The sequence below is a fragment of the Arachis hypogaea genome, chromosome 18, assembly GCF_003086295.3.
Source record: "Arachis hypogaea cultivar Tifrunner chromosome 18, arahy.Tifrunner.gnm2.J5K5, whole genome shotgun sequence".
NCBI lineage: Eukaryota > Viridiplantae > Streptophyta > Magnoliopsida > Fabales > Fabaceae > Arachis > Arachis hypogaea.
In genome coordinates this window covers 3812214-3883175 of record NC_092053.1, presented here as the reverse complement: position 1 = coordinate 3883175, position 70962 = coordinate 3812214, and the positions used below count along the sequence as shown (strand labels likewise).

Sequence of the window (70962 nt, the reverse complement as noted above, 5' to 3'; positions counted from 1 at the left end):
AGAGAGTTGAAGGAGGAAGTCGCCAAGTTGAAGGAGGAGAGAGATAGCCTCCGGGAGAAGGAGAGGAAGTTGCAAGCCCAATGCAACATGGAGGTGGGCTTGAGGAAGACAGCACAGGACAGCTAGCAAAGTTTATTTGACGATCTTATGTCTGTGAAAAATGATCTGCTGAATTCTCAGAAGGCCTATACCGAGTTGGAGGACTCTATTGCTGATGGGGCTGAGGAGGCTTGGAGGATCTTTAAGGAGCAGGTCGGAGTCATTGCTCCTGACTTGGACCTTTCTCCTTTAGATCCTGATAAAGTTGTCGTTGATGGTGCCATTGTGGATCCCCCTATCCCCGTAATTATTTCCGAGTCAGAATTGAAGACTCGGGGGCAGAGGATCATAGAGTCCCCTCCTCGCCCTAAGGACGCTCCGAGTTCTTCTACTGTTCCTCCGACTTCCTCTTCATCTCCTATGGATGCCTCTCTTCCTGGTCCTGGCGACGTTCTTCCTGACTCTGGTGGTGGTGATCCGTCTACTCTTCTTCCTAAAAAGTAATTTATTGGCTATTTTGGGGGCCCGGCCTGTGGGTCCCCCCTTTTTTAAACTTCTTTATTGGTGGTGATGTTCTGAACAATTTGTTTTTGGCCTTATAAGGCCGTAAACAAAACATTTAAAATACCCTTTTTTAATAAGGGTTTAAGTTAAAAAATAAATACCCTTTTTGGATAAGGGTTTAAGTTACCTTATGCGTGCATGCTTTTCTGATTGCGATTTTTTCGAATTCTCTTTGATCTTTTCTGGAAAACCTTTTCTTTGGCTTGTCTATCTTTCTGGACCCTTTAGTTTCAAGGATCTTTAGGACAGCCTTTTAATTTTTCTATCTCTTTCGTTATTCCTAGTACTCAATTTTGTTTTATTGAGTTTTCATGACTTAGGTTATTTTTGCGATTCGTTTTCTATTTCTACTCGGTCTTTTCATTTCGACTTATGAGTCGGAATGTTTCCGAGTTTCTTACGATCACCTTTTATAACCTCTTTACACCGACTTGTACCTCGTCGTTTTATCCTGACGACCATCTAGGTCGGTTCATGGGATTTTCACGTTTTGTCGAGCTTAAGTCGGCGCGTTTCGTAGAAAGAGAAAACAACAAAGGAATTTAAGAGATATTTGTAAAAAAGATCTTTATTAATTGGGGAGGTACTTTATTGCTGCTAAGGATTTTTGACAGTTTATTTTCCTTAGCCCCTACTATGATGCCTCGTTAAAAACCCCTCTCCAGAAAAAACCCTTTGGTTTTGGAAAAAAATCATGGAGTTGGGAAAAGAGTACATCAGGGAGTAGAGTTTGCTTTTATCTATAGTACCTTTTCATATTACAAGCATGCCACGACCTTGGTAACTCGGTGCCGTCCAGGTCGGTCACTTTATAATAGCCTTTTCCTAAGACCTCATTGATTTTGTATGGTCCCTTCCAATTTGCAGCGAGCTTTCCTTCCCCTGATTTGTTGACTCCAATGTCGTTTCTGATCAAGACCAAGTCACTTAGGGTGAATGCTCTTCGAATAACTTTTTTGTTGTATCTTGTAGCCATCCTTTGCTTCAACGCTGCTTCTCTTATCTGGGCTTCTTCTCGGACTTCGGGGAGCAAGTCGAGCTCCTCTTTGTGCCCCTGTATATTTCCGACCTCGTCATGGAGAATCACTCTTGGGCTTTGCTCGTTGACTTCTATTGGGATCATGGCTTCTACCCCATAAACTAGTTGGAAGGGTGTTTCTCCAGTGGCGGATTGGGGGGGTCGTCTTGTAGGCCCATAGCACTTGTGGGAGCTCTTCAGCCCAAGCTCCTTTTGCATCTTGTAGCCTTTTCTTTAGCTCTGCCAGTATGACTTTGTTGGCTGCCTCGGCTTGCCCATTGGTTTGCGGGTGTTCCACCGAGGTGAACTGGTGCTTGATTTTCATACTGGCTACTAGGCTTCTAAAGGTAGAGTCGGTGAACTGGGTTCCATTATCTGTAGTAATGGAATAGGGTATCCCATATCTTGTGATGATATTTTTGTAGAGAAACCTCCGACTTCTCTGTGCGGTGATGGTGGCCAATGGTTCTGCTTCTATCCATTTTGTGAAGTAATCTATTCCCACTATCAGGTATTTGACTTGTCCTGGCGCCTGGGGAAAAGGACCTAACAAATCCATTCTCCATTTCGCAAAGGGCCACGGAGAAGTGATGCTGATGAGCTCCTCCGGGGGAGCCACGTGGAAATTTGCATGCATCTGGCACGGTTGACACTTTTTCACAAATTCGGTCGCATCTTTCTGCAAGGTCGGCCAGTAGAATCCAGCTCGGATCACTTTCCTGGCTAATGACCTTGCTCCGAGATGATTTCCGCAGATCCCACTATGGACTTCTTCTAACACCTCGGTGGTTTTTGAAGTCGGTACGCACTTTAACAATGGTGTTGATATCCCCCTCCTGTAGAGAATATTTTTCACCAAGGTGTAGTGTTGTGCTTCCCTCCGGATTTTCTTAGCCTCTCTTTCCTCTTTCGGGAGGATGTCGAATTTCATGTATTCGACCAAGGGGTTCATCCATCCGAGGCTTAATCCGACTACCTCAAGGACCTCTTGTTTGTCTTTTTCCTTTACTACGGAGGGTTCCTGGAGAGTTTCCTGGATCAGGCTTCTGTTATTCCCTCTTGGCTTGGTACTTGCTAACTTGGATAGGGCGTCTTCTCTGCTATTTAGATCCCGAGTTATGTGTTTGACCTCGGTTTCTGCAAAGCGCCCAAGGTGTTCTTAGAGTTTTCTCCAAGTATCTCTTCATATTTGGGTCCTTTGCCTGATACTCTCCACTTATCTGGGAGGTCACCACTTGCAAGTCGCTGTATATCATTACCTTTGTAGCACCGACTTCTTCCGCTAGCTTCAATCCAACAATCAAGGCTTCATACTCTGCCTGATTATTTGAAGCTGGGAATTCAAATTTGAGGGAAACCTCTATCTGGGTTCCTCTTTCATCCACCAGTATTATGCCTGCACCGCTTCCTGTTTTGTTTGAGGATCCATCTACATAGAGTTCCCATGTAGTTGGTTTTTTCTCTTGGTCTCCTGCGTATTCTGCAATGAAGTCGGTGAGGCACTGGGCTTTGATCGCCGTCCGAGTTTCATACTTCAAGTCGAACTCGGAGAGCTCTATTGCCCATTGAACCATTCTCCCTGCAACATCCGTCTTTTGGAGGATTTGCTTCATGGGTTGGTTCGTGCGGACTCTTATTGTGTGAGCTTGAAAGTAAGGCCGTAGCCTTCGTGAGGCTACTACTAAGGAGTAGGCAAACTTCTCTAGTTTGTGGTACCTTAGCTCAGGGCCTTGTAGAACTTTACTGATGAAATATACTGGGTGTTGACCGGCCTCGTCTTCTCTTATCAGGGCCGAGGAGACGGCTTTGTCTGCTACGGATAAGTATAGGACGAGGTCTTCTCCAGCTATAGGTCGAGTCAGAATAGGAGGTTGGCTCAAGAATCTTTTGAACTCCTAGAACGCCTCCTCGCATTCAGGAGTCCATTCAAACTGACATCCCTTTCTCAATAAGGAGAACAGTGGGAGGGATTTTAGTGTTGATCCTGCCAAAAATCTGGAGAGGGCTGCAAGTCGGCCATTCAGTTGTTGGACCTCTCTTAAACAAGTCGGACTTTTCATCTCCAGGATAGCTCTACACTTATCGGGATTTGCTTCGATCCCTCTTTGTGTCAGCATAAACCCTAGAAATTTTCCTGCCTCTACCGCGAAGGCACACTTTGCGGGATTTAGTCTCATCCCGTGTAACCTTATGGTGTCAAAGACCCGTGAGAGATCTGACAAGAGGTCGACTTCTTTTTTGGTTTTTACCAGCATGTCGTCGACGTATACTTCCATTAGGCTTCCAAGGTGGGAGGCGAATACCTTATTCATCATCCTCTGGTATGTGTCCCCTGCATTTTTCAGTCCAAATGGCATGACCACGTAGCAAAAATTAGCTCTGGGTGTGATGAATGATGTTTTCTCCTGGTCTGGCTCGTACATCGGGATTTGGTTATATCCCGAGTAGGCGTCCATAAACGACAAGTATTGATACCCCGAGCTGGAGTCCACTCGGGTGTCAATACTTGGCAGTGGATAAGGGTCCTTGGAACAGGCCTTATTTAAGTCGGTGTAGTCGACACACATTCTCCATTTGCCATTTTGTTTTTTGACTAGAACTACATTGGCTAGCCATGTTGGGTACTTGACTTCTCTGATGAAGCCGGCTTCTAGGAGTGCCTGTACTTGCTCTTCTACTACCAGGGCTCGTTCCGGGCCGAGCTTGCGTCTTCTTTGTTGTACAGGTCGGGACCCCGAGTAGACCGAAAGCTTGTGGGACATGAGCTCGGGGTCTATTCCTGGCATGTCGGAGGCCTTCCAGGTGAAGAGATCGGAGTTGTCTCTTAGGAGCTTAGTCAACCCTTGTTTTAGGGTTTCCCCTAGGTTGGCTCCTATGTGAGTATCTTTCCCTTCCTCTTCGCCAACCTGTATCTCCTCGATTTTTCCTCCTGGCTGTGGTCGTAGCTCTTCTCTAGCCCTTGCACCTCCGAGCTCTATTGTGTGGACTTCTCGGCTCTTTCCTCTCAGGTTTAGGCTTTCATTGTAGCATTTCCTTGCCAATTTCTGGTCCCCTCTTACCGTTGTTATCCCTGCTGAGGTCGGGAATTTCATGCAAAGGTGGGGAGTGGATACCACCGCTCCGAGTCGATTAAGGGTAGCTTTGCCGATTAAAGCATTATATGATGACCCTACATTGATGACTATGAAGTCTATACTCAGAGTTTTTGATTTTTCCCCTTTTCCAAAAGTGGTGTGGAGGGGCAAAAATCCCAGTGGCCTTATTGGCGTGCCACCTAATCCATACAAGGTGTCGGGATAGGCTCTTAACTCTTTTTCATCCAACCCTAGTTTGTCGAAAGCGGGCTTGAAAAGAATGTCCGCTGAGCTTCCTTGGTCTACTAGGGTTCTATGGAGATGGGCATTTGCTAGGATCATAGTTATTACCACTGAATCATCGTGTCCAGGGATTATTCCTTGCCCATCTTCTTTTGTGAATGAAATGGTATGGAGGTCGGATGACTCTCCTCCGACCTGGTAGACTCTCTTGAGATGCCTTTTGCGAGAGGATTTGGTGAGTCCCCCTCCCGCGAACCCTCCTGAGATCATATGGATATGTCTCTCCGGAGTCTGCAGTGGTGGGTCTCTTCTATCCGTATCATCTCGCTTTCTCTTCCCATGACTATCCGACCTTTCTATGAGATATCTGTCGAGCCGACCTTCCCTAGCCAGCTTTTCTATCACATTTTTAAGGTCGTAGCAGTCGTTTGTGGAGTGACCATATATTTTATGGTACTCACAGTAGTCGTTGCGGCTCCCCCCTTTTTTATTTTTAATGGGTCTGGGGGGTGGCAGCCTTTCAGTATTGCAAATCTCTCTGTATACATCCACTATGGAGACCTTTAGAGGAGTATAAGAGTGATATTTCCTTGGTCTATCGAGACCGAGTTCTTCCTTCTTCTTGGTTTCCCTCTCCCTCTCTTTTGTTGAGGGAGGGTGCCCAGGTCGCCAACTCAGGTCTCTCAACTTAGCATTTTCCTCCATGTTGATGTACTTTTCAGCTCTTTCCTGCACATCACTTAAAGAGATGGGGTGTCTTTTGGATATGGACTGTGAGAAGGGACCTTCTCTAAGCCCATTGACTAACCCCATTATGACTGCCTCTGTGGGCAGGTCTTGAATCTCTAAACACGCTTTGTTGAACCTTTCCATATAGGATCGTAAGGATTCTCCGACCTCCTGCTTTATTCCCAGGAGGCTTGGCGCGTGTTTTACTTTGTCTTTCTGGATAGAGAACCTCATCAAGAACTTCCTTGAGAGGTCTTCGAAACTGGTGACCGACCTCGGAGAGAGGCTGTCGAACCATTTCTTCGCTGCTTTCGACAAGGTTGTTGGGAAAGCTTTGCATCGCGTAGCATCAGAAGCATCAGCCAGATACATCCGACTTTTAAAGTTGCTCAAATGATGCTTTGGATCTGTGGTTCCGTCGTAGAGGTCCATATCGGGGCTTTTGAAGTTCCTTGGAACTTTTGCCCTCATTATCTCCTCGCTGAAAGGATCATCCCCTCCTAGTGGTAGTTCTTCTCGCTCGTCTCGGGAGTTCCGACCTTTGAGGGAGGATTCTAACTTTAAGAGTTTTCTTTCCAACTCTTTTCGTCGCTCCATCTCCTCTTTTAGGCTCTTTTCAGTTTCCTTTTGTCGCTCCCGTTCTTGTTCTAACTGTTCAAGGCGACTGTGGACTAATCCCAGGAGCTCAGTTGCATGGGAGGGTCCTTCTTTCTCTGATTCGTGCCCTTCTGAAGAATTCACCTTCGGATTTTTTATTCCGGAGGTACCTTCCCTGTGTTGGTCATTGGCTTCCTGGTGAAGGGTCAAGTCTGCATCATTGTTTCCGGTGTCCAGATTCTCTTGTTCAGAATCTGACTCCACATGACCCTCTTCAGGGGATCTATCCGCCATCACTGGTCGATCTCTCGGGTCCCCGACAACGGCGCCAATGTTACGATGGGTAACCGGAGATTAATGGGCTGGATGGTGTTGGTGGCCCAAACGTATGAAGGAGGAGGCTCGCAAGTGGATCTGCAACTCGGGGACCTCCGTCTGGCTAGTGTGCGTGAAAGAATGGGGGTGGTACCTGCAAAGACACTCCGATGCCTAAGTCAGCAAGGGTGTGAGCAGGTCTAGAGAGTATTGGGACTTAGAGATACCTGAGAAGTGTCAGTGTATTTATAGTGGTGAACCAATAACCACCGTTGGAGTAGTGCCACTTTTTTAGGGTGTTAACCGTCCCTTTATCTTAGGGAAGTTAGGATATGGCTTGGGGAAGTGGTTAGAGAGATTCTAGGGGCAGTTATTCATTCAAATGAGTGCTTATATGCCAGCTAACCCTCGTTCCCGACTTCTTTAGAGCAAGTCGTGACGAGTACCGACTTCCTGAGACGAAGATTGGTACTGGGTGAGGCCCAACCCTTTGGATTAGGCCTTTCGCTTGGTTCTGGGCCTTTATTATTGGGTCAGGGTATGAACACCTATATTCAACTAAACTGAAGATAATTAAATTAAGGTGAGCGTAATGTAGGGCCCTAGCCATAACTACAAAAAACTATTAACAAGATTACGTATACTCTATTTTGTGACCATGAGATGATTATTGCATAAGTTCGAAATAAGGACGTAATATACATCTTCGACCATAGAACTAACTTTTTTCCAGTTAATCTTTTTAAAATTATTTTTATTTTAAATTTAAAATTTTAATTCTAAATCTTAAATTTTCTAAAAAATAAAGATTAAAAAATTTACAACAAAAAATAATAATTAATATGAACTAATTAAAAATTAATTTTTTATACTTATTTATCAAATATATATTTCTCTAATCCAATTGAATACCAACAAATAAATTTCTCCCTATATTTCACATTAAATAATTATTAAAAATATAAGTAATAAAAAATTCTTATAAGTACTTCTTTTATATATTAATTTTTTAGTCTTCTATCTTTTTTAAATAATAATAAAAAATACAATAATTAACAATTAATTGATGATTTCGTTCTTTTTTTTTCTTTTTTTACCAAAGATAGGAGACTCGAATCCGCAACCTCTTAAATGAATATGGGAAGACTATGCTATTTGAGCTATAACTCATTGGCATTGATGATTTCGTTCTTGAAATTAAAAGAACATTTATTAGTATAAAATATAAAATTAATGAAGATTTATATGTAATATATATTTTTATATAAAATTAATAAATCAAAATTATTAAATAATTTAATAAATTTAACTAAATTATTATTTAACAATTATTTGCATATAATTTTCAAGTTCAAAATTCAGTTTCATGGCTTCTAGATTTGTTGTGTTCATCAGTTTTTTTCTAGTAGATTGAACGTTATTATAATTATAATGTCTTATAAAGATGAAATTATACACCAATAAAAAAGCGCCACGTCGTGTGCCACTTGTCCTACGTAGAGGTGTTCGCTCAAAGAATACTATGGAACCTTGCGCCAATAAGAAAGTACTACGTCGTGTGCCACTTGTCCTGCGTAGAGGTGTTCACTCAAAGAATACTACGAAACCTTGTGCCAATAAGAAAGTGCCACGTCGTGTGCCACTTGTCCTGCGTAGAGGTGTTCACTCCAAGAATACTATGAAACCTTGTGCCAATAAAAAAGTGCCACGTCGTGTGCCACTTGTCCTGCGTAGAGGTGTTCGCTCCAAGAATACTATGAAACCTTGTGCCAATAAGAAAGTGCCACGTCGTGTGCCACTTGTCCTGTGTAGAGGTGTTCGCTCCAAGAATAGTTGTGTGCCACTTGTCCTGCGTAGAGGTGTTCGCTCCAAGAAATACTATGGAACCTTGTGCCAATAAGAAAGCGCCACGTCGTGTGCCACTTGGAGTGTTCGCTCCAAGGAATACTATGAAACCTTCCTTATAAAATGTATCATTGCCGGTATTTCTATATTTTGCTTCTCATCTTGGGATTTTGGAGAGTCGTGTAAAGTTGGTAATATTATAAATATTATTTGATAAGATTTTTTTAAAATATTAAATATATTTTTTAACAATTTAAAAAATTAATTTTTTAATATTTTTGTTGGGTATTTATTAAAAAATAATTTAAAATTTATTTTTGTATTCTAAATAATTTTAAAGAATTCAAATTCAAAGAGTACGACTCGTTAAAACATGATCTGCTAATAAAAATAATAAAATTAACTAGTATGTAATTTGTATAAATAATTATATTATTTTGTATATTTTTAATTAAATAATTCAATTTTAGAATAATTAAATCTATCTGCCATAACAAAATAATTAAATCTGTAATAAGTGAATAATAAAATTTATTTATAATAATTTTTTTATAAAAGATCAAATACATAGTTTAATATGCAATTTAATGATTGATTTTTGTAAATGTATAAGATGATTGATTAAAAATATAGGTCTAGCATTACAAGGTTTTAAATACTTATTCGATTTCCAAAAACTTAAGTTGTAATTTTTTATATATTTTTAGAATCTATTAAAAAAAATTTAAAAATCATACGATGAAACATGTAAAAATGGAAAAATTTGAATATCAAGGTTGCCACAGTAACTCTCTGATACCTTTAACTCTTGACTTTTGTTATAATTCACAATTCACAACCAAAACAAAAGGCTTGTCTTTCTTTTTGTTATTCATTCTTATTCTTCAATTCTTCTGTTTTTCACTTCAATGGCTGATGCAGACGCCAAACGAATAACCACTACCGTTAGAAACATACAGATGTTGCCGCCGAGAAGGAGCGAGTCAAGATTAGAATATTCAAAAGTATTGTGGCTGCGCTATCCTGCTCCGGCCGCCACAAGGAGCGGGGAGACGGCGGAAAAGGCAGCTACTACTACTACGATTTTTCCTGCTCCTCTTAGCTCTACATCCACAACTCCACCGGTTTTGAGTGGCTACCCTTACGACAAGTAACATAAATTGACGACAGATGACAATGATGATTTTCAAGATACTCTGTTCTTTTTTTTTTCTTTCTTTTTGATATAGAATAGTGTTGTTTGTATATTATTACCTTTTTCTGTTTTAATTAATTAATGTATGTATGTATATATATTTATGGTTGTAGACTTGTAGCTGTTGATTATGTATACAAGATTTTATTGTTGATTTTGCTTGTACAATTATTACTCCTTCTTTGTGATTAAAATGTGTTGTTATCACCTTTTTTAGTTACATTGCTCTGAATTTTGAGAACGACAGTGTTAGAATTTCTAGAATAATTGATTGTTTTATCGGGACTGGGACCATATGGGCTACGGAATTGCCGAATTGGATTATGCCATTATGCATTAGGCTTATATAGAATCATTTTTATTTATAAAAATTTAGTCTTAATAAATTTATTCACGAATAAAAATATAAAATTAATGTTAAACTATTTTATGGCACATAAACCAATTGTTTGCAGGTGAAAACGTTAATTGCATTGGTTGCTTCTTTCTTTTTCTCTGTTCTACTTTTTTATATGTTGTCAGGCAGCCATACAAAGATTGGGTGCAATATGCTTTTAGAAAAATCAGAGTTTAGTAAGTTATAGCAATAAATATAATAATTAGTTCCTACTGCAAAGCACAATTCGATGTTTTAATAGTCAAAACTGATGTCTGATAGTTTTGTTAAGGATAATTAATAAAAAATTAAAAGGGTACATAAAGAGTACACAAAAATAAAAAATATTTTGTTATGTATTATTTTAATTTTTTTATTATAGTATCAGAACTCCTCTTTAAACTCTGCTGACATTTATGAATAAACCAACCAATTTAGATCTTAAAACTCCTTTAACTTTCTTCAATTTTTTATTAATAATATTGTAGAAAATAAAACACCAAATGATTAACTAAGTGAGGACGAGGACCAAAGTATGACTTTGTTTTGTCGATTTTTAGCAAATTGACGGTGGTTCGATTCTAATGGTTTGGGAGCGAAACCTACTCCTCTTTTGCAGGTACTAGTTCTATAAGTACATCAAAGGTTCTCGAATTAGACGAGTATAAAAACAAGAAATAAGTTTTGAGAATGCCAAAAAATACAAGAAGTGCAAACGAAAAGATTCGAAAAGTAAATTGACTGAAATCGAAATGTTCTGCATTAAATTTAAACAAAGCAGTAAAATGCCTTCAATTGAATCAAAGGACTTTTGACATAAAAATTAAAAGTTACTGAAATGTAACTTGGACAAAGAAATTAAACATTGCTTAAAAGATAAATTGGACAAGAAAAGTAAAGTTTTGCAGAAAATGTAAATGGAATTTTAAAGACAATGGAAGGAACCCTACATAAATTAAACTCGAATGCAGACTCAGGAATTCGTTGGGGATGTGAGTGTACTTGAGTATATTTCTGAAGAAAAGTTCCAACCCCTATTCCCTAAAATTTACTAATATTTATAACCTATATCTGTAACCGATCCTTGATTACACAATATTGCCTAGTATGCGGATTTTAGGTAACTGTTCCGCTCTTTTGCCCACAGACGTTACCCATAAACTCCTCCTTTAGAGAAAACCTTCACCTTCTCTACTAATGTAATCGTTGGATTCTCTATTCGACAACTATTCGACTTCTCATTCACTTGCTCGACTAGGCTTGCTCGATTTAATAAGGTGTCTAAGTCGAGTTCGTATCGAATAATTTCCGATTAATGCCTACACGTGCACCTTTTTTACCTCTATTTCCATCCTAATATCTCTTTGAAATTTCGAATTAGCTTGCCCTAGTCAAAAATATTTCTTGACTAACATACTATATGAAGTAGCATTTATTCTATCAAATTCTCATGTACCTTAAACCTGTTCCTTCTGAATTTCATGTGTCACTGTGCAAGCCGACAATTTATACAACAACATGAACTAAAAAAAATACACTATTTATTTTGTGGTTATTTGTTTAAAGATGCCAAATTAGGCTATTTTATAATTTGAAAATATTATTGGTATTTTTAATGAAAGTAAGTGTATTTGGTGTATTTATATATTAGTGGACATATCAGTTGGGCAGCTTCAACATATGGGAAGTATGCTGAGTGCTAACTTAGCACGTGTCACGTTGAGGGCGTGTTACCAACATGAAGAGGGTGTGCTAACTCAGCATGTGGGGGCGGGATGTCTATGTGTCTATTCTGATTCGTTGGTAATGCAACACGTGGTCTATGTATTGAGTGGTTTACGAGGAATGCATGAAGTTAGTTTCACATCAAAGAAAATAAGGAAGAATGAGGAGTCTTATAAGATAAGAGACTCATTAACTTAACAGTTAAATTTTGATGTCATACCTGTATAGTATATAATTTATACTTTTTTTTTTCTTTTTTTCTTTTTTTTTTTTGTTATTTCTGTTGAACGTCTTTTAAAATGTATTTTTTTTATTAGACATCCCGTTTAATTATAAACTTTTTTGTTATTTTAAATAATTTAAAAAGAAGTATATGATTTGAAGTAAAATTAAACCTATAATAATATATATAAGATAACAAACTTTATTTTTCACGGTTAACAACATTGTATGTTAAAAAATTTCAACAAAATTCTTACTTGCCTGTGCAGATCAATAAGGGCTTATTTGTTTTGTTTTTGTGAACTTAGTGGTCCATTTGACTATATGTTTGTAAATGATAAGATTTTATGTTTTTTTTCCTTAAAAAATAAAGCTTTTCCGTTAAACAAAGAGGTTTATATGCTTCATTCTAGTAGTAATTACAAATAATTAATGAAAGAGGTTATATATATAAAAAATGAGTTCATATATATAGTAACTACTATACACATCAATGAAATTATAGATATAGAAATTTAGACATAGATTAACTTAATCTCAATTGTTAAGGTGATAATATATAGTATTTGGTTTAATTTTTTTCCCTTATGATTTAAGATGAGCAAGCTGTCACCAACTTGATATTAATGAAAATATGATTGACCTTTGTTAAGATAGCACATTCTTATTTTTAATATTGGACTAATAATAATGTGTTTTTGAATTGTAATCTGCTGTGGTATTTCTTAAAAAATGTGAGATGATTTAATTTAGGAAGTATAAATCGGACAGTTTGATTTTTAAGAGGTACAAAAATCGGACCGTCCGATTTTTAGGTAAAAAAATTGGATCGTCCGATTTTTGTACTTAAACCCTCTGATTTGTATTTAAAAATGTTAAAAATTTGGAGTACACAAATCATTTTAAAAATTTTTAAACACAAATAGAAGAATCTAATTTATGTACCTCTCATAGTTTTAGAAAATATAAAAAATTATAATAATAAAATATATCACTCATCTTACTTTCATATCTAAATTTTTTAGTCTTAAGATAACATTGGATAAGATTCTTTTAATTTTTCCCCGTATATAAGAATGTGAACAGATTTAGCGGCAACTATTGAAAGGAATTTTGGGTGTGACGAGTGCCTAATAAGTAAAGTTCCTTGATTATTCGTTAGAAAGTTAGCTCCCAACAATGCAACAACTGATTGTAATGTAGGGTTCAGTGGAAGAATCTTTAATTATTAAGATATTGTTGGGATAAGGTTAAATTGAATGCCCATTAATGTGGGCGGTTGGTTTTTATTTTCAATGCTGAATGAAGAACTTCATATGCCTATATATAGAGAAGTAATTCTATGCATGTTACGTACAAAAATAATAAAAACTAAAATATTTCCCCTCTCTCTTTCTTACTATAAAGCACTTATTTACTTTTCTCTTACTACTAATATAATATTAATATATTATCTTTATAGTAGTATAATAGTATTGGTAAATACTGATAATAGTATTTCTCTATTTATACTTTATTTTATTACCTCTTCCTTATTTATCTTATTTATTTATTTATTTCACAACACGTTATCAGCACGAGACTCTGATCAAATTTTTAGGAAGACTCAGGTAACAAATTTTCATTATGTCGAAACTCTCTCATCTTGAATTCAATGCTCTTGATATATCTGGAAACAATTATTTATCATGGATATTAGATGCTGAAATCCATCTTGATTCAATGGATCTTGGAGATACCATTAAGGCTGAAAATAATGCATCCCAGAAAGATAAAGCCAAAGCCATGATTTTTCTTCGTCGTCATCTTGATGAAGGATTGAAAAATGAATATCTCACATTAAAAGATCCTGCAGATCTTTGGTAAGACCTTGAAGAAAGGTAAAATCATAAAAAAACGGTGATACTTCATCAAGCTCGATATGAATGGACGCACTTGCGTCTACAAGATTTTAAATCTATAAATGAATATAATTCTGCAATGTTTCGAATCACCTCACGGATGAAATTATGTGGGAAAAAGATAACTGACCATGATATATTGGAGAAAACTTTCTCAACCTTCCATGCCTCGAATGTGCTCCTGCAGCAGCAGTATCGAGAGAAAGGGTTTAAAAAATATTCTGAGTTAATTTCTTGCCTTCTTGTTGCTGAACGAAACAATGAGTTGCTTTTAAAAAACCATGAAGCGCGCCTAGCTGGCGCCGCCCCATTTCCTAAAGTAAATGCGGCAAATTACCCCATAAGAGGTAAATGGCAAGCTTTTAATAACAAGAAAAATTATGGAAAGAAAAGGAATTATATTCAAAAGAGAGGATCTCACCAGAAGTGGGATAAAGAAAGAAATATCGGGCAGAATAAATCAACAGAGGATAAGTGTTTTCGTTGTGATGGAAAGGGCCATTGGTCACGTACCTGCCGTACCCCAAGGCACCTAGTTGATCTTTACCAGGCATCTTTGAAAAAGGACGACAAGGGAAAAGAGTCGAATTTCGTTTCAAATGATGCTGAAAATTTCACCACTCATTATGATGTATCTGATTTCTTTGAGGATCCTGAAGGAAATATTGGTCATTTGATCAATGATGGAATAGTTTAATGCGTGAGATTGTTAAGCATTCATGTAAATAAATAATGTAAAGAACTTATTGTTAAGTTTTAGTTTCTATGTATTTAAGTTTTAAATATGATGTATATAAATAATAAAATATTAATGTTTATGAATTTTGAAATCATTAAATGTGTCAAGTTTTAAAATAAAATTTTAGTATATGACATTATTTTTATGTGCAGTATTTCTTAGAAAAATAATTCCGATCAAGTATTCAATTTAACTGTGGATACTACTCATTTTATTATTATTTGTCTTTGAAGAGAATGGCAAGGATATGTAATGAAGATGTATGCCTTGCGGATAGTGCGAGTTCGCATACTATTCTCAAAAGTGATATATATTTTAGCCATCTTGTGCCAAAAGAAGAATGTGTTAATACTATAATTGGCTCAGGCAATGTGATTGAAGGCTCCGAAAGAGCTATAATTTTGTTTTCCGGAGGAACAAAATTCATAATAAATAATACACTGTTGTCTACCAAGTCTCGAAGAAACTTGTTGAGCTTTAAAGATATTCGCCGAAATGGATATCATATTGAGACTATGAATGAGGGAAATCATGAGTACTTATGTATCACAACTCATGATTTAAATAAAAAGGTTATATTAGAAAAGTTGCCCTCACTTTCATCTGGGTTGTATTATACCAAGATTAGTACAATTGAATCACATGCCACTGTAAACTAGAAGTTTACTAGCCCAAATGAATTCATAATTTGGCACGACCGATTGGGTCATCCGGGAACAACCATGATGAGGAGAATTATTGAAAACTCCCATGGACATTCACTAAAGAACCAGAAGATTCTTAAAACTAGTGAATTTTGTTTTGCTGCATATTCTCACGGAAAGTTAATTTTAAGGCCATCACCAGTAAAGATTGGATTCGAGTCCCCTGAATTCCTGGAAAGGATTCAAGGTGATATATGTGGACCTATTCATCCACCATGTGGATCTTATAGATATTTTATGGTCTTAATAGACGCATCTTCGAGATGGTCACATGTGTGCTTATTATCTTCTCGCAACCTGGCGTTTGCGAGATTACTGGCTCAAATTATTCGATTAAAAGCACAATTTCCAGAAAATCCAATTAAAGCAATTCGTCTTGATAATGCTGGTGAATTTACTTTCCAAGCTTTTGATGCTTATTGTATGGCTAATGGAATAAGTGTTGAACATCCAGTAGCTTATGTTCACACACAAAATGGGTTAGCAGAATCACTTATTAAACGCCTCCAATTAATTGCTAGACCCTTGCTTATGAGAACAAATCTCTCAACCTCGGTTTGGGGGTATGCTATTTTACATGCCGCAGCACTTATTCGTTTGAGGCCAACGAGTTACTATCAGTTCTCTCCTATGCAACTAGCTTTTGGCCAGCAGCCAAATGTTTCCCATTTAAGAATATTTGGGTGTGCGATATATGTTCCCATTGCACCACCTAATCGCACCAAAATGGGACCCCAAAGAAAATTGGGGATATATGTTGGATATGATTCTCCCTCTATAGTAAGGTATCTTGAGATACAAATGGGAGATGTATTTAAAGCCCGATTTGCGGATTGTCATTTTGATGAATCAAAATTTCCAACATTAGGGGGAGAGAATAAGCTTCCTGAAAAGGAACTTAACTGGAATGCATCATCGTTGATGCATTTAGATCCTAGATCAGGACAATGTGAACTAGAAGTTCAAAAGATTATACATTTGCAAAGAATAGCAAATGAATTGCCTGATGCATTTTCCGATACAAAGAGGATAACCAAGTCATATATACCGGCGGAAAATGCCCCAATTCGGATTGATGTCCCAGTTGGACAAATTGCCACCGAAGCAAATTCACGCCAGAAGCGTGGCAGGCCTGTCGGTTCCAAAGACAAAAATCCTCGAAAGAGAAAAGAGGTAAATATTATTCCTGTTGAAAAATACATAGTAGAGACACCTGCAGTTGTCCAAAATTCTGATATAATTTTAACGTCAGAAGACGTTCAGGTACCTGAAAATTGTGAAAATGACGAGATCTCGATAAATTATGTCTTTACAGGAAAGAAATGGGACCAAAATAAGACAATTGTCAATGAAATATTTGCATATAACGTGGCATTAAATATCATGTATGAAAGTAAGGATCTTGAGCCAAGATCAGTCGAAGAATGTCGACAAAGGAATGATTGGCCAAAATGGAAAGAAGCCACGAAGGCTAAATTAGACTCACTTGCAAAACGTGAAGTCTTTGGACCTGTAGTCCTTACACCAGAAGATGTAAAACCTGTTGGATACCGATGGGTATTTGTGAGAAAACAAAATGAGAAAAATGAAGTTGTACGCTATAAAGCTTGACTTGTAGCACAAGGTTTTTCTCAGAGGCCAGGTATAGATTATGAAGAAACGTATTCCCCTGTAGTGGATGCGATAACATTGCGTTATTTGGTCAGTTTATCTGCATCTCATAAACTGCATATGCATTTAATGGATGTGGTAACAGCCTATTTATACGGCTCATTAGATCGGGATATCTATATGAAAGTCCCTGAAGGACTAAAGATATCTAAACCATCCAATGAATATTCGCAAGGGTTATACTCAGTCAAATTGCAAAGATCTTTATATGGTCTAAAGCAATCTGGACGAATGTGGTACAATCGTCTTACTGAGTATCTGGCCAAAAACGGATTTAAGAATGATGATATCTGCCCATGTGTTTTCATAAAAAAAACTGCATCTGGATTCATTATAATTGCTGTGTACGTTGATGATTTAAATATCATTGGAACTCCTGAAGAGATTCCAACAATTATAAAAGCTCTAAAAGAAGATTTTGAGATGAAAGATCTTGGAAGGACTAAATTTTGTCTCGACCTGCAGATCGAGCATATACAAAATGGGATCTTTATTCATCAAACAACATACACAGAGAAGATCTTGAAGAGATTTTATATGGATAAGTCACATCCATTAAGTACTCCAATGATCGTAAGATCTTTGGATATGAAAAAGGATCAATTTCGTCCTAAAGAAGAGAATGAAGATATCCTTGGTCCTGAAGTACCATATCTTAGTGCAATTGGAGCGCTAATGTATCTTGCTAATAATACGCGACCTGACATATCATTCGCGGTGAATTTACTAGCAAGATATAGTTCCTCTCCAACCAGAAGACATTGGAGTGGAGTCAAACAAATCTTTCGATATCTTCATGGAACGGTTGATATGTGATTGTTTTATCCCTATGGATCCAAGTCAAACCAAGTTGGCTATGCAGATGTCGGATACTTGTCTGATCCACATAAAGGGAGATCTCAAACAGGATACCTGTTCACATATGGTGGTACAGCTATATCATGGAGGTCCACGAAACATATGGTAGCAGCAACCTCCTCTGATCATGCTGAAATACTGGCGATTCATGAAGTTAGTCGCGAGTGTTTTTGGCTGAGGAGTCTGATTCAATATATCCTGTCATCATGTGGACTGATTGATCATAAGATAGCTCCAACTGTCCTGTTTGAAGATAATACAGCATGCATTGCTCAACTTAAAGGCGGATACATCAAAGGTGATAGAACAAAGCATATTTCTCTCAAATTCTTCTTCACTCATGATCTTCAAAATCAAGGGACAATTGATGTCCAACAAATCCGTTCAAGTGACAATCTGGCAGATTTATTCACAAAGTCACTTCCAAAATCCTCCTTTAAAAGATTGGTACATGAGATTGTGATGCGCCAATTTCAAGACATTAAATGATGTTGACAAGAGGGGGAGACTGTACTCTTTTTTTCTTGGTCAGATTTTTTTTTCCATTGAATTTTTCTTGACAAGGTTTTTAATGAGGCAGTCCCCGTCACGAAGGATATTGTACTCTTTTTCCTTCGCTAAGGTTTTTTCCCACTGGGTTTTTCTTTAGTAAGGTTTTAATGAGGCATATTCCTAAATGGACATTTAAGGGGGAGTGTTGTGATAAGGTTAAATTGAATGCCCATTAATGTGGGCGGTTGGTTTTTATTTTCAATGCTGAATGAAGAACTTCATATGCCTATATATAGAGAAGTAATCCTATGAATGTTACGTACAGTAATAATAAAAACTAAAATATTCCCTCTCTCTCTTTCTTACTATAAAGCACTTATTTACTTTTCTCTTACTACTAATATAATATTAATATATTATCTTTATAGTAGTATAATAGTATTGGTAAATACTAATAATAGTATTTTTCTATTTATACTTTATTTTATTACCTCTTCCTTATTTATCTTATTTATTTATTTATTTCACAACAGATATGATAACATCAAAAATAGTTGATAAAAAAATAACTATTTTATTTAATATTTATTAATTATTATTTTTTATAGGCCAACTTTACTTTGTTTAATATTTATTAATTATTATCTCCTATATTCAACTAAATTGAAGATAATTAAATTAAGGTGAGCACAACGTAGAGGTCCTAGCCATAAGTACAAACAAAACTATTAACAAAGTTACGTATACTCTATTTTGTGATCATGAGATAATTATTGTATAAGTTCGAAATAAGGACGTAATATACATTTTCGATGAGAGAACTAACATTTTCTCGGTTAATCTTTTTTAAATTATTTTTATTTTAAATTTTAAATATTTTAAAAAATAAAGATTAAAAAGTTTACAACAAAAAATAATAATTAATATTAACTAATTAAAAATTAATTTCTTATAATTATTTATCAAACATATATTTATCTAATCCAATTGAATACCAACAAATAAATTACTCTCTTTATTCCACATTAAATAATTATTAAAAATATAAGTAATAAAAAAATTCTTATAAGTATTTCTTTTATATATTAATTTTTTAATTTTTTATATTTTTTATATTTAATAATAATAAAAAACACAATTATTAACAATTAATTTATGATTTCGTTCTTGAAATTAAAAGAATATTTATTAGTATAAAATATAAAATTTAAAATTAATGAATATTTATATGTAATAAATATTTTTATATAAAATTAATAAATCAAAATTATTAAATAATTTAATAAATTTAACTAAATTATTATTTAACAATTATTTGCATATAAATTTTCAAGTTCAAAATTAATTTTCATGGCTTCTAGATTTGTTGTGTTCATCAGTTTTTTTCTTTAGTAAAATGAACGTTATTGTAATGTCTTATAAAGATGAAATTATACACCAATAAAAAAGCGTCACGTCATGTGCCACTTGTTTTGCATAGGAGTGTTCGTTACAAGAAGTACTATGAAACCTTTCTTATAAAATGTGTCACTGTCGATATTTTCATATTTTGATCCTCTTGTATTTTGAACTTTAAGTATTTTGGAGAGTGGTGTAAAGTTAGTAATATTAAAGGTATTGTTTGATGAGATTGTTTTTTTAGATATTAAATATATTTTTTAAGAATTTAAAAAATTAATTTTTAAATATTTTTGTTGGGTATTTATTAAAAATAATTTAAAATTTATATTTGTATTCTAAATAATTTTAAAATTTTTCCGTTTTTAAGTTGTATTCTGTGTTTTCTTTAAATATTCCAACAAAATTTTTTAAAACTAATAAAAAGTAAGTAAAATTATTTAATTTTATGTTTTTAAATATTATTTATTATTATTTTATATTATGTAGTTACGGTTAGAATAAATCAATAATATTAAATATTAAATTAAATCAAATTACTTTCTTATTGTCTTGCATTATCATATTTAAATATTATCCCAAGATAACATTTTTTTGTTTTGTATCTTTTTATATAGTTTTTATAGATTTCATTAATTGAAACAAAATTTTTATATATTTCATATTAGATAGAACTCTTTTATAGTTTATGAAAATCAAATATAATTGTGAATATATAGGAAAAACAAAAGTAATAAGGTAAGTATATTTTTGAAAAAAAATATATAAGAAACTTATAAAATTTAGATAAAATATAAAATAAGTTTATGAAAATTTTTGAAATAAACTATTAAATTTTTAAAGGAAGATTAAGTTTTTCGAAAATTGTAATGTTTATATTTTTATTTTTTTATTAGTCTATTCTCATAGACGAATGCTCATGTAAAAAATAGAAATTTAAATCCTCTAAAATTTGAATTTTAGTTTAGAAGATAAAGTGTGATTTGTTACTATTTATTTCATAGGTAGGATCAAGAGAAAATATGATAGAAAAACTATTCAAGGATGAAAAAATCAAACTTTACTCTCTAAAATAAAAGTTCAAAATTTAAAGAATTCAAATTCAAAAAATAGAGTACAATACTCATTAAAACATGATCTGCTAATAAAATAATAAATAAAATATATTTTAATTTTTTTGTTATTTATACATAAAAAATAATAAAATTAATTAGTATATAATTTGTATAAATAATTATATTATTTTGTATATTTTTAATTAAATAATCAAATTTCAGAATAATTAAATCTACCATAACAAAAAGATTAAACCTGGAATAACTGAATAATAAAAGTTATTTATAATATTTTTTTTTATAAAAAATCAAATACATATTTCAATACGCAATTTTAATTTTTGTGAATGTATAAGATGATTGATTAAAAATATAAGTCTAGCATTATAAGGTTTTAAATACTTATTCAATTTCCAAAACCTTAAGTTGTAATTTTTTATATATTTTTAGAATCTATTAAAAAAAATTAAAGACCCTACAATGAAACATGTAAAAATGGAGAAACTTGAATAGCAAGGCTGCTACAGTAACTCTCTCTCTCTGATCTCTTTATAACACATCTCTCACTCGAATTCACGCTTCACTCTTATTACAATTCACAATTCACAACCAAAACAAAAGGCTTGTTTCTCTTTTCGCTCTTCATTCTTATTCTACAATTCTTCTATTTTTGGCTTCAATGACTGATGATGCAGATGACAAACGAATAACCACCACGGTCAGAGACACACAGATGTTGCCGCCGAGAAGGGTCGAGTCAAGATTAGAACATTCAAGAGCATAGTGACTGCGCTGTCCTGCTCCAGCCGTCACAAGGAGTGGGAAGACGGCGGAGAAGATAGCTACTACTACTACCATTTTTCTGCTGCTGCTGATCGTCCTCTTAACTCCACATCCACAACTCCGCCGGTTCTGAGTGGCTACCCTTCTGACAAGTAACACCGGAAATTGACGACAACCATGATGACAATGATGATTTTCAAGATGCTCTGTTCTTTTTTTTTTCTTTCTTTTTGGTATAGAATAGTGCTGTTGGTATATTATTACTTTTTTCTGTTTTAATTAATTAATGTATGTATGTATATACATCTATGGTTGTAGATTTGTAGCTGTTGATTATGTATATAAAATTTTACAGTTTATTTTGCTTGTACAATTATTATTCCTTATTTGTGATTAAAATATGTTGTTATTACCTTTTTTAGTTACATTGCTCTGAATTTCGAGAACGACAGTGTTAGAATTTTTAGAATGATTGATTGTTCTTTCGGGGCTTGAACCCTATGGGCTACGAAATTGTCAAATTGGATTATATCATTATGCATTAGGCTTATATGGAATCATTTTTATTCATAAAAACTTAGTCTTAATAAATTTATTCACGAATAAAAATATAAAATTAATGTTAAACTAGTTTATCGCACATAGATCAATTTTTTGCAAGTGAAAATGTTAATTCCATTTGTTGCATCTTTCTTTTTCTCTTGTTACACTTTCTTATATGTTGTCAGGCAGCCATGCAAAAATTGGGTGGAATCTGCTTTCAAAAAAACAGAGTTTAGTAAGTTATAGCAATAAATATAATAATTAGTTCCTACGACAAAAGAACAATTCGATGTTTCAATAGTTAAAACTGATGTCTGATAGTTTTGTTAAGGATAATTAATAAAAAATTAAAAGAGTACATAAAAAGTATATAAAAATAAAAAAGATTTTGTTACGTTTTTTTTTTTTAATTTTTTTGTTATGGTATCAGAGTTTCTCTTAAATTCTGTTGATATTTATGAATAAACCAATCAATTTAGATCTTAAAACTTCTTTAACGTTATTCAATTTTTTATTAATAATATTGTAGAAAATAAAACACCAAATAGTTAATTTACCTTATAGAAAAAGCCAGAAAAAATGGGTCGTACGAATCGATCACATGAAATCTTTCATGATATTGGCATTCACATCCACTTTTAATTAGTAAGTATCTAATAATGTAGATATGTGATATATAATACGAGTATGTGACAGAAAGAATTTAATGATTAAATTTACCATTAGAATGTTGTTTAGTTAAAATCTGCCTCTTTCTCTTTACAATGTGATGTACTTTACGAGTTTTTCCCCTTTTTTTTACCATTAAAAAAATATTTTAATATATAAAAATAAAAGATTTAATTTTTCTAAAGTTATATTGTCAATTTAGAAAAAAAAATATACTATTAATTACCTTTGAATTAAGATAGTGAAACTCACAAATAATAAATATTATAAATTTAAAAATAATTAAAGCATCACTTTACCATTTTATTAGTATTATCATTTTAGAAGATCTTTTTTCAAAAATAAAAACTCATGTATATATTTATATTTGTTTGAAATTAATAACTAAAAACTATTAAATAATAATTTATTTAAATATATTAAATTATTTAATAATTTTTAATTATTAATTATTAATTTTATAAAATTTGCAAATCTCCACCTTTAATAAAATTTGCAAGAAACATTTAAGGCAGCAGATTATTTATTAAAAAATTTTAGGTAAACGAAGCATTAATATAGAAAAGGAAAATTAAGGTCGCAGAATCATAATTTGTGTGTTGTTTCAAGACTTCTATAATCTGAATCAGTGACTATATATAGCTTGAATTTAAATTTTTTATTTAGATTTTTTTTAGAAGGTAAAATGTAATTTTTTATTATTTGTTTTATAAATGAGAAAAAACATATAAAAAATATTTAAAAATAAAAAAAGTACACTTAAATCTTTTAAATAAAAATTTAAAATTGAGAAGATCTAAATTTATATAGTGTTAATCTATTAATATATAATAAATAACTAGTTATTATGTGTTAGAGTATAATTAGGATCAATTAGACCAATTAGCATTATTTAACATATCTGAATATTTATTATAGAATATTATGTCTTTATTATTTCGATTCTCTTAACACCTATAAATTTCCTTTTATATTGTATCATTCTATACAATTTGAATACTTACAAACCTTTTTCCTATTACTCTCTCTCCCCTTTCTAACATGGTGTCAGAGCCACGGTATCCTCTTTAAGGAGGATAAGTTGATTTTCTTCTCGTGAAATCACCATACTTTTCATACTTTTTTTCCGTATCATTTTTTTCCTGATGCTTTTCTGATCTCACTGATTAGCTCATCCACTACTTATTCTCATGAAGAAACCATATATTTTTCGTCTCCTTCCGATAATTTGTCATCTTTTTTCACTTTGTCACTTTTCAACAGTTTTTCGACAGTTCGCCATCTTTTCAACAATTTTTCGGCAGTTCCGTCTACGTTCTCTTTCGGCAGTTCCGTCTGCGTTATCTTCCAGCAGTTTCGTGTGAGCTTCTTTCCGGCAGTTTCATCTGCGTTTCCTTGTGACAGTTCCATTTGTGTTTTCTTGTGGCAGTTCTATCTGCGCTTCCTTGTGGCAGTTTCGTTTGCGCTTCCTTCCGACAGTTCTGTCTGCGCTTCCTTCCGACAGTTCTGTCTGCGCTTTCTTCAGGCAGTTTCGTTTGCACCAATTCTATCAGTTTATGCATTTTTTATTTAGTTGTTTCAAATAAGTTTCAAACTCAAGTTGTCACTTGAGTTTGAGGAGGGATGTTAGAGTATAATTAGGATCAATTAGATCAATTAGCATTATTTAACATATCTGAATATTTATTATAGGATATTACGTCTTTATTATTTTCATTCTCTTAGCACCTATAAATTCTATTTTATATTGTATCATTCTATACAATTTGAATACTCACAAACATTTTTCCTATTACTCCCTCTCCCCTTTCTAACATTATGTACAACCATTTAAAGTTTTCAACAGTCTTATGCCTCACGTGGAGTTAATACTCAAAATGATCCCTGAAATTTGACCCAGACTTAATTTAGCCCTCGAATTACCAACTGACTCAAATTGTACCCTGAAATTTTAAGACGTGGCTCACGTTGGCCCTTCCATCTATTTCCTCACCGAAAAGCTGCAGTGGCACATGTAATTGACACTTGGTAGCCTCAACGGTTATCTGACGTGGCAAAATTCTTGTATACATCAATTTAGCCCCTGATAATTAAAAAAAAAAACCTGCATAAGTCTTCTCGTCAGGCTTCACCTCTTCCTTCATCATTTGTAGAAACAAACTTAGAACATGACAATTAAATTTCTCCACAATAAATCTATGAATAATATTCCAACAAGACAGAGGTCTAACACGCATATCTTCAAAAAGCTTGACTACACCTTTCAAATCACCAAATTTGATATACAAATTGATCAGCCAATCACACAACTCTTGCTCTGAATAAAAATCCATCTTTAGAATCTTTCCGTGAAGCTTCAAACCATCAGAAAATGATCCACATTTAATACATCCTTTTAACAACCATAGAAAGGTCTGAGAATTTGCCCGAAGGCTATGTTCTTCCATGAGATGCAAGAAGTCGAATCCCTCTGAACCCGCTTTTTCACCTTTCCTCTCAGAAAGTTCATCATAGCCATTCATATAGCTCACTGCAGTATTGTTGAAGGCAGCTAAACTCACTGCTCCGCTTAATAGCTAGAAACTTAAAAGACATAAACTTTTCAACATAAAAGAGCATGATTAGAATCAAGTGCAAAATTTTTTGGTTGAAATAGCATTACCTTACAGTTCTTTAAAATGGGGTTGGGGAAAATTTGATGCATACATTTCCTTAGAAAAGAATAGGATTTTGGGCATGTGAAGAAGAACCCACGAAGAGAGAGGAGGGAAGATGAGAAGAACCCTATCTTTAATTATTTTGGGATTCAAATTTGCTTCTTTTTTTTTAAAGGAAAATTTTGGTAATCGGCAACTCCTTTTGGTAATTGTCGACGCTATGCGCACATGGTGTTGCTGTAGACCAAGTTGAAAACTTTTTGCACTTATTTACCTAGCACTACGCAAATCAGGGCCACTCAAAGCATCCTAGCACGAGCAGCGAAAGATTCAGAGGAGGAGTGGAGGTAGATGACCAACCCAAACACCGCGACCGCGACGGCGAAGAAGAACCAGAATACACAGAGTCAGAGCAAAAGTAGATGCTGATCCACAACCGTGACAGTGACGATGAATCAGAAGCCAAACCAGAAGATGGTGAAGGCAAACAGAATAAGAAAGCACAAGAAGAGGTAGAAGACGACGGCACACAAACAAGGGGCGGGCAGATCCAGATGACATGATAGGAGGCCGGAAACAGGGGCCAAAAGCGACGATGAGACGCCGGCAACGGAATTACTGGCAACGTCAAACAACCGTTGATGCTGCCAGGTGTCAACTATATGTGCCAGGAAATAGACAAAAGGGCCAACTTATGCCACGTCTCAAAATTTCAGAGTACAAATTGAATCAATTGATAATTCGAGGGCTAAATTAAGTCAGAAATCAAATTTCAAGAGTCATTTTGAGTATTAACTGGTCTCACGTGAAAAAATTTGAAATAGAGATTATGTATATAGTGTATGTTGACTATATTTTAGAATCTAGATTACATTCATTACAGATAATAAATATATATTATTATTTTTTTAAGAGTGCTTTCAACAAACAATTTCATGGTTCCTTCCTCCCGAAGCATTTCAGCTTTGTACGTCAGTGATGCCATCACTCGAATGATGAAGTCAGTGAAGTAAGAAGCTCTATATATCAAATTCATCAGCTTGACTTTGCAATAATTGAAATAACTTTTTGTTCTGATGTATGGTGGCTAGTATAATTTAGTATTAATTGAGGAGGGTCGGCCGGCTAGACCATACCCTTTCATATATGATATTTATTATAGTAAAAGTTTGGATCGTCGTATCAATCATATAGTTTAGTATTTTATTAGGGTATAGGAAATTAAGAAAACAATTGTTATAACTTACAAAGCTGAAAGCTGTGTAATTTGGAAATAACGATGAAGAAGAATAAAACAAAAAAAAAAATCCGTGTCAGATAGAAAAAAATCCGTGTCAGATAGAAAAATACAAATTTGCATGAAACAGTAAAAAGAAAAAAGAAATGGATTCTGGATTTAGCAGAGATCATTATTAGCAAGAAAGAATGTCCTTTTGGTTTAGGAAATTATTGTCCCGATTTCAATTTGCATGTTCACATTAATATAAAATAATAAAAAGCTCAAGCCCAAGCTAAGCCAAAAAGTAAGAGGAGTAATTGAATTGAAACATACACCGAATCTAGCCGTGGACCAAGGAAAAAACCTAATGCAGCCGCAAGATGGAAAAAATGAGGTTTAAAAAACATTGTTGTTTTGTATATTGCTTCCTTACTTGTTTCTCTTTCACGATGAGTAGAAACTAGTTCTACTCGGAACCGTGCTATTAATAATTGAAAAGTTTGGTAACATCGATGTGATCAGGTAATAGCTATCCCAGATGTAATTAGGCTAAGTAAATGTATAAATTGGAGGTTCCGAATATTTTTATGTTATACTCAATCTTAAATAATAGAAGAAAATAACTTCAATATTGTTATAAGATATTTATTTTCGTTTAAAATTTGAACATGCAGGTCAAATAAAATCCCTAAATTATGATAATTTTTTCAATTTCCCCTAATTAAAACACTAATTTAACAAAAATACTTCATATACACTAAAAAAAGCCTCTATCTAGAAGATAGAATTCTATATTCCCACGCTTTTTTTTGGTCGTGTATATTCCCACGCTTAAATATTTTTTGAACAACAGTGAAATGAATTGGTAAGCTTTTTAGCCCAAAGAAGGAATTGGTGTTGTGGGCTAGATATGAGATTTTCATATTGGGCTCCTATATGGGCTAAGCCCAATCTTGGGGAACCCGTTATGATTCGGTGGTTTTCTGGTAACTAACTTGAGCTCAGGGTAGTTCACTCTGGTGATCGGAAAACACAGAAACGAATCAACGATGGCGAGGTTCCATCTCTTCAGGAAAGCATTGCAGAGCGAAGTGAGGAAGCGAACTACGTTCTCGTCTCTAGCACCTTCTCGCTCATTTTCTCAGCTCTCTTCGCCATCGCAACAACGGTTCGTCAAAACTGAAACCTTCTATTTCTCATTTATATCTTTTTGAATTCTTCAGTTTTCGGATTTGAGTTCGGTAACGATGTTGTTGCTGTATTAGCCCTTCCTTTGGCATTGCGTTCGACATCGATGGAGTCATTCTCCTCGGAAACTCCCCGGTCGGCGGTTCTCCGGCAGCGCTAAGAAGATTATACGATTCCACTGGTAACTATAATAACAAATAGTTAATAATTAGAGTAATTAAATTTCTGTATTCATTTCTTATCCGGCATTTAAGCCTTTAAGGAGTGATGAATTTTGTTGATCTGATTTTTGTTTTCAGGTAGACTCAGAGTCCCTTATGTCTTCCTTACCAATGGTGAGTTCTCTTTCTGATTTTATGCCATATGTTTGAAGTTGTGTCATAGTGCGTTCTTGCTGTGTGTTGTTAGTTTCTGAATTTCAGGTACGTGGGAATTTTGATATGCCACTTTTATTGTGATATTAGTTTTATGTTTCATGCAGGTGGTGGTTTTCCTGAAGCTAAAAGGGCCTCTGAGCTGAGTCAAATATTGGGTATAAACATCTCACCTGCACAGGTATTTTAGGAAATCTGCAGTGTTTTTATTAACCATAACCAACCATTCTTCCTCATGCCTTGTATTGTGCTATTTTCTGGTCTGTTTTTTCTGTATGTAGATGTCTCTCTGAAAATACCAGCGAATGCCTTTTTGTGCTTTAGCATTGAGTTCTCTTTCGAATGTGCGAAGGGTTTGTGGCCTGAACAGATATAAATGTGATCAATGTGCAGGTTTTACAGGGTCATTCACCATTTAGGCAATTGGCTAGCAGGTATGTATATTACATCATCTGTTGGCAGAAATGAATAAACTACGGTGGAACCAGTAAGGTGGTTAATATACAGTTTGGGGCCATCAGTCCTACTCTTATTGTTAGATTTATCATCATAGAAATTTCAATTTACAGATTTGAGAATGAGCTTGTTGTTGCTGCGGGAAAAGGGGAACCTGCTGCAGTGATGTCTGAATATGGCTTTAAGTAAGTTTCTTAGATGATTGGTTTGCTTTGTCTCAGTCTGATATTTCATGGAACTGTTAAGCAATTTGCATCTATAATGCCTGATTATTTTTTTTCTCCTAATTTACTTTTTCTCCTTCAGAAATGTTCTTACAATTGATGAATATGCATCATGCTTTGAACATATTGATCCATTGGCCCCATACAAGAAATGGACTACCAAGAATATAAAGGTTAATGAGAGCACTCCAAGGAATGATGTCTTCTCTGAAAGGGTTCAAGCAGCATTCATAGTTAGTGACCCTGTTGATTGGAGCAGGGACATACAGGTTACAATGATTTTGTGTCTGATCCATGTGAATTATTTGTATAAAATTTGAATCACAGTTTATGAAGAATAATAAATTAATTAAATAGCTTTTACTATAAGTCTATAAACATAAAAAGTTAATGGAAAGTTTAACCATCGTGCAACCATTTCATTTTTACAAAGCAGTGTGATTTGCAAATGACATGAAACAACATAATTGGTTTATAAATATAAAGTGATTTTGGTATCTTATGGGGTTTGTTGTTACCTACTAGGTGGTTCTGGGCTCATGGCCATTATGTGTGAGTAAATGAAGGTGGTATTTGTGTTTGGGCAACCCATAGGCCATCACTTTGTTTGCACTTCATAGCTAAACAGGAAATGCTAAAGATCGTAAATGAGTACATTCAACTCGGTTTAACATTGATACTCTTAAGCTGTTGTCAGCGTTAATAGTTTTAGAAATCATATACTTGAATAATTGCTTAGTTTGTCTTTCCTCGAAATGAAAACAAATAAACAATCTCTACTTTAGGATTTTTAAAGTTCTTTGATTTGATATTTTAATGGAATTGGTAGATCGGTGAGACGGTTACTAACCAAGACTTCTCATCTAGGTTCTATGCGACATATTAAAAACAGGAGGCCTGCCCGGAAGAAATACTGGACCACAACCAAGTCTATATTTTGCAAATGATGACCTTGAATACCAGGTTGGTTGATGTTTGCTACAGATAATTTTGCAGATAGATAGAGATTATGTGGAATCCTGTTGAAGTATTATATAGTACTATGATCACTGACAAGGTCCCACAAAAGGTAGACTGCATTTCCTTCTGAACGTCTGGGAATGGGAGCTTTCAGGATTGCATTAGAATCCATCTTCAATAGGTAAGACTGCCAATTATCTTACTGTTGAATGTTGATGAAGAAGCTTTTAAGCAGACAACCAAGACTATGGTCAATTTTATCTAGTTCCATGATAATGTCTCCAATTCTAACCATGGAAAGCTTTGTATGCAGTATTCACTCTCAACCTCTGGATTACACAAGTTTTGGCAAACCTAATCCATCTGTATTCCAGAATGCAGAGATTGTGTTACGACAACTTGTTCCGCTGTTTTACAATGATGTCCCTGCTAAAAATCATAACAATGCTCAACATTTTAAAACACTTTACATGATTGGAGATAATCCTGCAGTTGACATTAGGGGTGCACGACAGGTATGTCTGTCGAAGTTAGACTTCACTAGTATAATACATAAAGCTATATGCAAACAAATGATGCTATGAATGAAACTATGCATTTCAGACTGGCCATCCTTGGTTTTCTATTCTCACGAGAACTGGAGTATTCAAGGGGAAGGAAAATCATCACAAATTCCCAGCGGATCTGGTAACTCCTTCATGCTCTTCTTAGATACGGGCTTATGTTTTGTATTTTACTTTTTTTATTTTTTTTTGGAGAAACACATGTTTTCTCTTCTACACTAGATGCATAGATGGTAACAAGAAGTAGGCAGCCTGCTTAAAACTAAATGGATAAGCAATTTGATTTAGATGCACTGTAAAGGATAAACAATAGTTTATTTCATGGCCATGGCTGCCACTACTTTGGGGTGAGTATTATTTATAATAGAATTTCGCTTCTGCAGGTTGTTGACAGTGTAGAAGAGGCAGTGGACTACATTCTGACCAAAGAATGCAAAGATTCGTAGGTTTCATCAACTTTAAGGTCCCTGAATTTTTCGAGCTCAAAGATAATATTTTAGAGTTCATTGGTGATTCTATGATCAATCATAGCTTAATAATATTTGTCACCAAAAAATACAATAATTTGTATGGCTTGCTCTGCCATTTATTTGAAGCATTAGTTACTTCATATTTCATTGGAAAAAAATTATTTATTTTTTACCTGCCCTGCCCCGTGTTTGAATTATTTGTTTACACGGTCACATATGCTGCGAGAGATAAAAAACATTTCCTTTCAATTTATTTGCTTTTAGGTTTTTCAGTTTTATACGTAATTTCATAATGACATTGGTTTAGTGCATCAATAGAAAAAGTTACATACGACAATAAAATCATTTAGGAGCCAAACAGTAGTTCGCGAATAAAAAAATAGCACACATCAGTTTTACGTAATCGGGCTTGAATTAGAATTTCTATATTGGTTGCATCAAGCATGAAAAACAGACACGATACACTGACTAAAGACAACGTATTATTTAGATAACTATATCCACGTAGTATACAAATGAGGTTCTACAAAGATTTGGGTTGATACTTGACAGATAAGAGACAAATGCAAACTCCCTCTCCAAAAATCCGACGTTTAGAATTTGATCACTTGTTTAGGTTGGCTCCCAAGTTTTCCAAGAGCCTTATCCAATGATGTATTAAAATCACTAAAAGGAGCCAGCTCCATGCTGCAAAGTAAACAAGGTGACCAGCGAATGAAATTGGTCAATCAACTGAGTGAGAAGTATAAATGTGTTTTCCCCATTAAAGATAGAAGGCTTACTTGTATTTTAACTTGCCCTCATGTACAAGACCCAAAAGCTTGTCTATCATTCTTCTGCTCTCTACAGCTTTCTCTGTGCTCAACCATTTCTGCAGCCAGAACCCCCTCAAGGAAAGTTCCTGCAAATATGATTTGTTTTTCAGATTCCAGATCATTGTTAAAGTTAATAAACGAGCAGTGTGCTATGCTAGTAAGTAGATAGGCACATGGCATTTGAAAGAAATTCGCCACAAATAAGTCATGATACATGGGATTCCTTGGCTCATGGTCATTATTTAGGGCACGCAGGCAATGATCAAAAGTTCCTGCCATACCTTAAATATGAAGGCTGAGGTGGGGACAGTAACAGGCCTTTTAGACATTCCACCATAAGTCACCATAGTTCCTCCTTGTCTGCATAAAATTATTGGAATAAAATGAAAAATGATGTACAGTCAAAACAGAGTTTCTAGGCCAACCCAGTCTTTATCCAACATCTCAAGTCTGACACGTCATACCTCAAAAATTTGAGAACCAGAGAAGCAGCATTGCCACCAACACAGTTGAATCCTAGTGCAGGTTCAGGTATATCATTCTAGCATGTCAATTTGACACAATAAGTTGATTTGAAATCAATACAGATAACAATTCTTCAAAAATCATTTTTTTTTTCTTGCAACAGTAAAGAAAAATAAGTTTTGTCAGCTTCCTTAGCATCCCCGTGAAGGCTAATCATCAAAAATAAAGATAAAGATCAAATCCATCAGGAGTAATGATATATACCAAGAAACTCTTTACATTCTTCACTTCCAATTCATTCTCAGTGAAAACGTGATCAGCACCCAAATTCTTAAGAGTTTCTTTCACTTCATCAACCCCAGCCCTGTAGTAGAAAGATTTGAAATGTAAGAATATCTTCACAAGGGAGCAAGAAAGTGTTCAGTGTTATCTACTATTTATTATGGATAAAAAGAGGGACAAGCTTTCACTATAAAAGCAAAGTGTCATCTATAATAACAATTCAGAAGCTCAGAAAGTTGCAATGAACCTTCAAATGAGCACCTGTCCCTTATAATATTTATGCTGCGAATACCGCGTGATTTTGCAAGCTGAATGACGCACTGCCCAACCATGCTGGTAGCCCCATTTTGCACAATTGCATCCCCTGTTCATATCCAGAATCACAAAGTTTAAACAGGCACAAATAAATATCAATTAATGAAACACACAGAATAAAATTATATATAATATAGGAATTGCAGAAAGAGCAGTGCCTGAGCTCAAAGTAACACCGTCTTCAAGCATGAGAAAAGCAGTCAAGGGATTAACAGTGATGGTAGCAGAATATTCCATAGGCACGCCCTTGTCTATCTTGTGCCATACACTCTGATCTTTCACAATGTATGTCTGCCATGTCCCTGTCAAACCCAAAATAACATACAATCAAAAGTTTTCTTAGAAACAATATGATAACTGATAAGTAATGAAGGAAGCATAAAAGCGAATTTCACCAATTACTCCATTCCCATTGAAATACCACAAAAACTTTCTTCATAAAAATTAAACGTTCCAGTAAAAATATTCAGATAAATAAATTAGGTACTCAAATTCAAGAGGTTACATAAGAATAACCAGTGTCAAGTCACTTGAACCAAAATACGCAAGACAGCATAAAATTGAAAATGAACCAAAACTAAAAACTCATAAATTTCCAAAACAGAAAAAATGCAAGTGAATTAAAATTGAGGAAAGGAGAAAGAAAAGACCGCACCGAAGGACGGTGGAGAAGGAATGACCCAGTCACCAGGAGAGAGAGAAGTGACGGCAGAGCCGACGGAGTAAACCTCTCCGACGCCTTCGTAGCCACCAACTGCGGGTAGCTCTGGCCTGACGGGATACACGCCTTGTATTCTGTTAATGTCGGAAGGGTTTATGGGAGCACACAGCATCTTCACGCACACATCATTCTCCTTCACTTCCACACCTGGAAACTCCACCAGCTTCGTCACCGCGTCGGGTTGCCCGTGCTCCTCGTACACGATCGCCTTCGACGGCGGCGACACCCCGGCAACTGAACGCGGCGTGAATGCGCGCGTTGCTCGGAATTGAGCTGCGCCGTTTCCGTGAAGTAACTTCTGCGAGAGGTTGAAGATAAAGCATTGGGAACTGTGAGGTTTTGCAACCAACGATCGCAACATTTCTTGTATTCGTTTTATTTGTTCTCGAACCTTCTTTTTTTTTGGGTTATGGTAGCTCTTGGCGATTCTGCTTGTAGCTTCCAGCCTTCCACGTTCCAGCTGAGTTAAAAAATAACTAACACCACAGTCGTAACAACTTGTTCGAAACGACGTCGTTGCTTGGATGTTGTGTTGCTTTCGGTAATGTTGGGCTGGACCTGTATTTGGGCCTGAATCCATTCACAAGCCATAAGCCCACTAGTTATTTCGAGAAATATCGATTGTGGCACTGAAGAAGAAATTAATTTGATGACCAAAAAGAACGAAGAAAACAAGTATGGTCTATTTCATTGGACTTGAAAAAAAAAAAAATCCAATGGCTTACCCAAAAAGAGAGAAAAGATAAATAATTGGTTATACATATCTTCATATTGACGCATTGGTGGCACAAAATAGAGTAATTCTCCATGTCCAATCAATTTTGCATCCAAATTCATCCGGTTACGTTTTTTTTTTTTCTATTTTCTTTTTCTTTTTTTTCTTTCTCTTGTTATTGAAATTTTGTATCTTTCTTCTTTTTCATCCTTCTCCTTTATCATCGTCGTCATCTTTATCATTATTGTCTTCTTTTAATACGTATCATCGTTATCGTTATCATCAAATTCGAATTTATATAATGAACAATTTTCAGTTCATTTAATATTATACAATAGTTTTGTTTTGAGCTAATTTTTTATTCATTCGAGATGCAAGTGTTTATGAATTCGAATTTATATAATGGACAATTTTCAGTTCATTTGATATTATACAATAATTTTGTTTTGATAATATTTTTGATTCATTCGAAACGCAGATGTTTTTGAATTTGAATTTATATAATAGACTATTTTCGGTTTATTTGGTATTTACAATAGTTTTGTTTTGATAATATTTTCGGTTCATTCGATCACCATAGAGGATCAAAATCAATAAAGATTTAGCAAAATATTAGTATTGTTGGTGAGGACGATAATGATAATAGAAGAGGAAGAAGAAAAGAAAGAAGGAAATCAAAGAAATTCAACTAAAAAAAACAGGAGGAGGAGGAGGAGATGGATATGGTGGTATGGTGGTAGTGACGATGATGATAATAAAAAAGATGAAAAAAAAGGAGAAGAAGAAGAAGAAAAAATAAGAGGAAGACGAGAAAGAAGAATAAGATAATAAATTTTGCAGCATAAACTAAATGAATGGGATGAATTTGAATATAAAATTGAGTAACTTCACTAACTTGTATATGTATAGCATGTTTTGGTTCATAATAAATTAATTATTAATATGTATGTGAACTTTGTACGAGTATACAAAAATGCTAGGCCTATGATGATATGGGAGTTCAATGAGGTTATGGTTATTATTTGAGTGGGTTCATTAGACTAGTATTAGCAGTATACCAGTGCCTCTGGCTGCTTGTGTTTTGTATTATCGGACAATTAAACCACGTAACGTAAACGTGCCTTCTAGAAGAAGCTCCCAGGTGTCTTAATTATGCTAGACATACGAGGCTTTTTACTTCGTGGAATTAAAAATGTTATTGAAACTTTAAGGCGATAAAGGGATCTAGATAAATGGTAGGCAGCTATGGTTGTGAATTATTAAAGTGTGAACTTAAATGGATCCGTGAAGGTGTTACTCTTTCACGTCTCCTTCATTGCATGCGTGCATGCCTAGCAGTAGATAGAGTAGAGTTATTACCGTCATGTTGTTGTCCCTCTTTATGACGTGGTCACCTACTACTGTACATGTGGAATCACTTGTTCAAAGTTCAAACCTCCCTTATATTATGTACTTTACTATTTTGTGTTTATGCCTCAAAAAATTATTTATTTCTACATAAAAGTAGTGCATATCAGATACTATGGAATATTTTTGTCCATGATTATGCTTTCAAACCGTCGCTTTTGATTTTTCGTGCGGAAGAAAAAAACGTGTGTGATAATATGATGTGAGGAGAGAGGTATTTTATTTGGCTATAAGATGATACACATAAGAGGCACTGATTTATTTGCATTGTTTTGTTTTTTATACAAACAATCACAAATCAGATGATCCGATTTGTGATTTCAAAAATAAAAAAAAAATTAATGTTAAAATCGGACTTTTCGATTTGGAGTTTAATTTTTTCTTCAAGCAAATCGGACCCTCCGATTCGTAATTTATTTTTTTCATCAAACAAATCGGACCATCCGATTTAAATAAAACACCATATAAAAAAAATACCTAATTTTTCAATAACAATGTATTACACATATATTTAATTAATATAAAAAAAATTAGCCTCAAACCGTTAGGTAATTAATGGTGTCTAGTCATAAATATTTTTAAATTATATTTTATATTAATTAATTAATATTAATTAGTGATTATTTATATTTTATTTTTTTAAAAAATATAAAATTAATAATTATTAATTACAATAATTAGTTAAGAGTTATTTACTTATATTTTTTTATGCTCTATGTTTCCATACTTAATTAGGAATTTGTGCTACTAATAATAATGACAACAACCATAACAGTTAGTATTTTTTATGCTTTGATATATACACAATCCTAAGTTCCTAACACACTAACAAAAAGCCATGTCGTATCCACTAATATAAATGGTTGCATGCCAACAAATTGCGATGGAACAACGTAGGAAACATCAATCGGAACACTATAATTATTTTTAATTGGTTGTTGAATATTGTTCTCCTACAGATTAATTATTAGCTGGGATTGTGTTTCGGCCGTGAATGAACATGCTGCGAACTCCTGGTTGCAACAATAATAATAAATAATAATTAATGATCTAGACACCGCAATTGAAACTAATTATTGGCGCTGCTGGTTGGAAGCAAGTAAGCAACATCCATCAACACCAAAAATATTTGATAATAAAAAATAATTAAAATAAAATAAAATATTTATTAATTATTATAATAATTAATAAATATTAAATAAAATAAATTATGACTTTTTTTTATCTTCTCAATATTATTGTATTTATACATTTTCTTTAGTTAGATCTATCTCAAGAAATGAAATAACACAAGAGAATTAATTTTTGGTTACTTACGATATCTCCAAATTTAATTGGTAGTCAAAAATTAATTTATGACAGATTTTAATTTTATTTAAAGATTTATCATTAACTAATAAATTGTTACGTATACACAAAATAAAATTAAAATTCTCGACACTTATTTAATCAGACGAGTGAAATGACCACTCGACTAACCCAAACTGACTACTTAATAGAGCTACTTGTAGTTGTTGTATGGGAACCAATTAGCTAGCTAGCTTGGTTGAAAGCAAGCAAGAAGCTAAGCTTGCATGGTGGGGGACCTACTTTAAAGACAGAGCGGCGAGCGCATCCATATTACTTGATTTCATGTACCAACCTACCTCGCTACTCATCATCCTAATTTTAGTTCCTTACAGCTTAGTGGCAGATGTCATACATTAATTAATTAATTAATTAATTAATAATACATTCTCCTACCTGCCACCATCTGTATGCTTGTCTCCGCGTAATTGTTCTACTTTCTCCTTCCAAAGATACATGCATGTCACTTTTGGAGGCAAAATTCACATATATTAAAAAATCATTAAAAACTTCAAAAATATTTTAAGTGTACTGTTTGGATAATAGATTTATCTTATATTTTCTTGTCTTAAATTAAATATTTGATGCATATATTAGATGTATGATAAATGTATAAGTGGAATAAAACTGTCAAAATATTTTTAATTTGAACTAATCAAAGGACTTATTATTTATTAGATGAAGAAAAAGTTAAAAGTTATTTATTTTGTTTTTCTTTTTTGCAAAAGAAGCTCTCTCAGAACTCCGATTGATGTAATAAAGATTTCGTGAAGGTTTAGTAAAAAAAATTAACTAATAAAATAATTTTAACAATAATTAATAAATACTAAATAAAATAAATTCTGATATTTTTTTGTCCTTTTAGTATTACTATAAACATTTTATCGTTTTTTATAGAATACAAACTTCTTATTTCATATTTAATTATAATTACTTATTTATCTTTTTTGTCTTTTCACTTTTTTTAAGTATTTTTGTAGTGACCAATTGGTGATGAGAAGGAAGATATACTTTCTCTATGTTCTAAGAACTTTTCTTAAGGTAAATATATTAGGAAACAGAAAGAGAAAAAAAATGAAGAGCGTGAATTATTGGAATCTATGAATAATGCGAGTAGGAGGATAGGAGCTCCAACATGAACATAAATATAATTTAGTGTAAAGTTGAATAGTATATGGGTCGTATCCAATATGACATAATAGTTCCACTTTGGGACCCTATTGAATTAGGTCATCAAATACTCCACACCGTTCATGGTGGTGCACATGCATATTATTATTCTTTTTACCTACTAACCCTCCTTCTCAAAATTCCTTCTCAATATTGTATGGCTCTACCTTTCAAATGATAGTGGAGAATCTTCTCATTGAACAAGAAAATGAGCAATGTTGCTCCCACCCAACAAATTAACTAGTAAGCAATAAAAATTAAAAAAAAAAGAAAAAAAAAAGTAAGCAGCAAGCACTAGTGTCAGTATATATATCATTTAACTTAAAATTAAAACAATATTATTTTCTTAAAGTAATAATGAATAAATAAACCAACTAGGTTGAAGAGTAGGTGCAGATAAAACTATCCATACTCATTACTCAGGAATATTTCTTCTTATATATATATAGTGGATAGGCATGTGCCATGTCAATGACGTGTTTATAATCTTTACATTAAGATCCAAATATTCAATTGATGTGTCTTTTTCGAAAAGAAAACTTTTATGCTCTCTTCAAAGCGATGACATCATTTACCTTTTTCTTTTCCCTTTGGATTTAATTTGTTTGCTAAACTTAACATGTAATATCAATCAATCTAATCTTATTAAGACATATACTTTAAGTTTTAGTTTAGTGACATGCACGTATATGTATGAGTATGGTTGTAATTATCACCTTAAATGCCTTCTATCATTAAATCATATTCTGATATCAAACAAGATAGTCGCCACATTATTATTCATCCAACCACCAACATATATTCCTAATAATATGTCTTTTTTCTGTAGAAAAAAAAAGAAACACCACTACATTATATTATTAAATTCTTTACCTTATATTAGTGTATTGTAATAAATAGATACTAACATATATATTAATAATATATCATTTTAATGATTAAATTTGTATATTAATGAATATAAGATTGGTCTCTAAATGATAGACACCTTACTTTTTTTTTTATGAACCAGATCTCTTTTCATTTCAAGCCATTATATATAATAGAACAAAAATAATATGATATTATATTATTGTAGGTTTCTGCTAATATACAATTATGGGTATTACTATCTGAATAATTATCTGCAAAAAAAAAAAAATTTAGAAAAAGAACCTGTATATAATAACCTTTGAATAGTAACACTACAACAAAATAGAGCATTTATAATAAAAATTTTGTTTCAAATTTTAAACAGGAGCAGTAATATATATATCCAGCATAGTAGTAACCCTAGCTGGGATCAAATTAAAGCTATCTTGAAAATGAAATTATTAGCCGTAACGTGTAGATAACCGTTAGTTGGAATGCACAGTAGTGATAAAAGAACAAAACCATAAGTGCAATACGCGTAGGCTTGCTCTTCACACTTCATACTTCATAGTTCATACCTCATAACTCAGGTGGATTATTTTTCCTTTCACAAGTTGACCAGATTATTCTTTGTCTAACAAATTTCAATATGTTATAATAATATTTTTATATAAAATACACATCGAAATAAATAGAACAATACATACTGACTGAATTCTGGGATATACATAATATTTTTATTTTTTATACAAATATATAATTGTTCACTATATTATATACAATATACTGTTAAAGGAAGCTTTGCTTTCCAGCACCTAAAAAGAAACAAAAAAAATGTTTGACTATCACCATTCACATTCATTGTTGCCAATTTTATTTCGTACATAATATATCATATAATGGCTTTTAAATAAAAGCAAATTACAGTTCTTTTGCATATTTCTAAATTATAAAAGTTATTAAATAATAATTTTATAAAAATTAATTATTAATTTTATATAAAAATAACGACATACAAGACTCATAGTAAAAAATTAGTTTAATTCATTCATATTGAGGTGTAAAAGATATGAAATCATTAATTGGCCAATAACTTTTATATTTTGTAACCATTAATTGGCCATTAATAATATTTTTAATGGTGTGAGATTACATCTAATAGTGAGAGATTATTCACTTTTCTTTTAATGATTAAGTACTAGCCACAAAACACAAAAATTACTTGTCTCAAGATTTTTTCATTTTTAAATTATAAAAATTATTAAATAATAATTTTATAAAATTTAATTATTAATTTTATATAAAAATAACGACATACAAGACTCATAGTAAAAAATTAGTTTCATTCACATTGAGGTGCAAAAGATATAAAATCCCATGATGAAAAGGACCTCTCTCCTTCCACGTGGCTTCCTCTAATTGGCTACACACAATATATCTTTTGCAATTCACGTACACCGCGTATAAACCCAGAAATATATATTGAAATTAAACCCCAGCTAAAAAAAAACACCACATCTCTCTCTCTCTCTCTCTCTCTCTCTCTCTCTTACACACACAGCCTGTGACACTTTTTCCGGAGTCATCTAAACTCTCGATTCTGTTTGTGTTTGTGCTTGTGTTTGGGGTCTCTTGCGAAAAAGGGAACCAAAAAAAAAAAAAAAAAAGAAGAATGGGTTGCTTGCGTTGCATAGGAAAACCACGAAAAAGATTAGTCAGCAATGTATATAGCAATAATAGCCCCAAACACAGCAACAATAATAAAAATAATGCCTTTGAGGGTAAATATTTTTACTATTTCATTGTTTCTAATCAAATCACATGCATTTTGCTAAAATAAAATATACTTTCAGGTTTCATATGATCCTGTTCAATCTCACCTCCCATTTGTGTCCTAATTCATAAAGTCATGTTTTTGTTCCTCTCTCAGACATGTTTCCAGGAAAATTTTTCCAATTTTGTGGCAGTGGCATATGCGAAGACGATGGTACTTGTCAATTTGATTGTGTTGTGTTTGTTTGTGTCTGGAAATTGTGTAGGATGGTGAATTTTGAACATGGATGCGTTAGATATTTCTAAAGGCTTAAACTTTTTCATATTCCTTTTCTTTTTGTCTGTTTCTTCTTTTGTTTGCATGGATGAAATGGAATGGTCCAATCCATAATCCGAATAGGGGCTTTGTCCTTTTGTGTTGATAACAATCGTTTTCTTCTCTCTTATTATGTTTGCTTTGGTTTGATTGTTGTGCAGAGAGGAATAAGGGCAGAGTTGGTTTGAATGTGAAAGCGAATGTTAAAAGAGAAGGCAATTCCAATGATGATGAAAATCAACTTTCTTTGGACGTGAAGAAGTTGAATTTGAGAGATAACAATGGAAACCCCAGCAACGTCAACAAAGCGATGACCTTTACTTTTGATGAGCTTGCAGCTGCAACAGGGAATTTCAGGCCTGATTGTTTTCTTGGTGAAGGAGGGTTTGGCAAGGTTTACAAGGGCCACTTGGAGAGCATAAACCAGGTTTGTCAAGAAACAAAAAAGTACCTCAAATAAATTAAAAAGAAATTAATGTTGATGCATCATTCTAGTTCAGCTATTGTCATGTGTTGAGGTTGAGGTTTGTTTGTTATTGATGTAGGTTGTAGCTATAAAGCAACTTGACCCTCATGGCCTTCAAGGAATTAGGGAATTTGTTATAGAAGTTTTGACTTTGAGTTTGGTAGATCATCCTAATCTTGTCAAGTCGATTGGGTTTTGCGCCGAGGGAGATCAGAGGCTATTGGTTTATGAGTACATGCCATTGGGATCTTTGGAGCACCATTTACATGGTACATACTCACATCCTAATAACTTTGATTCATTTGGAGTAGAATAATGTGATGCTTGTCTTAATTTTTTTGTGTTGCTTGCTCCCTTAGATCTTCCACCGGGAAAAAGACCGATAAGTTGGAATACAAGGATGAAAATCGCGGCCGGTGCAGCGAAGGGGTTGGAGTATTTGCATGATAAAATGAAGCCTCCTGTCATTTACCGTGATCTGAAATGCTCTAACATTTTGCTAGATGAGAAATATCATGCCAAATTGTCTGATTTCGGCTTAGCGAAAGTAGGCCCGAGTGGTGATAAGTCTCATGTTTCGACGAGGGTTATGGGCACATATGGTTATTGTGCTCCAGATTATGCAATGACGGGTCAGTTGACATTCAAGTCTGATATTTACAGCTTTGGTGTTGTTCTTTTGGAGCTCATCACAGGAAGGAAAGTCATTGACCATAGAAGACCTGAAAAGGAAGAAAATCTAGTTGCATGGGTATGTCAATGCTCTTTTACCTATTAACCTTACTATTTTAAGCTGCATCTGTTTGTTGATTTTATATCCCATCTTTTATAGTGATTGTCCTTGTTAAAAATTTGTCTAGCTGAGTTTCATGCCAAAATTCCCTTCAACAAACACAAAGGAAACTCCAATTAGAAACTAATGAAAAATCTTATATCTCACTAATGCTCAAAATTGTAATGTTGTTTCACAAAGTTGGTTCAGATGTTATGCTCATAGTCTTGATTAACTCAAGCTTTCAGTCTCATTATGCCTGTTTAATATTGAGTGGTAAGTGTTCTGGTACAGAATCCTGCAAGGACTAAATAGCACTTGATATAATCCCCAACATTTTCTTTTGAGCTCCTTTGTCAGCATTGATCTTTATGTGTTGTTTCAATCAGTGAATTGATGATAATGAAGAGAAAAAATTCAACTTTGAAAAGTTGCTGGTTTATTGGCAAATAAATGAGCTAACTAAGCTGTCAAAAAACATTGGGTAAAGTATATTTTTTGTCCCTGAAGTTTGACAAAAGTTTCAAAAATACCCCTAAGTTTTATTTTGTTTCAATTTTGTCCTAAAAGTTTTCGATTTGCATCAAATATACCCCGAACGGCTAATTTTTCAAAAAATTTAAGACCAATTCAACAACAATTTCATAAGAACAACTCTCAACACAAGCAAATCAAGCATAGTTTTCATGCATTATTGTTAGATTGGTCTTAATTTTTTTGAAAATTTAGCCGTTAAGGGTATATTTGATGCAAATCGAAAACTTCTAGGACAAAATTAAAACAAAATAAAACTTAAGGGTATTTTTAAAATTTTTGCTAAACTTCAGGGACAAAAAATATACTTTACCCAAAAACATTTTTTTTTTCCATCCTAAAACATTACCTTACAAGCCATATATTTGTTCTGCAGGCAAGGCCTTTATTCAAAGACCGGAAAAGATTCTCAGAGATGGTTGATCCATTGCTTGAAGGTAAATATCCAGTGAGAGGCCTGTACCAAGCTCTTGCCATTGCCGCGATGTGTCTACAAGAGCAGCCTAATATGCGGCCTAACACGGCCGATGTGGTTACAGCTCTAGACTTCCTTGCTTCGCAGAAATACGATCCTTACACTCATCCAGTCTCAAAAAGTCCATCTCCAAATCGAAAAATGGATGACCAATGGTCTGTCCCAAGCACCGGTTCTGAGACAGAAAGGAGTGATGACCCCGAATGTTCTGTTAGAAATGGTTCTGAGATATGAAGTTCTGGAGGTTAGCAAAATGGAGCTCATTTTTCTGAACACAAAACCATGCTGTGACGTGCCTGGTTATCAATTTTGTTTTATAGGAAAGATAACGGGTGGTGCATCTTCAAAACTCTTAAGCCTTTGTTTCTATCCTTTTAGTCCCTCCTCCTTCACCATCTCGGTGTAAATGTGAGCTCTGTTTCTCTTAATGCAAATGGTTGCTTTATCCTTTGCAACAGTAAATGACCTTATGATCTTCATCTTTGTTAAACATCTGCTACCACCTTCAGACTCCAGTGCATGTGTTTGCAGTTTGAACAGAATGTTTTCTGTGTTCTTCCAAACTCAAATTTCCATGCCGATGTTCTGCTCCACAGAGTGCCAAGATGGAAATTAAATTCACTATTCAAGTGGAAAACTGAATATGAATAATTGAATATGTTATATGAATAATGAGTTCCCATCTTTTTATAGTGCATATTTATTTTCCAAATCTATAAAGTAATATATTATGTTAAAGATCAATGTATATAATATGATCACCAAAACAAAGGAAAGTTTATTTCAGTTATTGCGTATGAGTCGGTTTCTTTTGTTAGAAAAATAATAATCCTTGAATTTATGACTCTGTCTGTACAACGTGATTTTACCATAAATAATTTGACAAAATAACGTTTATTTTAGGAGCATGAAAAGTCGTCAATAAAATTCAAAATACGAAGAGTATGGTAGTTGGAAGTGAGTCGAGCTGAGTTTAATTTAAGTTTAAATTCAGCTCACGAAAATTGAGCTTAGTTCATTACTCGACTTATTAATAATTGAGTATATTTATAAAGTTCAAGTTCGTCTCACCAAAAACTCACGAACTCAAATATCATGAACATAATTTATAATTCTATATAAATAAAAACCTTATCAATTATAATTTATATCCTTTGTCATAATTATATATATGTATATTTATATCGTTTGATTCATGTAGCCGACTCTACTTAGTGGGATAATGCTTTGTTGTTGTTGTTGTATATGTGTATAATATACAAGATATGAGTTCAAATTTATGCTCAAGCGTAGCTTACAAACTCATGAGCTTTGATTATCGAACAATTAACAAGTCAAATTAGCTGATTTATGAGTTGACTTAACTCACTTTCGTCCTTAAAGACGAATAATATCTAAAATTGCTCAAGATTTGATACAATTTGGTGGCAACAAAAAATAACTACCTTTATATGTATATAAAAAAAATGAACTATGGATTGATGGCAAGTGAAAACTGTAATATTCAGTGTCCTTGATCACTTTGAGGAAGAAAACTCTAATATTCACTTGAAGACAAACTACAATACATTTCAAGACAAACTACACAACTGATGTATCCTTGGATAGTTTACATAGACCAAAAAGATGAAAAGAACAAAAAAGAAGCATCTCAAATTGGTAATATCATTGGAAGCTCAATTTCCACCTTTAGGAGGACTCGTTTAATTTATTCATCATTCCTTGTGTATCTTGAAACATATTTAGGATCAAAAATGGTAAAAACATATGATTGGAACAATATATGTACCCTGTCACATTCTACTGCATCTCAATAACTTCACCTTCCCGGCAATTTGCCACCCATATGTACAGAGTTGAGGGATTACGCGATGGTAGAACTTTACAACAATCTTTCCTTGGTGACTGCAAATCATAACAAGTATGTGTGGTTTATCAACAAAAATAATAAAAATAAAATCCATTTCAAAGATGTGAATACCTTTTTCCATCTTAGAGGATCAGGAGATTTTGTAACTACAATGGAAGTGATTATTTCTGGGGAAGGCATTCTCCATCGGCAGTAAGGAGGTTTAGCAGCGGTATCAAGATTATAAACACCAATAACTCGTTTCCTTGATGAATCAAAGTAAGTTCTAGACATATAGTAAACAAATGGCTTTTGACATGGATGTTTGAAAACAGGCCTTGTGTTGAATGCATATGCAGTGTAGTCAGCTCTCTTATACCAATTTAGAAAGGTTCTTGAAGGCATTTCAAGCTCTCTAGGTGGCAACATTCCCCTTATTATCTGAACCACATAGCCCCAAGAAACTGAGATTGACCAATATCTGGTCTTGTCATAGCAGATTGATTGTTGCATTATGCTGGCTGAATCCTCACGCACAGATTCCATTAGGTGTCTCATTGCTTCTGCTCTGCTCATCCTTGGGAATATTGGTTCCACCACATCAAGGTGGTGAATTGAAATTAGTGGCGCCACTGGGTGAGCCCCTAATAGACCTAATAGGTTTCCATACACATCATACTGCACAACCAACACATCATAATCATGACTGTTAGAAACAAGAGATTAGACCGGAGAAAGAATTTGTGTATTATTGAGTGTATTATTGAGTGTATTTTAGTTGTCTATTTAAGTTGTCTGAAATGATACAATATAAAAGGATATTTATAAGTACTAAGAGAGTCGTAATAATAAAGACGTAATCTCCTATAATAAATATTCAGATATGCTAAATAATCATAATTATATTCTAACAATGATTAAATATAATCAATTAGTTATTAGATAATCAAACTTTTACAAACCTGGTGGAAGCCAAATTCCTTAGTGAGAGGGACACCAAGCTCAGCCATGCAAGCATGAATCCTATCATCGCTTCCATACAAAGCAGGGTAGCGTTGAATGCAACGATCTTGAATCTTAGCGAGCTCCACCGCCAAAGGGTAGCTTATAGCAAAGCCACCACCGCCGTAAGCCATGGCATATGAGAAATGCATGTTCTGAATATGGCTCTCGGAAGTGCTGCCAACGTAATAGAAGTGTCGATGATCATACTTCTGAAGCATCCTAACAACGTTGTCAACTATGAAAACCGTGTCATCGTCACCCATCACGAACCACCTCACGTCCTTCATCCCAAGCTTCAGTGTCTCCGTAACCACCCTCGATATCCTCAACGCAGATCTCTGTCCCTGGTTGTTCGTGTACTTGAAATTCGACGTGTCCGACGATATTCTAATCTCTGGTAACCCTTCGTCTTTTGTTGTTGTTACTTTCTGATCCAACCAAACAACGCCTCTGGTTTCTTTTGGTCTCCACCATACCTTGATGTATTCTTTTCTTTGTTCCCACAAGTTTGATGATGCGGCGATCCCGAAAACAATGTGTTTTAATTCTGTTTCGGTTGTTTGTGCCGTTTGTTCTGGGGTTAACCGAACCACCACGGGGTAGTTATTTTCCACTTCTTCTTCTTCTTCGGACGATGTAATCGCTTCTTCTTCGTCTTCTTCATCTTCTGTTTTATCGTCATTCGAAGCTTTTTGTTGTGTTGTTGTTTCTTTATTCTCATTGTCATTGCTTGCTGCTGCTTCTTCTTCGGTTGATGTGGTCATGGATGTGTTGTTGTCGGTACTAATTTGGAGGATTTGTTGTTCTGCAGTGTCGTCGAGTCTGGTGGTGGTGATGGGAGGGCAATCCTGTTGGTCATTGTTGTTGAATAGGAGAAGGTTGGAAGAATATAGAATGTAGAGTAAGATGGTGGTTAGGATCAACCAAGGGGTGATGCTGCTTTTTGATCCATTATTGCGTTGATTAGAATAAGGGTGCATTTGATTTGTTTTTATTAATTATTACTTTATTTTCAAGGTTCGATTTTCTTTTCTTTGAGGTTGTTTCTTATTTACAAAGATGATGTATGTGTGAGAAGAAACTTGGAAGCTCAGGATAGTTCGGATCACACAAAAATGAAAATTAGGAAATTGTTTTAATATTTTTATTTTTCTTTAATTTGTCTTCTTCTTTCTTTTTGTGTTTTGTTGTTTGTGATTATGATGAGTGAAGTTTGTTATGGCTAGAAGGCGAAGTTGAATGCGGTTATAATGGGAAGCTAGGTTGAAATTTTGCACCATAGTGATGAGTAACCATACTCCAATTTTCTTTATTTGGATTATTTTGACCTTATTCGTTTAATTGTTTGGAAGACTAATTTCAAACTTTAAGGTTTCGATCTTAATTAGAATTCATTTCATAATATTTGTCTCCACGTTTCGTCAAAAGAATTACTACCAAAATATATGGTTTTTTCCTACATTACGTTTTTTTTAGTCAGGTCCTAAATTTATAGGTTAACTTTAATTTAGTTTTTTAATTTTGTAAACTTAACTCGCATGAGTTTTCAAGACAATATTGGGCACCCAAATATTAATAGAATGCAAATATAGATAGTCAAATTTTATGCTGAAATCTATAAAATAATATAGTTTTAGTTTTAACACTCAAATAGTCTAAAAATAATATTGGATCACTTGTTTTAAAAGGAAAAAAATTAATAAATACTATGATGTTGTTTTTAAGTTATTTGAGTGTTAAAACAACAAATGTCGTCGTTTTATAAAATCTAATGTTACATCCAATTGTTCACGTCAACATTCCGTTAATATCTGTACATAAAAAATTATTTCAAAGATTAACATGAAAATTCTATAAATTTTGGAGACTAAATAGAGATAATTAAAATTTCAAAAAATAAATTAAAGTTTACATGCAAGAATCAAAGCCTAATTTTTTTGGTTATGGAAGAGGGGCAGGTGTTGTGCCGGGTTATGGAATGTGGGGGTGCTACACCGAATTGTGGGAATGAAGAAATCGGACCCTTCGAGTTCTTTGTTTTGAAAAATTTTTAAGCAAATCGGAGGGTCCATTTTGCTTGTATACAAAATTCACATGGGAGAAATCGGACGGTGCGATATGTCTTCATCAAAACGGAAGGTCCGTTTTCTTTGTTGGTTTTTTTTATTTTTATTTCGTTATACTAGTCGCTGGGTCCGATTTCTACTTGAGAGGAATTTTTTTTTTAATTTACAGGAAATCGGAGGGTCCGATTACTGTGTTCCTGACACCACAGCCCGGTAAAGCTCTCCTCCTCTTCATATCTGCGTCCTACACTAACGATGCCTCCATAATAAAATTAATTAATTTGCGAGAATCAAATAGAGTATTATTTTCTTCTTTTTTTTTTTGTCGTGCCTACATTGGGTTTTTGAAAAGGGAGTTATTTTTGTTTTTGGTTAACAAAATAGCCTTTTTTTTAACTTATACCTTTTTATAATTGGGCCATTTTATAGCACAGCCGTGGCCCAAAAATATAGAGGCCTATAGAAGAACGACCATCAGAGTACTTGTTAGATCATATCATAATCCACGAGCCCTACATTCCTACACCCAGTCTCCTTCAAATCCTAGTAGACTCCAAAATTTAAATGATAATTACGGATTAGTGGTTGATTTCCCATCATATAAGAAACAAAATGTAATCAGTGTTGTAGATATCCCACTAGCATTTGCCCAACATGGATGGTCTCTTGTATTTTTGTTTTTTATGGTTGGTCACATTATGGATGTAATTGATCATGGGTGATGGACCACTACCTAAATATGGATAAGAATAACAATAATATATTAATAATAACGTGAATATCTATATTGTTCCCTGAAGATCGATAATTTGCAAGAGTACATAGAGGATGAGATGATATATGTAGTGAATGATAAGGATGTAACATAGCAACATACACAATTAACCCATGAGAACCCATGATTCCCATGCAAAATTGAGAGAAGAAGCTGGTAAAAGGTTTCGGAGTTATCTTTGTATCTAGGTATAGTCTTTGTCTACGACTCTAGGTAGCATTAGGAATAGCAATAAGTAGCAGCACATTAGCTGAGTTGAATTCTTGGTGCAAATGAAAGTGATTAACATGATATATGATCTATGATGTGGTGTGTTTGGATTACGGTTTGCAAACGGAAGTTTGTGTAAAATTATTTTGAAGAATTGATTTTGATTAAAAGTGAGTTAATATTAATGTGGTTTATATTTGGTAATTCTTATTCAAAATGAATTATAGTAAACTAAATATTGTTTGGATTACATTATTCAAAATCACTTTTAGATTAAAAAATTACAAAAAAGATATGAATTTAAATAATTATTTTATGTTATCTTATAATTTTATTTTAAATATTTAAATAAATTTTAATATTTTTTAGTACTCTCAATATTCTTTAATACTCTAATAGGATTAATAGAATCATAATACAAAGTAAAAAAAATACAATCTCGTTACGTTACCAACAGCATTTCTGCCAACTTCTGTCAAATCTGATTTATAATATTATTTAATGGAAGTATTTTTGTGGATGTGTCTACTAAAAATATTTTTTTTATGCTGGTTTCTAATGGAAGTGTGTTTATAGATGTATTTTTTAGATGTGTCTCTTTATACATATGTTTAAAATATAATAATTCATTATTGTTGGTAATAAGTTGGCAGATAGTGTATTGGTACCCTATACTAAGAGAGTATTAGAAAAAAAGTATTATAAAAAAAACAATAAACATATGAAAAATGAAGGACATAATTGGTACATAGAACATAAAGTTCAATACAACGTGAAAATGTGAACGGAAAAGCTAGAATTTTTAGCTTTTGATAAACGTGGGTTGAAGACAAAAATCACTTGTTTACAGCATAAAAATATTGCCAAACATAAGATAAAACGTTCAAGGAAATCAAACGAGCTCATCTCTTCTCCCATGCAAATCCAAACACACCCATGATTTTTGTCCAAAAAGCACTTCACATGGTTATGGGCCCTTATGGCTTGGCTTCCATCTATGGTCATCCTCTCACAATACATCGCCATCTCTTTGAATTTCTTTCCAATATGCTTCTCATCATAATGCTTCTATGATCTATTTTGATCTCTCTATGATGAGGTTTAGTTTCATCTTCATTCACAATATACCTTAGTATTCCCTATATATATGGCCTTCAGATATTTTCATTGTTATAGCTTTTGCCTATTTCTAGTAGTGATTGCTATAATGTCTTATAAATGGTGTCTAATTTTTAAAAAATAGGTAACTAGTTAATATTTAATAAATTTTAAATATTTGATTTTTTATTTAAAAAATGATTTAGACAATTTAAACACTAAAGTAAAAAGCATTATAAAATTTATTATTTTAATATAAAAAATAAATATACCGTAAAATTTATTGTTTTAAGCCAATATAAAAAAAGACAGCACAATATATAAATAAAATAAAAGAAGACACAGCATTGAGAATGTAGAATTATTCGGCCCCATTTGCAAATAATAATCTGAAACAAGAAATTAAAGATGCAATTAGGGGAACGTCAAACTCAAGAATTGCATATCTCTTAATGAAAATAAAATTAAAATTAAATTGTAGGCCTAATCCCTACAACATTGACGACAATATGTGGCTGTGGTCATTATTCATGCATCAATCAAACATGGTTGTCACGTGCACACTTTCCGTGCTTGTCTTTGTGGCCATGCTTTATTTTTCTCTTTCTGTTATCTATCTCCAATCTCCATTTGCTTTTAGGTGTGGATGCAATAGTAGTGGGGGTTAATTTTCCAACCTCAAATAGTTCAATTCTTTGGTAGATAAGTAGATATATATATATATATATATATATATATATATATATATATATATTAATGCGAAATATATAATATCTGTTCCCAAAAACCATAGTATATAGTAGATACTAATACTAGTACTACTATATATGTGTATATTGCACACTCAATCTAAGGTTATTGTCTCTTTCTACTTCTGTCTTTGCGCCATATATATATATATGAATAATTCTAGTAATCCAGACACAAAAGTCATTACCCTCATAACCACCGGTCGGTAGAGCATGCAACAAGATCAACGTGCCCATTGAAGAAGATTATAACAACACCTCTCTCTATGTATGTATTCTCTGAGCTTTTCATACTTAACCAAAGTGCCAACCCTACTCCAGACTGTCATTGACAAGAAATGATTTGAAGGTGAAAAAAAAAAGGATATTATAGAAGATGGGAGAAAGGAGGCTTATTAGGCTACTTTAGGGATATATATCATTGAAAAAGTTTATGAAATGAAGATCTTATTAGTGTCCTAATCATTCCAAGACATGAGAGTGAGGAATGGTTTTGGGGACAATTGAAGGATCCATGTAATGAGATGAGAAGCCAACCTTCTTTTTTGATAATGATAATTGTAATTATTCTTCCCCTTCTTCCTCTTTATTTCTTCTCTTGTCGTTAAAATTAAACCTCACTTCTATAATAGTATAATACCAACTTTTATAACATTTCATCATGTGTCTTTGCTTCTTATGAATACTAGTGACGCAGAACTATCTAATTGATCAGCACAATAATTCTTCCTGATCCATCAGAACATCACAACTCAGAGTATTCAGGTATTGTTTTTTCTTGTATTGTCGTCTTGCATTGCTTTAAACTACTGTGATCACATTTTCAATTACATATATGAAGTTCAATCCTGTCATTTAAAACTTAACTATATAGGAGATTTTAAGAATTTGGAGGTTACTTACTTGCAATTATCTGACCATTCTTGTCCATGCTTGGCTTTGTGTGTCAGGAACATTCTTGATCACATATTAATTTCTTGTTGCTATTTCATTTGGATTAATTTCTTGACAGCTTGCAGATATGTGTTGCTTTTTGCCATAATTAACACACAGTTAAATATTAAAGCCATGTCTCCCTAAGGTCCCCAACTAGAACTCTTGTCCACCCCCATCCAATAATTTGAACTCATCTCAAAATCTGATGACAAAACTATCCCTGAAAAATGTGAGGCAGTCAGAGAAGCTCCTTTGCATTGATCCAACCACATAGGCATAGGACTTGAACACAAATATTGAAATGACGAAACAAACCCTAGACAGATCAGTGTGGCATTCGCTGTACAAGTCCCAATCTTCATTTGTTTCACGTAACACCATCACTCTCGAAAGTCCCCATTACAATTACTAACTAAAATCTAATATACCCCACTAGCTGTGCCCCCCCCCCCCCTCCCCCTTCTTCTCTCTCTCTCTCTCTCTTTCTCTTCTCCCCTAATATCAGTATTCAATTCACATATATGATGATACGTATATAGTCGGGTAAACTTATGTTAATATTTATTCATTGAACTTGTTTAAAAAAGCTTAGCATAAAGTTGTGACTTACTATTACTAATAAAGCTTGTACTGTAAATACTCTACAAAGTGCAATTGAGAGAGAGAGAGAGAGAGAGAAGGAGGTGGCGATGGAGCAGTCAGCAGGGAAATCACCGAAGAAATCACCACTCAAACCGTTTCCCAGAGATCCACGTGGCTCCCTCGAAGTCTTTAACCCTGCCTCCTCCTACTCCACCGCATCCGCAGCGGGCAATCCTACCGGCTCGCCGGCGGCGGCGCGTCCTCAGCCTATATGGAAAACCTGGGCGGCAGAGCAGCAGCTGCCACGCAGTAACTCCTTGGAGGAGCTGACCACCACTGCCGCCACGTCCACAACAACCACTGCCACCTCCTGGATGGCACTTAAGGAACCCATTCCGCTGGCGAGTTCGGAGTCTGGTGCGGCGGCGCAGAGAGCTGCAGAGTGGGGATTAGTACTGAAAACGGACACGGAGACCGGGAAGCCTCAGGGAGTGGCGGTTCGAAACTCCGACGGCGGCGGTTCCTCCCGGAGGAACTCGAAAAACTCAGCTCGCACCTCCGGCGACTCCTCGGAGGAAGCGGAATCGCGCGGGATCCCGAGAGTATCGGAGGACCTGAAGAACGCCCTTTCGGCGTTTCAACAAACTTTCGTGGTTTCTGATGCTACCAAAGCCGATTACCCGATCCTTTACGCCAGTGCCGGGTTCTTCAAGATGACTGGTTACACCTCCAAGGAGGTGATAGGTAGAAACTGGTATGTATCTAGTAACAACCATAACTGTAAAATGATAACAGAATTAGTAGAAAACGGTTATAACGATTTTTATGTTAAATGGCGGGGTGGGGTCCAGTCGGTTTTTACAGGGTGCGGAAACGGATCCGGATGACGTGGCAAGCATAAGGGAAGCATTGGAAGCTGGGAAGAGTTACTGTGGAAGGTTGCTGAATTACAAGAAGGATGGGACGCCCTTCTGGAACCTTCTTACTATTTCACCCATCAAGGACGAGGATGGCAAAGTCATCAAATTCATAGGGTAAAGATAGTTTCCTTTTTTACCACTTTTTGAGTTTTGTCTTTGAAGTTAGTTTTTTATTCATTTTATTGTTGACTTCTTTGTCATTGTTTTAATTAGAGGGCTGGTTGGGGACCAAATTGTGGCTGCATGGATTTTGATAATAATTTGATAATGACCATACTATGTATCATTTTCTTCCCATTTAGAAACTGCCAAGTGCTACGAGGGCTATGTTTACTTGTTTAGCTGTTTTTGTTAAATTATAGATTCCTTTTGACATTTATAACATTTATTGATTCCTTTTGTAATTAAATGTGGAATGTTTGAAAATTTTGATAAATAAAAATAAGAACTGACTTCGCATATATAGGGCCTGACTAAACATTTAAGTAAAAATCCAAGGGGGGAATCATTATTAATTATAAAACAAAGCAGTGGTTTAAACTTAAAAACCCATTAACAAATAACATCATTGAGGATCTATGTTTTTAAGATGAATGTGATTTGTGAGTTATTTTCATGTGTTGGGCCAAATGGACCACGTTTTTTATTTGTGAGACTTGTTAATTGTTATCGTACACAAGTGCCTAAAGATTCGAACCTTAACATTGATTGCCTGTGGGGCTTGACGGAATACAAGGGAGCCAGTAGCAGCCAGCCACGGGTCCTTAATCCTTATACATTATAGCTTTAAAATATTCTTAAAAATTTTCTTAATGATAATAGTTCTTGAAAAAGTATAAGTAAACAACAATATTGAACAACAATGTGAATAATAAGATTAAAAGAGTAAATTAATTCTAAATTTAATTAGTGGCATTAAATTAGGATGTAGTGTCTTTTAGTTGAAATTGACCAATTTCAAAATTTATTGTTCATATTGTTCAAATATATTATTGGTTACCTAGCATTATTATTTAGGAAGTAAAATAATTTATTAGGAATATAGATTATTTATTTATTTATTTCCCATTTGTGTTAGAATGCAAGTGGAGGTTAGCAAGCACACGGAGGGGGCCAAGGAGAAGGCGTTACGTCCCAATGGCTTGCCTGAATCATTGATTCGATATGATGGTACTGAGAACAGCTCTCTGCATTTCAGATTCAGATCAATATATCACTTATCCACTTTATATTCTTTGATCAGAATGAATAATCAACAATAAGTCTCTCATTGCTTGAAACTTAGTCAAATATGTATGTGATCACAATAAAGTTGGTTAAATAATAAAAGAGGGAATATAAGGAGCCAATCGAGTATCTATACAATGTGTATAATGGGGGTATAGGGATGTTCGATTCAATAGGATATCAGATGTCTATTATCTTTAGTACCCGAATGGTTATTTTGGATAGTATGTATGTATTGTGTTTGAGAAATTAGTAATATTTTATTCTAGATGTTCATTTTTTAACTCATAAGCTAAATAAATAGTCCATTATACACATTGTACAAATACTCTATTAGTTCCCTAGCTGGACTCATAACAAAAAAAGTTAACACTGCTCACTGGAGGGCGAAGAAGGTAATATCAATATATCACTCAGCATGCGAAATATATACAGAATTTGATGAGATCATCTTGTTTAGTTAATGCTTGTGCATGAAATATATAATGCAGCGGTAATGTTAGAAAAAAAAATCGAAACTTACCTTATTTAACATTTATTAATTGTTAAATTTTAGTTGTTTTTTGTTAACTCCTTTTTGTTATTAAACATTTGATGCAGCACGGCAAAAAGAGAATGCTACAACTTCAGTAACGGAGTTGGTGAGTGCCATAAAGCGTCCTCGAGCACTCAGTGAATCAACAAACCGCCGTCCCTTCATCAGAAATTCATCCGGAGTCGCTGACCGTCATCAACAAGAAGAGGCAGAGCACAAAACAGAGAAAACATCAAGGAGAAAATCTGAGAGCGTAGCTTCATCTGCTAGACGCAAATCACAAGGAGAAGGAGGACATGGATTAACTTCATTGCAGCAAATCAGTGAGGTCCCTGAAAAGAAGCAGAAAAACTCCCGTCGCCGTTCTTTCATGGGGTAGTTTATCTGTATTATGCTTATTTCATAGTTAGTTATCTTATCGTAATGCTGTTATGCATGCTTCTATACTATTTCATCAGGTTCATGAAGAAAAATCAGGCAAATGAAGAAAGCATAGATAACGAAGGTGTTGAGGAAGTGAGCTCAGAGAGTGAGGATGATGATGACAGGCCTGATAGTTTTGAATTTGAGGGCAAAGAGATCCAAAGGGAGAAGAGGAAAGGTCTTGATCTTGCCACCACACTTGAACGTATTGAGAAAAACTTTGTCATCACTGATCCTAGGCTCCCTGACAATCCCATTGTAATATTCAATTTATGTACTAATTACTGTTGTTAATTACACTACTGATGAGAATATTAACCTCCTGTTCAATTCATATAAACATGTAAGAACAAGATAAGCTTTGTAATTTTGTATTATTTTTTTTTTGTTACAGATATTTGCTTCTGACAGCTTCTTAGAGCTTACTGAATATAGTCGTGAAGAAATCTTGGGCAAAAATTGCAGGTATGTTCTAATTTTTTATTTCGCCTTCTTCGTTATTAATTAATATTTAATGATATGCTCCAAGTTAAATGTCCATACAGGCAAATGAATATTATATTGACACTTTGTTGTTTCACACATCATATATATGCCATACTTCCACAAAACTCTGCATTTTATCTTAGAATATTATAAAATTTCATTGGAGAGGTTGATTTAACGGAAATTATCTATGTCAAATTTATCTTTAACTTGGATACTCCTTGGTCATTCAGATTTCTTCAAGGACCTGAAACAGATCCAGCAACTGTGAAAAAAATTAGACAAGCCATTGACAACCAAACTGAAGTTACTGTACAACTCATTAATTATACAAAGACAGGTAAGCTAGCCTAATGTTTCTGCACAGAAAACTACTAAAATGATAGGAAATGTTAGCAGTTTTTTCCCTTGGCACTATTTAGTTCATTAAAAGGAAACAATAGTGCTGCAGTTATTATTCCTATTATTGCTATTGAAGCTTTTTCTGCTTAACTCATCAGGTAAAAAGTTCTGGAACTTGTTCCATCTGCAACCTATGCGTGACCAGAAGGTATAACTTATCATAATTGAGTGAAGAAGTTAGCTCTTCTAATATCTTGCCGCAGAAATTTTGTTTTGGATGGATAAACACTTTTTTTTACTCGTTTGAACAGGGAGAAGTACAGTATTTTATTGGTGTTCAACTCGACGGTAGCCAACATGTGGAGCCTCTTCACAACTGCATCGCAGAAAATACTGCAAAAGAAGGAGAACAACTGGTTTGGACTCCATTCAAGTGCTTCATTAATTTACCATATACTGAGTCTCAAATCATTAAACTCTGTTAACATCATTACATATTCAACTTGTGCCAAATATTGAAGTCTTCAAAGCCTAAGAATTGTGACTTCCATTAAAATTTATAATATTGATATCTATTCATTTTCGTTATAAGTATTTCCTGAATGCTGAGTATAACAAGTTCTTTTGACATCCACTTTCAGGTCAAACAAACTGCAGAAAATGTTGATGAGGCAGTAAGAGAACTTCCGGATGCTAATATGGTAATATCTACTGGCTACCCAGTTCCAATGTATTTTAAAGAGCTTTTGGCTTCAATCTGTGACATGGTCTTATTGACAATCTCCAGAAACCGGACGATTTATGGATGAATCATTCAAAAGTGGTTCAGCCAAAACCTCATAGGAAGGAAGATGCTGCTTGGAGAGCTATCAAGAAGGTATTACTTTTTTATTATATTCATTGCTTCGTTTGAAAGTTGTTGGATATACCATTTTCCTGTTGTTTATGTAACCTTGGGTTTGCAGATCCTGGACAGTGGAGAACAGATAGGCTTAAAGCACTTTAGGCCAGTTAAACCTTTGGGATCAGGAGATACTGGCAGGTTTTAATTAGTTCTTCCCTATTTCTCTTTCACATTTCCAACATAGATGAGAAACTTATAGGTGAATTTTCCTCTACCAATAGCGAACAATTCAAGAGAGCTCGATATTTTAAAAACTAATTAGAACTTCTATATATTCTTTTAAAACTCTAGACTTTTATTTATTTTTTCATATCAAGCTTATGTGGTAGTGACATTATGGTATATTACTACTGGTTTGCAGTGTGCATCTAGTGGAGCTATGTGGAACTGGTCACCATTTTGCCATGAAGGCTATGGATAAGGGTGTTATGCTCAATCGTAACAAGGTTCTCAATATGATTATGAAGCACACAATTGTTTCTTTCTTTTCTGTTATGTTTTGGGTCTATTCTGTCATATCCCACATATCTGGTTCCAGTTATCAAGATCTTTCAAGTTTCTACACTTTCTGCAGGTGCATAGAGCTTGCACAGAGAGAGAAATCCTTGACATGTTGGACCATCCTTTTCTACCTGCATTATATGCTTCCTTTCAGGTTTCATGCTCACATATCACTTTCAAATTAGAAAAACATACTAGTCCTCATTATTTTTTACTATATAATGAATTTGTCAAAATCATTGGAACTTGATTGATTTGCAGACCAAATCACATGTTTGTTTGATAACTGATTACTGCCCTGGTGGAGAACTGTTCCTGCTTCTTGATCGACAGCCAACAAAAGTTCTTAAGGAAGAGGCTGCCAGGTATAATAATATTATGCTACTACATGCACATGGCTCCTACTTTCCTCTAACTGACATTAAGTTCTCAATATTCATAGATTTTATGCTGCTGAGGTAGTGGTTGCATTGGAGTATCTTCATTGTCAAGGTAGGTTATTAGGCATTGGTATGGCCTAACAATTTTAATTATTAACCCATGAAATACAACTTGGGAAGTATAAGACTGACAAAATGTTTCTCTAAATCCGGTATGAAGTTAACAAGCTGCAATAACTGATCAAAAGATGCTGCTTTGTTATCACAACATTTTGTACTCTGGGAAGAAGTATTGCCTATAAAATTTCCTGATGTATGTCTTAAGTGAATTTGACATCCTTTATGAAAATTTGCAGGAATAATATATCGGGATTTGAAGCCAGAAAATGTGTTAATCCAGAGCAATGGACATGTGGCTCTAACAGATTTTGATTTGTCATGTTTAACATCTTGCAAGCCACAGGTATCTCTGAGATGAAACTTCATATAATGCAGCTTTTAATTATTATAAGCAATACTTATAACTCAACCACTGATAACAATTTTGTTTATGTCTGATTTATACTTGTGCAGCTGCTTCTACCAGCCACGGATGACAAGAAGAAAAAGAAGAAAAAACAACAAAAAGGTCAACAGGTTCCGGTGTTTATGGCTGAACCCATGAGAGCATCAAATTCTTTTGTTGGCACAGAAGAGTACATAGCTCCGGTTTGTTATTTCTTGACATATTCTAATGAGAATAAAATATTTTTCTCTTTTTCTATTCTGGATATTGACAGTTACACTTATGCAGGAAATTATATCTGGTTCAGGCCACACTAGTGCTGTGGATTGGTGGGCTCTTGGTAATTTTTAATTTTCATACCTAAGATTTTAGGCACAAGTTAGCATGCATAATTGGCTTTGTTATTATTGTGTTTAATCCTGTTCCAATGTCACCTTTTGTTTTGGCCTTTATTTATTTTCAATTTATCTATACACATCCCGTTTTATGCTTTGGACATTATTATAGATTAAAAAAAAGTTATCAATAGGCAATTCAAATGCTAAATAAATAAATAAAATCTTGAACTTATATATTGCATGTAAGATAATGTTAACACTTAACACGTTATGTTTAATTGACATTAACTAAGTTGCGTTATTCTTTTCAGGTGTTCTTCTATATGAAATGCTTTATGGGTATACACCATTCAGGGGAAAGACAAGGCAAAAAACATTTGCAAATATTCTACACAAGGATCTTAAATTTCCCAAAAGCAAACCAGTGAGTTTGTTCTTTTAATTACATTTGATGAAATCCTCCAATCCGATCCTTGCTAGTTTATGTCAAATTCAATAAATAATTAATAATGATGTTTTAATATGCTAAAACTACTCTTAATGCAGGTAAGTCTCCAGGGAAAGCAGCTAATTTATTGGTTGTTGCAAAGAGATCCCAAAGATAGATTGGGTTCACAAGAAGGAGCAAATGAAATTAAGCGTCATCCATTCTTTAAGTCTGTTAATTGGGCATTAGTCCGCTGCATGGTAACACATACACTAAACCTAATTAATTAATTACTATTTTGATTAGTAAAATATTTATTATTATTATGGTAATGCTATTATGTTAGAAAGACAAAAAATAATCAGTCTAAACAATATTTTATATAATATTTATTTATTATAAAGTACATTAAATAAAACAAAAAATAATAAATTTTGACTGGTTTTTTTTTTATCAATTATTTCTGTTATTATTATTATTATTATTATTATTATTATTATTATTATTATTATTATGTTGACAGACACCTCCTGAACTTGATGCTCCTCTCTCGCTGGAAAATGAAGTCAAAGTGGACCCTGAATTGGAGGATATGCAGCTAACTGTTTTCTGAAAAGGTTCCTCACTCTCTCCCTCCCACTTGTTATCCTAATGACTACCCAATTATTAATTAATAATTTTTTTATTATTATATTTTCGCATGCAGGTTAGAGGATGTAGTTAACAGTTAACTAATTATGTCGCTTTCGAGGAACACATGGTGAAACCATTTACCCGTTTTATGAGTAATGTGCATGCAGTGTCTGATGCTTTTCATCGTAATTTAAGAATGGAGATCCCGCAAACATTTTTGAAAGTTACACTCTAGTCTAGAGCAGAAACTCTTGTATGCTTTTGTTGTTATTTATCTTTTTTAGTAATACTCTAAATTGGTCCCTTTGGATAAATTAGTTTTTAGCAAAAATTTAACAAATTGATCTCTACTTAATGATTGATTTGTTAAATATTTTTATTAGAGATTAATTTATTCGATACAAATATCGTTAAGGATCAATTTGGTGTTTTTTTTTTTTTTTTTTGAGAGGAAGGAGAGAGATTTTGTGTGCTTATATTACAAGACTCTTGTATAATTTTAGAATAATATTTTCATTGGTGTAAATAGGTTATGTATGCATAATAAAAAAAAAATGCTTTTCTATTTTCCAAAAGCATTTGTTTTTAATTTTAACCATCTTTTTTTCAGTTTTTGGTTTGATATTAAACTAGTCTTGTTATGAGTTTAAATTTGATATATTGATAATACAAGAAGTTTTATATAATTATTTAATAAGGTTTATGTATTTAAATAATTTTTTAAATAATATATTTTAAAATTAGTTATTTTTATTAATTCGACCATATACATAATTGATTGTATGTATAAAAATTATATACACGGACACACAAATTAAATTTTATTTTTATATTAAGCAATAGTAAACAGATAAAAATGTCTACACATGTTTGAATCCATATCATAACATCATTTTTGTAGGAGCTAATAGGAAAATGTTATTATTCTAAATATTTGGACTGAAAAATTATAGAGATCAAAATTAGAATTCACAAGATTTATTACAAACAAGTTCAATAAAAGAAAAAGTAATATCACTAAAGATACCTACATGAGACAAGGAGGACCATTGACTTAATATTTAATAACTTTCACGGTACATAAAATACAAAAAAAAAATTAAAATGAAGATGGAAAACTTATTCTTATAATATATTCTTATATTTTGATGGGTAAATAGAATAATATATTTTAAAAAATTAGATTAAAAAAATGTCTTTAGATTTATCATTTTTTGTAAAATTGATTTTCATTTCTCAAGTGTGTGTGTGTGTTTTTTTATTTCGTTAAAGCATGTTCGTCTTACCATCGAAATTAGTTAGGATGGGCTTAACTACTTGCTCAATTTGAAAATAAAAAGGAAGAAGTACAAATCATTAAATAAATAAAAAAACGAATTGATAATAATAAAATATAACAATATATGTAACATTTTATATAACGTTATTTAAGTAAGAATGATACATGTCACCAAAAAAAAAAAAAGTAAGAATGATACATAAGTAAAATATATTATATATTAAGTTAAAAGCAAAGTATAAATTTAATGAGTTGAAATGATTTAGTGCAAATGGGTAGTAGGAATGTACATGGACTATATGGAGTCGAGTTTGCCTAGATTTGGATTCGGAGCTGAATAATAATCTATTTTTGAGATTTTTATTTGGTTTTAGATTTGATAAAATTATACTACTTTCGGATCACATTAAAATTAGAGAAAGTGAGACTCGAACTCGTAATCTCTGAGTATGAGAGACTATATCATTTGAGTTATAAATTTAAATTTGTTCATAAATTCTAATTTCATGCTTCTTTGATCTATTTTTTAAATTAAAAATAAAACAATAAACTTATAATTAATATAATATAATATTATAATTAATTTAAAATATATACTTTTTTTTTAGTTCTATTAGAATGTATATAAGTTAGGTGAAAATTGGATTTATCTTGATCTAAATCTAATTTTAAATAATAATCGGATCTATTTTTAAGATTTTTATCTAACTCTAAATACAAAATTAACTTCCAAAAATGTTTAGATTTAGACTGAATATTTGGATCGGCGGATTATGTACACCTCTGATGGATAGACAACAACAAATTATTTCAGTTTTTTGTGAGGAATGTTAGGGACCAGCAACTTTTGGTATTTGTAGTTATTAAATAGTCATCAATAATGATTTTAATGGTGTGAGATTGGTGTGAGATTTCATCCAATAACTCACTTTTTCTTGTTTGTTACATCCTAACCAGAATTTAAAAAAGTTGCTAACTTCTTAAACTTTTTCTTTAGTTTATGTTTTTTCTTGTTGTTGCAATTTTTACTATAATATAATGGAAGTCTCTTTTCCCAAAATAAATACTTGTTAGTTTTATTTCTTATTGGCTAATGTTCTGTTATTAAAGAAATTAAAAATCTAATCAAATGGATATATAGTTTGTGGAAAATAAGATCCGATAAGCTAAACATAAACGATGGGCATTATTGAAAATGGGAAATAAGAAGTGAATCCAAAACACTACTACTATTGACGGTTCAGCATTTTGCAGTCACAGTCATGTTCCCGCTACTACTTAACTAAAACAACAACAACAACAATAATTAAAAAGGAAAAATCAAAAGAAAAAGGAAGCCATCCCACAAACGACGTCGCATCAAAACAGCTCCCCGCGGTAATAGAGCTTAATCTGAACCGTTCATGTCATATCCAACAGTCAATAATTCCAGATCATTTGGAGTTTCACTCGGCTCACTCGACTCGCTCGAGTCACACACACTGACTCACCTTCTATCACTCTCTCTTTCTCTCGTCTTCTCTTTCAATTTTCTCTCTCTAAACACAACACACCGAACCAAACCCTTTTTTTCTCACTTTTTTTTTCGCTCTTTCGCATTGCTTCTCTCTCTCTCTCTCTCTCTCTGCATTGTGGTTCATCTCTTCCATTCCATTCTCTCTGTTTCGGTGCGGTGACCCTTTTGGTCTTTTCAACTCTCCCATCGAATCAGACGGTTCATTACATTCCACGTCACCTTCGTCTTCTTCATTACCACTCACCACACCCGCACCTTCCTTTACGTTCTCACCTCTCTCTTTTCTATCACTATATAACCGCCTAGGGTTTTCTCAGATTCGCCTCTTTCTCCTTTTTCATCGCACTGTGCAACAACAATCGTTCATTCTCTCTTTCTCGCGCCTTCGCTGCTCTCCTACGCGTCGGGTTTCGATCCTCGCTTCTCTCTCGATTGAGGTATTCCTCGCCCTAAATCTACGCGTTTTTTTATTCATGCTGATTTTTTTCTGGCTTTTTCTTTCGAATTCCGTTTTTTTGAATATGTGAGCTCGATGGGTGTTGTGTTTTCATTATGAAGTTTAGATTGTTTTACATTTTGGTTGTAATTTATGGTGTTGATTTTGTTAGGGTTTTAACTATTGATTGAGATTTGCTGGCGGGTTTTCAATTTCTTTTTCTACGGAATTGTGTTGCTGGATACGTATTCTTTTTGGCGGCAGTTTGGTGTTATGTTTCATGGCAATTGAGAAGAATAGCTTTAAGGTGTCTAGGCTTGATTCGGAGTATTCGCCACGGAGCAGGGATACTATGTCTACCGATGAAGATGAGCTTCCACGGCGTAGCTCAGCCCTGGAATCCGACGAGGATGATGAGTTCGATGATGCAGATTCTGGGGCAGGGTCTGATGATTTTGATTTGCTGGAATTAGGCGAAACTGGGGCGGAGTTTTGTCAGATTGGTAATCAAACCTGCATCATTCCGTTGGAACTGTATGATCTTGCTGGACTTGAAGATATACTGTCAGTGGATGTGTGGAATGAGGCCTTGACTGAGGAGGAGAGGTTTGAGCTCGCCAAGTATCTGCCTGACATGGACCAAGAGACTTTTGTTCAAACCCTGACAGAGCTTTTCACTGGTTCTAACCTCCATTTTGGGAGTCCTATTAAGAGGTTGTTTGATATGCTGAAGGGGGGCTTGTGTGAGCCAAGGGTTGCCCTGTACCGGGAGGGCTTAAATTTTTTTCAGAAGCGACAACATTACCATGGGCTGAGGAAGCATCAGAATGACATGGTCAACAATCTTTGTCAGATAAGAGACGCTTGGCTTAATTGTAGGAGTTACAGTATTGAAGAAAAGCTCCGTGTTTTGAACATTATGAAAAGTCAAAAGAGTTTGATGTATGAGAAGGAAGATTTGGAGGTTGATTCTTCAGATGAAGAATCTGGTGAAGGTTTATGGAGTAGGAAGAACAAGGATAGGAAAGTTGCTAAAAAAATTGGCCGTTATCCTTTCCATGGGGTAGGGTCTGAATTTGATTTCCACTCACGAGGACAATTGGGGTTCAGGGAGCAGGAAAAGTCTGAAAAGCAAAGCCCGAAAGGTATACTTAAGTTGGCTGGTTCAAAGGCACCTTCAGCAAGAGACCCAACAGGTAATTTGTGTTCTGTATACCATAGTGCTTTAGATATGATTCCTGGGCTCCATGGTCCAGTTATTGTTCTTTCTCAACATAATGAGTCTGTGGGATATGATTCAGGGTCAATATTCAGGATGAGGGATCAGCTTAGGAATGGCGACAATGATGAGGAAATGTCATATGGGCTTATTGCCCGAGATCGTAATGTATCACGTAGCAACATGATGGACAATTCTGGTGTTCCAAGAGCAGGAAAGAAGCATGACCTACGAAGAGGTGATGAAAGGGATGCTGATAATTTGTTGGGTATATCTCCGTCCTTGAAGGCTGATCTACATGGATATGCTAGAAATTCAAACCAATCTTCAGATATGAAGTTCACAGCAAAGTCGTCTTCCAAGCGGGGTTCCTTTGATATTTCTAGGAAGGCTAAATATCCTGAAAATGTTCAACAATTTGTAAATAGTGATCAGATGAGGTCTAGAACGAGGGGTTCACAGTTACCAGTAAAAGGTAATCCGCTTGACCCATCAGATTATGACGAATTTTTCTACAATAACAATACGCCTGGAGACAATTTTGGTATGGATTCATCGTTTAAATATGATGACTGGAATCTGAGGGCAAAGAAGTGGAAGACAGGAAGAGAGTCTCCTGACCTTACTTACACAGCCTATAGATCTTCCACACCGCAGGTGAGTGAAAGACTTCAATCCTCTGGTTTCAGAGCAAAATCATTGCAAGAGAAGTTCAGGGTAAATTTTATACAGAATGGAGGAAAAAGTACAGAGGCTCGGAGGGGTGACCATATGTTTCTAAGAGGTGAAGAAACTGAGTCGGACTCATCAGAACAGTTGAATGATGACCAGGATGACAATCCTCTATTGCATAGAAAATTTGCTTATCCAATGGGCGCTGCTGATGGTTCTCACATGAAATCATTGAAGTCTCACCTAGATCCTAAAAAGGCAAAATTTGTTGGGACAGATATGAATGCACATGCAACTATTCAATCCAAAAAGAAAGGTGGATTTGCAGGGCATATTGAAAATTACCTTACAAAAGCAAAGCAGAAGGGCAAAGCACAAAATGGAGGTCCATTGCATAACCCACCTGGAAGAATTATGGAAGAGAGCTATCCCACACGATCAGATATGCTTAATGATGGTGATGATGATTGGAGACAGGCATACAAGATAGGCAGGAATGGTCGAATGCGAGGGGAGCCTGCTGAAAGGCTAGACATGCTGTTATCAAATGCATATACTGCTGAGCGAAAGAAGAAGGGGAGAACCATCTCCACCATTGATCATTCCATTTCGAGGTCTAAATATTTGCATGATTCTGTTGGTGATGATGATGTCTCGCTTGAGAAACAGTTTCTGGTGGATGATAATGGAGTTGGGAAGAGTAGGTTTGGGAGAGATGCACATAAGGGTGATCAAAGTGAAAGAACCGATGCACCATTACTTGGATGCAACTCATCAAAGAAGAAGCGAAAAGTGAAGGCTGACGTCATAGATCTTATTGGAAGAGATGAAGATGCTAATCTTCTGTCTGGCACTCTTCTCCAAACTGGTGATTCCATTCCCTTGAAGAAAAAGTCAAAGAAGAAAAAAGAGGCTGAGGTGGTAACTTTGATACCAGATGTTGAAAATGCTGAGCGTGTTATTGATATGGGGACAGCAGATGTGGAACATGAAACTAAGCCTCAGAAAAAGCCGTTTACTTTGATCACGCCTACTGTTCATACAGGGTTTTCATTTTCTGTTGTACATCTTCTATCAGCAGTCCGGATGGCAATGATTAGTCCACCTGCTGAAGACAGCTTGGACGTGCAGAAACCTGGAGAAGAGCAGAGCAAATCGCAGGAAGGTGTGGTCAATGGTGCTCTTTCTGATGATAAGGCAGTTGCCCGTGCTGAGCCTTCTGATCAACTGAATATGCCATCTCTTACTGTTCTGGAGATTGTAAATCGTGTGAGGTCAAACCCTGGTGATCCTTCTATCCTTGAGACACAAGAGCCACTGCAGGATTTGGTTAGAGGTGTTCTGAAAATATTTTCTTCCAAAACAGCACCCTTAGGAGCAAAGGGTTGGAAGGTATTAGCAGCTTATGAGAAGTCTACTAGAAGTTGGACATGGACTGGCCCAGTTTCTCATAATTCATCTGGCCATGATACCATTGAGGAGGTTACATCTCCTGAGGCTTGGGGTCTTCCTCATAAGATGCTCGTCAAGTTGGTTGATTCTTTTGCCAATTGGTTGAAATGTGGTCAAGAAACTCTTCAACAAATAGGAAGTCTTCCTGAACCACCTTTGGCATTGATGCAGGTCAACCTTGATGAGAAAGAGAGGTTTAGAGACCTTAGGGCCCAAAAGAGTCTTAACACCATTAACCCAAGTTCAGAGGAAGTGAGGGCTTATTTCCGGAAGGAGGAAGTCCTAAGATACTCAATTCCTGATAGAGCATTCTCTTATACTGCAGCTGATGGGAAAAAATCTATTGTGGCACCTTTGAGAAGGTGTGGTGGTAAGCCAACATCCAAAGCCCGAGATCATTTTATGTTGAAACGCGATCGCCCTCCACATGTTACAATTCTCTGTCTTGTCAGAGATGCAGCTTCTAGGTTGCCGGGAAGTATTGGCACTAGAGCAGATGTCTGTACATTAATTCGAGATTCCCAATATATTGTTGAAGATGTTTCTGATGCACAAATTAACCAAGTAGTTAGTGGGGCTTTGGATAGATTGCATTATGAACGTGATCCTTGTGTACAATTTGATGGGGAAAGAAAATTGTGGGTTTATTTACACAGAGAAAGAGAAGAAGAAGATTTTGAGGATGATGGCACATCGTCCACAAAGAAATGGAAGAGGCAGAAAAAAGATGCTGCAGACCAATCTGATCAAGGAGCTGTTACTGTTGCTTACCATGGGGGTGGGGAGCAAAGTGGATATGATTTGGGCAACGATCTCAATGTGGATCCACCAGCATGCATTGACGATGATAAGGGAGTGGAACTCATACCTAATGTGGATACACAACTGAATGCGGAAGACCATGTTGATGTCAATCATGCTTTAGAGGAAGGCAATACTTGTGAGGGTAACTCAATGGCTTGGGACGATGCCCTTGATTTAAATCCTCCTCGTGAGGTATGCCAAGAAAACTCAACTAATGAAGATTATGACGATGAATCCTTTGTAAGAGATAGGCCTGTTGATATACCAAGTGCAAGCATATTATGAAGAATCCTTCAGGTAGTTACTTGTGTCATTAACTCATTATAGCATTATTCCAGTATTCTGATTGTAATGTTCTTTGAATGTTTGGTTGCATGTCAAACTAGAGTATAGATTATTATCAAATATAAAATAGTCTGTTCATATTATTTTCCCTTAGAAAAAAAAAAAAAGGTTGTAATAGCAATATGAATATTGATGCATGTGTCTCATACAAACACATACATGTATATGCAGGCTTTAGTACATCGGCATTCAAGGGTTCAGACATCCTGTTGTAGCTGCGCTTGTACATAATAATGCAGTGCTGGCGCAGTTCCTTTGTACATTGATTTGATCGGGGAGATTGGAATAGAATGTGATCTTGTTGAAGATCATTGCATTTGGTTAGGGTTAGCTGGATGTCTTTATGGGTTTATATCCCTCAATAATTCCTCTTGGTTCTTTACTCAATATCTAATGATCTAAATTCTCAAGTTAGCTTCTTGTTTGGTCCAATCAGGAGCGACACTTGTTGTATCGCTTCACAAAATTTCTTATTTTATCTGTATATATGGTTCAATTATGTCATGATGTCAAGTACATCAAATAGGTTTTTTACAGCCGAATAAGCGAGACAATATTAATCATCTTCGAATCAAATAGTGAATTGATGAAAGACAGAATAGCTTGCACTCATTGTCCTCCACCATAATGCTCCACTCTTAGTTTAAAATACTGAATAAAAACTGTTTCTTGCTAGAAAAGGATCCAAGAATAAATCTCAATCAACAAGAATCTGTGTATCTTTGTGAAGAAAGATGTAGGGTAGGTCGTCGGGTAGAGGATGCTATGCTGCTGCTGCCTATGCATGGTGTTCCTTTTTAGCAATTCATCTTCGTGATTTGGGATCGACTAGACATGTTCTTGCTTTATCGAGTAGAGCGTAAAATCGGCAAACGATTTGGATCGCAGTATTCAAATTAGACTCCAAATGAATGTGGTTAACAATGATTAAATTTCCAAAATAGGTTTTTTGATTTACGATTTTTATCATTTTAGTCTTTTAAATTCAAAATTGTTTTTTAGATTTACGATTTTTTAGATTTACAATTTTTATCATTTTAGCTTTTTAAATTTAAAATTCATTGCACTAATTTTTGAGATCCAGCATTGGTCATTATATTGGTTTCGTTTTGGCACTTAACCCAGGCAAAAATGAGAAGATGAAAAAGAATTTATATGTATAAATTGTAATATTTTTTACATTTTTCAAAATGATTTTGTTTTTGCGTTATTTAAATGTCAATTTAGCATTTCGTTCATTGACTTAACGCCAAAAAAGATTCAGAAATCAATATGATGTTTGGAACATTTGGAGGACTCTTGAAATTTGAAGGGCTAAAATGATAAAAACCGTAAATTTTAATAAATACTGAAAATTTAGTCGGTTAACTGTTGTGATAAGTTCAAAAATGTGGAATGTGAATGACCATTTATGGGCGGCTGTTTTTTCCTATGAAAAAGTGTTGCTCCCAAGTCAAATTAACATTAAATAAAGTTTGAAATATTCCATGCTTTACCTCTATAAATAGTGAGGTATGAGACAATGGACGTACAGTAACAATAAACAAATGCAATTCTCTCTCTCTTTACTTTTAATACTTCTTTCTATCTTTATATATATATAAATCATTATTGAGCTAATTATATTAATGCTAGAGTCTTCTATTTATACATCTTTATTTTATATTTAATATATCTTTTATTTATTTTACAACACGTTAGCACGAGACTCTGATCAAATTTTTAGGAAGACTCAAGTAACAAATTTTCATTATGTCGAAATTCTCTCATCTTGAATTCAATGCTCTTGATATATCTGGAAACAATTATTTATCATGGATACTAGATGCTGAAATTCATCTTGATTCAATGGATCTTGGATATACCATTAAGGCTGAAAATAATGCATCACAGAAGGATAAAGCCAAAGCCATGATTTTTCTTCGTCGTCATCTTGACGAGGGATTGAAAAATAAATATCTCACATTAAAAGATCCTGCAGATCTTTGGAAAAACCTTGAAGAAAGGTATAATCACCAGAAAACGGTGATACTTCCTCAAGCTCGATATGAATGGACGCACTTGCGTTTACAAGATTTTAAATCCATAAATGAATATAATTATGCAATGTTTCGAATCACCTCACGAATGAAATTATGTGGGGAAAAGATCACTGATCATGATATGTTGGAGAAAACTTTCTCAACTTTCCATGCCTCGAATGTGCTCCTGCAGCAGCAGTATCGAGAAAAATGATTTAAAAAATATTCTGAGTTAATTTCTTGTCTTCTTGTTGCTGAACGCAACAATGAGTTGTTCTTGAAAAATCATGAAGCGCGCCCACCTGGCGCCGCCCCATTTCCTGAAGTAAATGCGGCAAATTACCCCAGAAGAGGTAAATGGCAAGGTTTTAATAACAAGAAAAATTATGGAAGGAAAAAGAATTATATTCAAAAGAAAGAATCTCACCAGAAGTGGGATAAAGAAAGAAATATCGGGCAGAATAAATCAACAGAGGATAAGTGTTTCCGTTGTGGTGGAAAGGGCCATTGGTCACGTACCTGTCGTACCCCAAGGCACCTAGTCAATTTTTACCAGGCATCTTTGAAAAAGGATGACAAAGGAAAGGAAACAAATTTTGTTTCAAATAATGCTGAAAATTCCACCACTCATTATGATGTATTTGATTTCTTTGAGGATCTTGAAGGAAATATTGGTCATTTGATCAATGATGGAATAGTTTAATATGTGGGATTCTGAAGTATCTATGTAAATAAATAATGTAAAGAACTTATTGTTAAGTTTTATTTTCTATGTATTAAAGTTTTAAATATGATGTATATAAATAATGAAATATTAATGTTTATGAATTTTGAAATCATTAAATATGTCATGTTTTAAAAAAAAAATTAGTATATGACATTATTTTTATGTGCAATATTTCTTAAAAAAATAACTCCGATCAGTATTCAATTTAACTGTGCATACTACTCATTTTATTATTATTTGTCTTTGAAGAGAATGGCAAGGATATGTAATGAAGATGTATGCCTTGCGGATAGTGCAAGTTCGCATACT

At 34.2% G+C, this 70962-nt stretch overlaps 6 protein-coding genes and 1 long non-coding RNA gene across 11 annotated transcripts; 4 read left to right on the top strand and 3 right to left on the bottom strand.

The window, feature by feature from the left end:
• Positions 1 to 27618: 27618 nt before the first annotated feature.
• On the top strand, positions 27619 to 31038 carry LOC112771419 (mitochondrial hydrolase YKR070W). Its single transcript, XM_025816161.3, has 12 exons — positions 27619 to 27799; positions 27897 to 28000; positions 28119 to 28154; positions 28301 to 28374; positions 28587 to 28627; positions 28763 to 28834; positions 28956 to 29142; positions 29741 to 29836; positions 29947 to 30014; positions 30147 to 30348; positions 30437 to 30520; positions 30780 to 31038. Exons 1-12 carry the CDS (start codon positions 27681 to 27683, stop codon positions 30840 to 30842), a joined length of 1146 nt encoding a protein of 381 aa, XP_025671946.1. The 5' UTR covers positions 27619 to 27680; the 3' UTR covers positions 30843 to 31038.
• Positions 31039 to 31259: 221 nt separating this feature from the next.
• LOC112771420 (enoyl-[acyl-carrier-protein] reductase, mitochondrial) lies at positions 31260 to 33936 on the bottom strand. The gene is made up of 8 exons (XM_025816163.3): positions 33399 to 33936; positions 32902 to 33045; positions 32690 to 32792; positions 32411 to 32510; positions 32146 to 32222; positions 31963 to 32041; positions 31649 to 31767; positions 31260 to 31553 (listed from the first exon to the last, which is right to left on the bottom strand). The coding sequence occupies exons 1-8, from the start codon at positions 33823 to 33825 to the stop codon at positions 31460 to 31462; spliced, it is 1143 nt and encodes a 380-aa protein (XP_025671948.1). The 5' UTR covers positions 33826 to 33936; the 3' UTR covers positions 31260 to 31459.
• A 6517-nt stretch (positions 33937 to 40453) lies between these two features.
• Positions 40454 to 43988, top strand: LOC112771710 (probable serine/threonine-protein kinase PBL7). Of its 2 annotated transcripts, none has more exons than XM_025816523.3 (5): positions 40454 to 40736; positions 41206 to 41471; positions 41590 to 41779; positions 41870 to 42261; positions 43193 to 43988. In XM_025816523.3, the coding sequence occupies exons 1-5, from the start codon at positions 40628 to 40630 to the stop codon at positions 43523 to 43525; spliced, it is 1290 nt and encodes a 429-aa protein (XP_025672308.1). In that variant the 5' UTR covers positions 40454 to 40627; the 3' UTR covers positions 43526 to 43988. The 2 variants fall into 2 exon arrangements, with proteins under 2 accessions (XP_025672308.1, XP_025672309.1); XM_025816524.3 differs by having other exon boundaries at positions 40459 to 40942.
• An 830-nt stretch (positions 43989 to 44818) lies between these two features.
• Positions 44819 to 47183, bottom strand: LOC112771812 (uncharacterized). Its single transcript, XM_025816627.3, has 3 exons — positions 46103 to 47183; positions 45273 to 45818; positions 44819 to 45196 (listed from the first exon to the last, which is right to left on the bottom strand). Exons 1-3 carry the CDS (start codon positions 47123 to 47125, stop codon positions 45092 to 45094), a joined length of 1674 nt encoding a protein of 557 aa, XP_025672412.2. The 5' UTR covers positions 47126 to 47183; the 3' UTR covers positions 44819 to 45091.
• Positions 47184 to 49921: 2738 nt separating this feature from the next.
• On the bottom strand, positions 49922 to 52130 carry LOC140181434 (uncharacterized). Its single transcript, XR_011876185.1, has 3 exons — positions 51947 to 52130; positions 51232 to 51365; positions 49922 to 50683 (listed from the first exon to the last, which is right to left on the bottom strand). It is a non-coding gene; the product is annotated as an uncharacterized lncRNA (long non-coding RNA).
• On the top strand, positions 51055 to 60757 carry LOC112770787 (phototropin-1). 4 transcript variants are annotated; one of them, XM_072225002.1, is made up of 26 exons: positions 51055 to 51311; positions 51393 to 51603; positions 51733 to 51808; positions 52629 to 53315; positions 53413 to 53595; positions 54560 to 54651; positions 55309 to 55618; positions 55702 to 55924; positions 56061 to 56131; positions 56386 to 56492; positions 56653 to 56702; positions 56806 to 56910; positions 57136 to 57195; positions 57282 to 57371; positions 57460 to 57536; positions 57760 to 57844; positions 57973 to 58053; positions 58161 to 58264; positions 58342 to 58391; positions 58636 to 58742; positions 58853 to 58987; positions 59073 to 59124; positions 59434 to 59546; positions 59669 to 59809; positions 60073 to 60166; positions 60256 to 60757. In XM_072225002.1, exons 4-25 carry the CDS (start codon positions 52669 to 52671, stop codon positions 60160 to 60162), a joined length of 2973 nt encoding a protein of 990 aa, XP_072081103.1. In that variant the 5' UTR covers positions 51055 to 51311; positions 51393 to 51603; positions 51733 to 51808; positions 52629 to 52668; the 3' UTR covers positions 60163 to 60166; positions 60256 to 60757. The 4 variants fall into 4 exon arrangements, with proteins under 4 accessions (XP_072081103.1, XP_072081102.1, XP_029150880.1 ...); XM_072225001.1 differs by having other exon boundaries at positions 51118 to 51311; positions 52056 to 53315; XM_029295047.2 differs by having other exon boundaries at positions 51128 to 51603; positions 52056 to 53315.
• A 2169-nt stretch (positions 60758 to 62926) lies between these two features.
• Positions 62927 to 68497, top strand: LOC112770786 (uncharacterized). The gene is made up of 4 exons (XM_025815190.3): positions 62927 to 63414; positions 63586 to 64609; positions 64715 to 67857; positions 68077 to 68497. Exons 2-3 carry the CDS (start codon positions 63694 to 63696, stop codon positions 67843 to 67845), a joined length of 4047 nt encoding a protein of 1348 aa, XP_025670975.1. The 5' UTR covers positions 62927 to 63414; positions 63586 to 63693; the 3' UTR covers positions 67846 to 67857; positions 68077 to 68497.
• Positions 68498 to 70962: the final 2465 nt, after the last annotated feature.

Coding starts and splice junctions, on each gene's coding strand:
- LOC112771419 (XM_025816161.3), top strand. CDS start 27,681: ATGGCGAGGTTCCATCTCTTCAGGAAAGCATTGCAGAGCGAAGTGAGG. Junction 28,628..28,762: donor TTTAGGCAATTGGCTAGCAG/GTATGTATATTA, acceptor TTCAATTTACAG/ATTTGAGAATGAGCTTGTTG. Junction 29,837..29,946: donor ATGATGACCTTGAATACCAG/GTTGGTTGATGT, acceptor CACAAAAGGTAG/ACTGCATTTCCTTCTGAACG.
- LOC112771420 (XM_025816163.3), bottom strand. CDS start 33,825: ATGTTGCGATCGTTGGTTGCAAAACCTCACAGTTCCCAATGCTTTATC. Junction 32,511..32,689: donor ATAAATATTATAAGGGACAG/GTGCTCATTTGA, acceptor TTTCTACTACAG/GGCTGGGGTTGATGAAGTGA. Junction 32,223..32,410: donor AGAATGTAAAGAGTTTCTTG/GTATATATCATT, acceptor TTGACATGCTAG/AATGATATACCTGAACCTGC.
- LOC112771710 (XM_025816523.3), top strand. CDS start 40,628: ATGGGTTGCTTGCGTTGCATAGGAAAACCACGAAAAAGATTAGTCAGC. Junction 40,737..41,205: donor TAAAAATAATGCCTTTGAGG/GTAAATATTTTT, acceptor ATTGTTGTGCAG/AGAGGAATAAGGGCAGAGTT. Junction 41,472..41,589: donor ACTTGGAGAGCATAAACCAG/GTTTGTCAAGAA, acceptor TTATTGATGTAG/GTTGTAGCTATAAAGCAACT.
- LOC112771812 (XM_025816627.3), bottom strand. CDS start 47,125: ATGCACCCTTATTCTAATCAACGCAATAATGGATCAAAAAGCAGCATC. Junction 45,819..46,102: donor AGGAATTTGGCTTCCACCAG/GTTTGTAAAAGT, acceptor TTGGTTGTGCAG/TATGATGTGTATGGAAACCT. Junction 45,197..45,272: donor ATCCTCTAAGATGGAAAAAG/GTATTCACATCT, acceptor TATGATTTGCAG/TCACCAAGGAAAGATTGTTG.
- LOC112770787 (XM_072225002.1), top strand. CDS start 52,669: ATGGAGCAGTCAGCAGGGAAATCACCGAAGAAATCACCACTCAAACCG. Junction 57,196..57,281: donor AACTTCCGGATGCTAATATG/GTAATATCTACT, acceptor GACAATCTCCAG/AAACCGGACGATTTATGGAT. Junction 58,265..58,341: donor CTTAAGGAAGAGGCTGCCAG/GTATAATAATAT, acceptor CAATATTCATAG/ATTTTATGCTGCTGAGGTAG.
- LOC112770786 (XM_025815190.3), top strand. CDS start 63,694: ATGGCAATTGAGAAGAATAGCTTTAAGGTGTCTAGGCTTGATTCGGAG. Junction 64,610..64,714: donor TTCAGCAAGAGACCCAACAG/GTAATTTGTGTT, acceptor GATATGATTCAG/GGTCAATATTCAGGATGAGG.